This window comes from Centruroides sculpturatus, unplaced genomic scaffold, assembly GCF_000671375.1.
Source record: "Centruroides sculpturatus isolate CEXI.00-Female unplaced genomic scaffold, Cexi_2.0 scaffold1148, whole genome shotgun sequence".
In the NCBI taxonomy this organism is placed as follows: Eukaryota; Metazoa; Arthropoda; class Arachnida; order Scorpiones; family Buthidae; genus Centruroides; species Centruroides sculpturatus.
In genome coordinates, this window is record NW_019385490.1 from 171,531 (window position 1) to 224,143 (window position 52,613).

The window sequence follows — 52,613 nt, forward strand, 5'->3', positions numbered from 1 at the left end:
GTGTGTGTGGATTACCTGCCTCTCGTCGCCACCATCCTCGATAGAACTATTCTACGATTTGCGGACTTACGTCGACTCACGAACTATTTTAACGAGCCTGGGATTCGGACTCCAAGATCGTCCTGAAATCACCATCCTGTATAACTAGAGGTATTTATCCTACACGCGATGATGTGTAAGCTCTCTCTCGAATATTCGAACCTCGCGGGTAGGGTCGCGACTATTTTATATTTTGCCGTTACTTTATGAACTATACGGATTGAACCCCGAGAGGAATTTGTATTCCAATTATTAACCATGTGTAAATGTACAGAATAAACGGGTATTTTGTTAACGAACTTGGATTGGTGTGCGTTTCTTCCGACATTTTCCACTCCATACTGAACCCGAAGTCCTCGACAAGATCGCTCGTGATAATTCCCCATCCATCCGCGTATCTATCTGCGATAAATTGATAGATTGGTGTCAGATCCTGACAGGTGAAAGAATTAACGATCCTTTCTCCTAACCCTTTTTCCCATCTTTTAGACAAGCGAGACCGGACCTCAAGGTCTTGAGTCGAGTAAGTGGTAGGAGAGGGACATCCTCGTAAACATCCTACCCCCAATTAGTCTCACATGTTGTTCTTGTTGTTCCTTGAGGTAGGTTTGTCAGATAGTCCGTGGTTCTTGTTGTTCTTTGAGGTAGGTCGCCCTTGGGGAGACACCACCGTGAGGATTGTCTCCTTTTTAAGGACGCGGTGTACCCGAATCTAAACTCGCACAGAGGTTGCCCTTAAGGTGAAAGGTTACGACCCTCGCTTTGCCCGTTCATCGGATAGTCCGTTGTTCAGTGAGTAAGTCGTCGCACACACACCAAAATCACGGGGGGGGAGAAAGTTCGTCTCCTCAACTGATGTGGAGGTAGCGGGATGTTTCGCTGTTACCGGGAGCTAGAATCCCTAGTCCTTTTCAGTAAATCTCTAGGCTGATTTGTCCTCGGGGACCGTCATTGGTCTTCTTCACAGTGTCTCAATCTCCCAACCTCCCCGTGTCCTTGGGACTTCGGGCTTTTATAATCTTTTTCTCCCCAACGTCCAGAGATTTTGGTTGGTCCGAATGTGGGTTTCCTGTGATTCTATTGGTCCCTGATCTGTTGCCAGGGACGCGATTCGGGCCGAGGGGTCGCTGAAATGACCCCGTCCGGGTCGTTTCCCTCCGGAGTCGGGTCAAGCCCTTTCCCGGATGACGGTCCTGTAAATTGTCACCTAATGTATATTTTTCTGTCCCGGAGAGGAGGAAGCTGTCTCAGCCGCCGCCCCTCCACAGGAGTGTCAGCAGGACCTGCTTTGAACTCTCTGTAAGGTGACCGTCCAAAGTTTCCCTGACGGTTGATCCCTCAATTGTTCTCACGATTGACGATTGTGAATCTGTCAATTAGGCCTGGAACGCGACAATTAAATCGTCTCGCACCCCGTTCCTTGGTCACACCGGTCCTATTTACGTAATAAGTCACCGATATATTGACTTTAGCTCGACAGCCAGTTTCCGTCCCTAGGGAGGGTGTGGTCCTGTCCTCACAGGGCTCCCCCCTTTTGTAAAAATGACACTTAATTTCAGAGTGTCATTTTACTTGGCGGCTGTAACATCGCCAGTCTGTCCGTTAAACGATTGGGGTTCAAGCGCTAATTCCCGGGGCTCGACCCCACTTAATAGTTAACACGTTAATTTGTGGTTTTTGTATTACCACTCGGACCAACCAAGAATATTTAAGGAGGTCATTATGATAATAAACCGAACACGTTGACAAATTGAAATCACATTAAACAACATACATAGTAGGTCCCGTACATATTCATAACTTGATGGTTACATAAACAACATTAAAAAAAGGAATATCTTATATAAAAGGAATAACACGATTAGTAAACTAACATCAAATATTATAAGCAATTTCGTTGCCGCATACACAATGACACTGACAACTTGTGAAAAGCGTGACGCACATATATACATGTAGAACACTGATACATCGAACACGAACAAATAATGGTTACATGAATAACACCGATAATGGGTGCAAAATAATCAACACGTATACAACATGACATCGACCAATTATATGAAATGAATTGTTCACACATAGACACTACCGACAGACAATTTGAATAAAATGACTAGCGTATACTCGATAACACCTACAATTTGTACTTTTCAGGTAGCTACAAACCATGCATTGGGTCCTGAACCTCAATGCACTTTTACCTGAGACAATATTTACCCGTATGGTCGATCATTGGATTGAGTTTCGCCTTGATTGTTATGTAGAATTTTCCCTCTTTTTCACTGATATCTGCAAAATAGAAATTTATGGTCGTTTTGTTCGCGTTTTTCTCTTTTTGTCCGAAAAAGATCGTCACTTCCGTTTGACTCGCTGACAGCCACGAAGTAGGTCTACCGATTCATTTATTCTGTGGACCATTTTGCACTGAAATCACTCCTGCTGCGACGGTCGGGAGGAGTGTCTCCCACCGAAGAGTGGGGGAAGCAGTTGCTGACCTTTTCTCGGGAGGTCGAACGCCTCTCCCCTCAGTCTGTGGTTCTCCGTGTTACGCGAAATATATTTAGGGCCGATCTCCTCTTTGTATATCCCGAAAGGAAATAGGCCGGAGCTAAATATTATGAAAACAACACCCATTGGTTGTACCAATCTCTTAAATCTTTCCCTTTATTAAACAAACAAAACAACAAAAAAAAAAGGAGGGATGGCACCAACACATAGCGTGAAATACTTATTGCAGCATATGATACGGTAGAAAATATCGCGGAATATTGATTACTGTGTTTAAAAAGATACAAAGAAAAAGTATAAAATAGGAGTACTACATAAAAATAGATTCTTCCTTTCTTTCAGAGCGACAGGCCATTTCCGGCAGCCGCCGTCGCCGTCTTCCCTCCCTGACCCGGGGGGGATTTGGGTTAGGTCGGCTGCGAACTCCCCCTGAGGTCTGACCGACTTGGTCCTCCTGGCACCTAGCCCCGGTAGGGCGCAGCCAAATTCGACCTCTACCGATTCCCAGAGGAGGGGTCCCACCTTGCCCAGCGGCCACTGGGCGGCGATTCTCGACACCATGACGAGACCGTAACCAGTCCCGTATTTCCACGGGGACCGGCTTACCCACTGGCAGAATCACGTCCGCCGGAACCCCCATTGTTCAACTAATTTCTGCCCTTTCAATAACGGCGGAGAGGTCCACCCCCGCCAGAGCCCCCTCTCCTTCCACAAATTCGTCCGGGGGTGTTCTCCAGGCACCCCGTCCCATGCCCACAGGTCCCTCTCAGCTGGGTCAGCTCAGGCGGTCTCCTCCGTTGTCTCTCCAGAAAGGCGGGCTCCCCCCGTTTCTTGGAGCCTCTGGCTCTGCAATTTGCCCTGCCTCCATTGAGGGATCAAACTCGGGTGTGTTACGTCCTCCAACCGGTCGCACCGACATAGTAACCGTGAGTGCATTGTTTTTTAACAACCCTCTCACTGCCCCATAGGGTGACGCCATACACTCGAAATACCTCAACATGGCGGCCAACTTGAACCCTACCCATCGGGGTATGTCATGAAATAACGGCCGGCGGATTTCTTCCCCCAATGAAATCTGTACCAACGGGTGTCTTCTCGCGAGCCCAGGTGACGGAGAAGGAGGTAGACCATGACATGGCCTTGCCCTTCCCTCTTGCCCTCCTTTATCACCTGGGCCAAGAATTGGCTCTGCCCCCACGCCATCCTAGCGACCCAGATACACTTCCTGGTCCGGTGCCACCCGACCAGATACATCCCGAGGGTGGGATAGCACCCTCCTCCGAGGCTGAGATTGACCCCCTGCCAGGTCCGCGAGATCTCGCTGGGTACCCTCCCAACAGCACCCCAGGTCTAACACTGGGCTGGGGTGTGCCTTATAGGGACAAAGTTTTTTGTGTTCCTCTCTCTCTTGCTACGACAAATACCTAGGGCACCTGTAACTCCTGTACTTACAATGGAAAAGAAGGCTCTCTGCGATCCACTCTAGGGGTAGGCACCGACCCGGACTTATCGCGTCCCGACATGTGGGGCACAGCTGTACCCGGTCCCGGCACCGCGGGCAGATAATGTGCCCATTGTAGCATAATGATATCGGAGGTGTTGCCCTCTCAGTGCATACTGGGCATTCTAAATGCCCAGCCATGGCGGCCAACTTTTCTCTCCAATCCACACCAGTTGTCACTCCTCCGGGGTCAATGCTGCCATCTGCTCCCTGGGCCATGATTTTCCTTCGCTATAAAAAGAAATGAAGAAAATTTGCAGTCAATTTATTTTTCCTACGCGATTTCCGCACTCACGCTGTCCTTTGACCTCGAGTTTCCATTGAAGGCAACCCGCCCGATTCGCGAGCACCTAAGTTTATCTTGGCATGCTTACGACCATGTTTTCCCTTGTTCCAAGAATGTTCATGTGACTCTCAATTATTACATCCTTTGATCGATAAACAAAGGCTCACCCCTACATGTGTCCCTTTTAGTTCAGATCACATAATGATTATATTTGGGAGAGTAAAACGCGACAATTTCTTCTGTTGTTTACACGCGAAAGGAAAAGTTATTTACAAAAATGTTACGGTCTCTTTGATGACGACCTCTTCTCGAGGGAAGAGACCATCATTCACATCGAGTGAATAGACCAAGAGGAACTGGTGGTAATTGATTATTTATCTGGCTCCGTTCAGCCACCTCCGACGTGTTGACCACCCCTTCCGCAATCAAATTTATTCCCGTATCGGTTACCGCCTCTACAACCCTTGCGGCGCCCCCCCCGTCTAGTGCGACTAGTTGTCGGCTACACCCAGAGCTGCTCTGGCACCGGGCCGTGACTTCTCAATGCGTACCCGTGCGATGCTCGAGCAACACTCGCCTGAGGGTCGGACTCTTCGGGAATCATTTCCCCCACCTGATCTTGGGTAATCGAGGTGACAATTACCTCGTCCCATGGATCCACTGGCTCCGCTGATTGCGGTCGACTACCTGTTGGCGACTCATCTTGATCATCGGCACCGCTTCCGAGGTTTCCAAACGTACCACTGCCAATTTTAACCGATTCGCATGCACGTGCAACTTCTTTCCAGTGTGTACGTACTGTACCTCAAAATTGACCGAACCTGTTGCTGCAATGATTCTAAAGGGGCCGGACCAACACGGTGCTAGTTTGCGCTTCAATCCGGGGACAATTACTGCCTCTTTCACAAATACTCCCCCTCGATGTGGGTTCCTGTCCGTGGTGAGGGGACCTCCCAGAGATGGTTTAGTAATGCCTCTTTACCATCTCTGGGATCTGAACGCCCACCCACGTGTTTGCCGTGCGTGGTGTCCCGTATGCAGATATCTGTCAAGGTCAGTGAAAGTTTTACTTTTGCAACAGGAAATGTGAGCTGCCACCCACTCCCACCGCTAACGACAACAACGTGCTAAGTATCTTATTACTATGTAAACAAAAGCTACGCTTTAGGTAGGGCGTGGCGAACAAGAATGTCCAATTAAGTAAATAAAACACAGTGCAGCTAACATCTTCTAACAAATTACTTGCATCCTTTATTTCTAGAGAATTTACAATAAAAGAGAGAAAATTAAAATAAATGTTAAATTTTAGAGGACCATCTATCGACATAAATCGAATTTAAGCCTCCCGCCATCATCTGATTGGTTAAAAAAATTAATATTCCTAATTGGTCCACGTCAGAAANCCCACTCCCACCGCTAATAACAACAACGTGCTAAGTATCTTATTACTATGTAAACAAAAGCTACGCTTTATGTAGGGCGTGGCCAACAAGAATGTCCAATTAAGTAGAACACAGTGCGGCTAACATCTTCTAACAAATTACTTGCATCCTTTATTTCTAGAGAATTTACAATAAAAGAGAGAAAATTAAAATAAATATTAAATTTTAGAGGACCATCTATCGACATAAATCGAATTTAAGCCTCCCGCCATCATCTGATTGGTTAAAAAAATTAATATTCCTAATTGGTCCACGTCAGAAAAAAGTAGGCGTGACTTCACGCTATCGCGAGCGAGCTCTCCGATGCAATCCGGAAAAGTCTACCTATATTCACATCCATTTAGTTTCATCTAAATACACTTAAAATGTAAAAATCTACAAACAAATTAATTTGCTGATAAAGGGACTACTTGCTAATTGAACTTTTATTCTTCTTTCACTTTGTTTTACGTAAAATAGCACTAAATCGGTAGACATGTCTAACACGCTTATAAAGAATAAAAAACATAAATGTTTCGAAATTATGACTAGATAATTATATGCACAAATAAATTAGTAAGCCTATAATACATACTTCATTTATATCCAAGGATTATATCCAAAAATAATTTTTTTTCAACTTTTCTTCCTATAGAGTAGCAAATTCTAAATTCACAGTAAACTTTCCACCTTTTATCCATTAAAAACAATGCAAAATATATCGATCACGTAACAAAAATCCGAAAGAAAACGAGAACATACACACAACAAACCTCACTGTACCAAATCTGCCACGAAATGACGTCTCTGGGATAAGTCGAGATGATTGTAATGTCACGTGCATTGAAACTTTCCTGCTAAACACTAAAAATGTTATATAATTTTTTAATTAATCCAGTCAAATTTAAATAATATAAAATGCCTACATCAGTTTAATAAAGATTAGTATAATATAATATTTCAAATATGCAAATTAGACATGAAAACGGCACTGCGCCGTTTTCATGCCTAATTTTCATGACTGCCGACGAGAACGGTTGGTTAACCGATGTGACGGTTAATCGGGGTCGGATAATCGATGCTCTACTGTACAGTATAACTATGTCATCCACATATCGTTTATAGAACGTTATGCTTGTAATATTTTTTAATTGTTTGATCTATTGTGTATCTACCATAAGAAGATCTGCTAGCTTTAAACCTATGACCGATCCTAGGTTTATGCCTGTTTGTTGTGTGTAGAACCTATTGTTGACTTCGAAATAATTACTCCTGTTTACGAATTCTATTAAATCATTTTCTTCTTCATTTGTTTTAATTTTTTTTACTGTGCTTTCTATTTAATTTCAGGTTATCGAAGGGTACGTGTTTACTATATCTAGGTTTGCAAATCTGTAAGCTTTGCACATTTTTATATTTTCCATATCATGTATAAGTTGTCTGCGTGATTGATGGACTATTATGAATATATTCATTTTTGTAATTTTCGTTTTAAGTATTTTTTTAAATTATATAGGACTAAATTTTTGAAGTCGACGATGAGTCTTGTTTGTTCGCTTGGTGATATTAATAATATTTTAGTGAGAATAAATAAATAAAAATAATTATATAAAAACAAATAATACATAGAATTACAGAAACGGATTAATTGGAGAAATAGTTCAACAAATAACAATTTATTACTTGTTAAAGTGTCTGAGATTTTCGAATTCGATAATAATTTACGTAATTTACCAAACTACAGTGCCGATTTAATACATTTCCGGTTTGAACAGGTTCGTTTTGGACGGGTTTTATTGTTTCAACCGCGACTATCCAAATAGTTTATGACTAAATTTCTTTACGTTGCTATTAGCTGAAAGCATTCCGATCGTGGCTTTTGCATTTTACCCTCGTATACAGCCGAAACTGTTCGAGAGCGGCAAAATTTATGTCAAAGTTATCATCTATTTATGTATTTTTTAAATTAAAGACGTGGACGAAAATTATAAGGGAGATACACAAAGAAAAAAACGTTATTTTCCGTGCAATGTTAAACTTTTACGTTTTTAATTAGCGTTGAGCACGCACCGGTGTGACGCAGCGCGTTTCTAAATCCGTAAATGAAGGACATCGAGTGTTGGTAATAAAGGTCCTTCAGTTTTCAGAAAAAAGGTATTATAACGTGAAATTTAAAACAAAAATATTTCTGAATTAAGTTAGTTTTATCGAAACGCTCACAAGAATTAATTAAAGTAAATTAAAAATAATTTTTATTTAAAACGTATAAAAATAAATTAACTGTGAGTAGAATTTAACTCTCGCTGTTATATTTATTTTCTTCTAACGAAAGATAAAATTCGATAAAAAAAAGTGGATTTATGTCTTTTGTAAACATTTAGTAGTCATGGAAATTCAGTTGTTCAATTTTCAATTACTATTTTAGTTTACGGCTGCTTCTTTTACTTTAAACGAAGGTTGACATGATGTATGATAGAAACAATAAAAATATTAAAATCAATTAAACGTTATACTCATGTTCATCGATATTTTGTGTCAAAGCAGGTATTAATACAATAAGACACTCTACATCTTTTTCCAGATATTTCTTGCCATTTCGTTGGTTTCTTCGCCATCCCCTCAACCTTTAGGTCATCGACTCGAGCGACTTTTTCAACAAAAACGTAGAATTTGTGTGTGGCGCCGTCTATTATGCTATTTTAATAACGTTTTTTTTATCTCTAATTATTACAAAATGGCAAATCTTAGTTTCTAGAGTAGAGACGAGTTTTATAAAAAATTGCAAGATCTAAGAACGTGTAAATATCTTCGAGACGTAATAACTGGCTATATATGTTTCTTTATCTCTTCTTCCTTTAACTACTAAAATTTAATTAAATCAATTTGCCTAATACACAAATCTCCCTATCAAATTTCAGCAGTTATTGGTAAAAAAAAACAGGAGCTGTTATGCTTTAAAAAGCGTAAAGAAAATCGTCCCTCTCATATTCATGTAGATTGAAAACAGCAATTTAATTTATTGTTTCTTCACTTCTCAACATGTGCTAGGCCCAAAAGTCAATTAATCTTGGGGATCATTTTATTACGATCATCGATTTTATTATCATCGATTTATGTATTTTTTAAATTAAAGCCGAGGACCAAGATTATAAGGAAGATATACAAAAAACGTGATTGTCCTTGCAATATTCAACCTTTAGGTTTTTAATTATCCTTGAAGACGTACCGGTGTGACGCAGCGTGTTTCTAAATCTGTAAATGGAGGAAGTCGAGTGTTGGTAATAAAGGTTCTTCAGTTCTCAGACAAAATATATTACTCAGGCAATTTCTAACTTCAAATAGCGCAATAAAAAGTAAAAATTTCACATGAATTATTGCATTATCATCTGAAAGTTACGTGTATAAAGTAATAAATGATTGAACGAGGAAAAGTTCCTAACGCTAGCTAAAACGTAATAAATTATATTCTACTTGTGTTACGTATTTCTGAAATGAAAGTTGTATTGTGTTCTAAACACAAAAGTTGTTCGGTCGTTACGACCTAACGTCGAACTTCCTAACGACAAGACAATTGTCAGCTATTTTTCTCGAAGCTAAAACTACAATTTACTTAAACTCGTTACCATAACTTGAATTTTATTGGCAACACAAGGAAATAACAACATTAATCACGATATTAATTGTNTCGAAATGATTTTGGCTGTCGTGAGTAACTTTTGATTAATTTTTTTTATTTTTAGGTTTTGGTGCTAGAAAACTAAAACACTGTTATTTTTTTAACTTCGAATGTAATGAAGTACATAAAATGTAGAACTTTAGGACTTTTTTACGGAATAACGTCAAAATAACATGCGTAAAAAGCAACTTAATTTAAAGGCAACTTGACAAATGAACGCTCTGCAGAAAAGGAAATGCCTGCCAGAGGGTCTTTATGGAAAACTGGCTCCAATTTAGCTGTTACTAATGTGAGGAAAATATGTAAAACTCTACGCTGGCAGCCGTTGGTAAGGCGCGAACCCAAAACTGCTTGTGTATATTCTGTACACAAACACTCGCTGCATAAATGTTAAATGTAAAAAACACGACTTTTCACCCGCTCAACAGGATGGCCACGATTTTTTTCAGATTTTCTTGGCCAAAGTTAAACCTAAATGGAAACAAGATTCCTATAAAAAATTTCGGGAGTTTTTCCCTTGTCACAGAGTTGGCGAATACAGATAGACCGAAATAGAAACACAAACCAAATGACGAAATTTATTAAGCTATATTTCTATACTTTTTTTAACTTTTAATTTTAATGTACTTAAATTAATGTACTCGTTTAGATTGCGTATTAATTTTTAATAAAAACTGATATATGATTCAAAAATAAAATTGACGTTCGGTACTCGAATGATGTCATTACTAAGTGCGATTTATAAAATTAATAGAAGTATAAATTACAAACTGAAATTATAAAAAATGTTGTTATCTTTTTATATATCTAAAGTTGTATCTCGGCATTCCATCACCACGGAAGCAGGACCCAGACATCTACACACTCAATTCTACTTGGAGTGTGAAAACGAATAGAATGGCTTTAATATACATACAGACAAGTCTACGTCTAACGATGGAATTGAATGTTTTTTCGTGGTAGCGGATAAGAAAAGAATATATATAATAAAAGCATTTATAAGCTTTACAGCCATTGCACTATCAATTAGACCGAATCGCACGATATATTTGAAGACCTTTGAATTTGTCCACTCTCATCGTCAACCCTAATAAGCAGAATCATAAAAATAATTTCGGACAGTTAGGTCGCACTCCATCGATTGAGAAAATAATGGGGAAAATCTAAAACCCCCTGTTATCAATGAGTCTGTTCAAATATCAGTAAAGAATCAAGTATTTAATTTTATTGGGTAAGAGGATATTCCAACAATATCTGGGATAACAGAGCTGATTTCTATGCAAAGAGAGCGCCCAGTAAAACCGTAAATTATGCTTACACTGCAATACCACCGTTTTGAATCGAAAACTGGCTGAAAATAGATTCAATCAAAATATGGCAGGCAGAGTGGGATTCCAGCAACACCGAAAGGCTGACACGTATGTTTCTTCCGAACGTTCTCGTCAGCAAGAACATAAAGCATTGTACTGGCAACTTCCACCTATCTCAGATGATTACGAGAAATCCATGCTTAAACTCATACCTCAAAAGGTTCCTTTACATCAGCGATAGTAAGTGCTCCTATCAAAATCAGGAGGCCGCGACGTCGTTGCATATCATATTTCATCGCACAAAATTCGAAGATTTATAGATGTAACTAATTACTACAATTATAAAAGAAAGACATCATGGCCATGTCATCCAGACTATCTACTAATAAATCACATCTACAAGGTTACGATAAACTTTGTTAAAACCCCAAAGAATTCCCACATCCGGACTTCTTGAAACTACCACTAACATCGAGGAAACCTTCGTTCCCACATAAACTGCAATAATAAAGTAATCAATGTTAGTTAAGCATACACTGAGGTATTTGTTGTTTCTCTTTCTGAGTATACAAGCATTATTTGTCTAATAGTAGTTCTTAGTGTACACCCTCTGATAATATTTACCCCTGTGCGGAACTTAACTTTCTTTCAAGATATTCATTCCGATGATAGTGTGTTTTTTGTTAGCGTCTACGCAATTATTGGCGATGTCTAAATTTGTTCTCTGGGAAAACGGATTTGCTATTAATTGTTGTTTGACTTGCTTTAAAAAGGGGTCTTTTAGTTGTTGTTCTTTTATTTCGGCTTTTTAAGCAACACTTGCATAGATTTAACCTTGAGGACAAACCACGATGCGATTGTGGTATTCAGGAGGATCAAACACCACTTCACCTAGTTTTTCTATACAATAGTTACAGTCACATTAGGGATAATTTAATGAGAGCTGCAATTCTTGAAGGGTACAACTGGCCTCGCAACCCGCGCCATCTTATTCAAACGCGTGCAATGTTCCATCATCTACTCGCATTCATATCCCTTAGTGTGGTTCTTGGAGCACTCTATCTGAAAGCACAGATGGCAATTAGCTTTCCCTTGCTTTGTTTCAACTGTCAGTATATAGTTGCTTTCAACTTTGTATTTTAATTCTTATTTTCCGTCCTCTTTTCGTTTTAAATTTGGTTGGTTTAAGTTAACCCTACTTATAGGTTAGCGTAACTAAATATATGACTGAATAAATGTAACGAGAAGCTCGACATTCTTCCCCTTTTTCCCTTTAACCTTTTCTCTCTCCTCCTCCGTCTATTTTCTGCTGCTTTTTCCTTCCCTCCCCATCGGCTGTATACCACTGAGTGCAGCCAATGTATGTTACCCTAGCTACAGATATGTAGTACATAACAAGAAAAAGTATTTGGAATTCTGTGTCACTGTGGGCGTGAGTTAAAGTCTACTTCGTCTACTATTATCTCAGCATGAGGTTATTGTTTTTTAATTTGGGACGGTTGCTTGTGTGTAAAACGCATAGATACTATTACATTTTAGTAGTTAAAAGCGAAGGGATGAAGAGGTAGTAATCACGTGTCTTATCAGCATATTGTTCAAACTTGATGAAGATTTTATTCGTCATTAACATTTATAATTTTTATACAACTCATCAATATCGTTGACATTAATCATTTTGGCATTTTATAATAATCAATAATGTAAAAATTTTCTATAACAAATACGCCTACAAGATAAAGCAAAGTAAACGAAACCATAAAAAATTTAAGTGAATGCCTACAGCTACAACCCCTTCCACCACGAAACAGAATTTTAACCAACTACTTCCTAGAATATACTATATACCACCGACATTAGATGGTGCCACCATTTAATGGCGGTGGTATCAATGGTGCTGCCAAAGCTGTCAAAGAGAATTTGCGTAAAGGAATTGTTAAAAATTGACGAATAACAACAATTTGTCGTGAATTTCCATCAATTCTTAGTGTATCACAGACGGTTGATTGGCACAAGCCCCGTGAACANTGTTTTTTAATTTGGGACGGTTGCTTGTGTGTAAAACGCATAGATACTATTACATTTTAGTAGTTAAAAGCGAAGGGATGAAGAGGTAGTAATCACGTGTCTTATCAGCATATTGTTCAAACTTGATGAAGATTTTATTCGTCATTAACATTTATAATTTTTATACAACTCATCAATATCGTTGACATTAATCATTTTGGCATTTTATAATAATCAATAATGTAAAAATTTTCTATAACAAAAACGCCTACAAGATAAAGCAAAGTAAACGAAACCATAAAAAATTTAAGTGAATGCCTACAGCTACAACCCCTTCCACCACGAAACAGAATTTTAACCAACTACTTCCTAGAATATACTATATACCACCGACATTAGATGGTGCCACCATTTAATGGCGGTGGTATCAATGGTGCTGCCAAAGCTGTCAAAGAGAATTTGCGTAAAGGAATTGTTAAAAATTGACGAATAACAACAATTTGTCGTGAATTTCCATCAATTCTTAGTGTATCACAGACGGTTGATTGGCACAAGCCCAGTGAACAAGCATTTCGAAAGCTAGCAGCTAGTAAAGGAAACGTAAAGAAACTAAAGGATTTGATGGGAAAAATCATAGATATATTCGATCTACAAGCTTAGTGGACGCGCTAAACCGGGTCCCCTCTTCTTAGGGAAAAGAACCCCGCTGACCGTCTTTTACGTTTGTTGAGTAAAGTGAGCTATTAGTTTTGTGGATTAAGTTCAGAACAGGCTGCACAATATAAAAGTTATACCAAGTTAGAGGGCTGGACCGGAGTACAGATGGGAGCCCGTAAGATGTGTCATATGGTCAAGCTATGTCCTCTCTGTCTACCTTGTCAGGTATCCGACCTGCTTATGTTTAAAGCATAGTCTCTATAACCCTGTAGTGCCATTAGGCGGGGCAGGGAAAGATTTGCTTTAAGAAACTGTATCACATACGCGCATTGTTAAAACACTTCAAAGGATTAAAATAATCGTAAAACATACTGATGATTCTAAATCAGTTACAGTTAGCGACTAAGGAGAGTTGGGTAGGAGTAACGTAAGTAACCTACATGACTTATCTCTATTGCATATTGGAGGTGTATATGAATACGAATGAATCGTACAAGAAAACAAAAAAAAAGTAGGTAAACAGGTTGCGCACGTTATCCCCCGCTTAAAATTAATAGTTTGTCCGGACGGTGTTTATTTCAATCGGTCCGAATCGTAGGTGCGCCGAAAATATGAAATCAAATGGTTCAAATTTTTACAAGATATTGTTATTTATTGTGAAATTTTGCCGCCTCTTAAAAGTGCCGCCCGGGGCGGGCCGCCACAGCTTTAATTAATTACAGTTGTCACGCAATTAGAAACATTACATTTGCCAAGCAAACACTTTGTCCTTGAATAGTGAAATAAAAAGTTATATTTTAGAAATTATAAAAACGATGTCTATAATTTTTCTTTTAATATATAAACGAAAATCGAGTCACTTTAACACCGGGAATAATTAGAACACCTAAAAATTATTTGGTATTCGTATTATAAACAATAAATAATTTTTGAATAAGTTTCAGGAAAGTAGTTATTATTGATGAGTCAGTTTTTGTAACAAGGAAAATATATTTTTGTGACGTGAGTAAATGCAAAGAGACTTACAAGTTGTTCATCGACACAGAGAAAGCTCCGAAAATGCAGTACGAAAGGTTTCTTAATTTCATCTTACTCTTGACGATATTGTTGTGTTACGCGAAATGCAACCATACAAATCTCGAGGACAGCGATGATGATTTCCGACAAACGTCGATGATGTTAGAAAATGCGGAGATGAAAATCAAAACCGCTTTGAAGTCTGTCTTAAAGCCGAGTCTTCCTTATCTGATGAGAATTTTCGAAGAAGTGAACGTATCTTCACCTTGCACGAAGTCTTCCGTTATCTTCCTGAAAGACTTGATGAAACTAAAAGAGTGGCCTCTTCGAAGTAAGTAATCTTTACTGTATGAAATAATTAGAACTTAAGCTAGGATTTCTATACACATGTATTCCTCGTATAACGCGGAGGAATGTTCCTTAAAAATCGGCTTCGAGAGTTTGAGATCGTGGAGATTTACAAAAGTCACGGAGAAATTTCTCACGATATAATTACTTTATTTTATTATGACAGACAAAAATGCAGTCATGAAATTCTACCTTTTTTGTGATGACACTGGTGAAGGGAAAGTTGAAAAGTGGCAGCGTTAATTACGTTATATCCTGGCTGTTTTAACATAATGCATAACTGTATCATGTTATAACCAAGGATAGATTTTAAAAGATCAAAGAATGGTGCAAAGAAGTAATATTAAGAATATATCTTGAGTAAAATTGTATATTTAATTGAACTAAAAATGTATTAATTTTTGTTTTAAAATTAAAATATGTAAGCTAAATGCAATATGTTAAAATATACGTAATTCATTAAGAGTTATTATTATTACCTAATCATTTACTTTAATATTTACCAGGTTAAAAGTAGTTCATTTAATTAAATTAAACAAACCGAATTTATTTTTTATAATATATTACTGTATTTAATAAATTGAATATGTGAAATATTCATTAACATCATTTTTTTAAATTGTGACCGAAGGTCGGCACCCGTTTGCATATTTACATTTAGATATAGATATACATAGGATAACGCATAGCATTTCCATTATAGCTTGTATATAGCGTATTGAGTTGATAGGGCTTTACATACCGTAAGATATTTAATGCATTTTCTATACGGCGGAATAAGTAAAATCGAAATCGGACCTGAATCGTGAGAAAGAGTTTACATTTCTTTATACGACGATAAATCCCTTGACAAACTTGATTAATAAGTCGAAATTGAGGACGGACTATCGTGGATCACTCGATAAACGGGTCAAGAGATTCGAGTTTGTCGGGTCGGGCCAAGTAGTGTTCTTATCTGGTATAGTTCGAACGTTTGGTACAAAACAGCTAAGCTCCTGCGAACGGCGGCGGAGGAAAGGATCGGCGTTGGGTAAGCAAACTCGAATATTTTTTTAAAGGAAGTGGATCGGCGAAATCTCATTGTCGTCCTCGATGCTATTCTTTTATTTCGAGGGTCGTTACCCTTGAATTTGATGCCTTATTTAGGCAATTAATTAACTTTTTCGACCACTAGATGAATTTTGGTCGAAAGTTCATAGTGACACACAATAATTAAATGTCTCACACAGTAATTAAATGTACCTCAATAATACAAATGATGTTAAAACGTCCTAATGAATCACATAAAAACTCACCTGAATTCTTACTTCTGAATGTTGCAGTAAAATCCGTGTATACCGAAATCTCACGGTTCGAATATATTTTTTTTTTTTTTATTTGGCAGGTTTACTGTTTAAACGGGTTCATTTTAAAATAGAAAGTCTCGAAGAATTTTTTTAAGCAGGTTCAGTTTTGGTCAGGCATATTTTTTTATCGCGAGATTTTGCTCCAACTGATGCTAGTTTCGAGAGTGACAAAGCGCCAAGTACCAGCAAAAATATATTCGAAATTATTGTGTCACATTATATCAGTTTGTCTCTTAATCGCTCGTTTGGTTTTTAAAAAAATTATTATTTTTCAAGTGGACTATGACAATATTGTATGATTTAAATGCTTCTTTATGTTATGAAAAATGATAGGAGTGCAATTTAGTTTTTTACTTTCTGGCTGTTATAAATAAAGAGGATAAGTACTGCGATTTGTCACAAAATGTCCCTGAATTAATTTTTGGACACAAAGAACCATGAAACGTTGAAAGATGGACAAAGAAAACACAGAGGATGTTCATATACAGGAATTCCTCGTTAATTCGAAGTCGCGATTATTTCGTCTTTTAGATTTCAATATGCCTCCTACACTTTTAATGTCTGGCAGGTGAAGTTACCAACTCATATTTTTAAACCAATTTATAAGAAAATATCCAATTTATGGAATAATTATTTTTGGAAGTTTAACTGAAATTTTTCTTTATTATTATACAAATTATTAAATAACATCTGATCGTAAAATAATAATATAACGTGCAGAAAAAAATACGGGTTTAAAGAAAAAAAGCATTTTACATAAGCATCAACAGTGAGTCACTCTCTACAACACACCTAGTCTATCCCTAAAGCGTGCATTCCATTTTTTCGTTGTATAGAAATTAATTACTTTAATACATAATGGGCCTCATTTATATAGCTTTAAAATGAGATGATTAAGCCTAATTTCTTATTAACTCTTAATGTGAGTTCGCTGAGTTGACGGAGATTGGAAACTTAACATCCCACTTCTCTCACCAGTGTAAGTTTTCCGACTCTTCGGGGATCGTTAATCCCGCATCGGGATGATCTAGGGTGGTTCGCGTGTGGGTGTGGAGGAGGAGACAGAGATGACAAGTATCTTACAAAAATCCGTTTATTTTAGCATAAAATTAGATTTATAGTAGGAAAGATTCGTTCCCAGTGTGTTGACACAGCCTTCCGATTTTCACTCCTTTGTGTTGACTCGCAGAATTCGTCTTGCCGAGTGCCTCGTGTCTTTGAAGATCGGGGATTACATCGATCTCCGTTCTCCGCTTTTTGTCTATCTTCATTAGCTCCACGTTTGTCCCTAAGCGAAATACGAGACCTGTTCGGGTCCGGAGAAGATTCGCATGGGAGAATTTACCCGACACTATCCATTAACTTTGGATGGAAGGGGTAGATGGGACTTTGAACTTGAGCTCATTTTACTCTATTGTTATCTAGCCTATTACGTTTCGAAATTCTAACGATTTGAACTGATGTTTAATCTTTTTATTAACCTTCTTCCTTGTCTAAAACTTTCTATGTTCTAATTGTTTGTATACGAGCGCCTTGTTAAAGGTCTCTTTCTACTGGAGGACACTCGTTTACATTTATTTCGTCACGTCTTACATTAATAGTATTTTCATCTCGTCTCGGTATCATGTGACAACTGAATTGTATCTTTGATCGGTTTTTATCAATAAAGGTTCTTTTACTTCTATGGTTTTGTTTAATAAATTTCTAATATAAATGTTTAATTAAACCTTGTTTTTTGGGACCTCACATTAATAATTTATGCGCTGTATACATTCTGAACAAATCCACATTATTTAGGTATTCCATACACTTACTACACTAATTTTATCGACTCGTTTGATTTACAATAACCTTGACCCTCGATATATGCGGTTTCGATCAATGCCGATTCGGTTAATGCGCATCGTTTGCAGGTAGGTTGAACGTTATCCCTTTGACACGGGGTTACGAGTGAATATGAAACTTAGAGTTTTCGCGCAGTAACCTTATTTAGTATGTTTATATTCATATTAAGTGTAGTTTCTGTTTTAATTCTTTAACTTTTACTGAAAACTGTAGAGGCAGCGACAATGAGGGTCACGCTGAATAAATATTTTACGACGTTTATAAAATTTTTTTTCTGTTGTTGTACTATACCAGGGGTCGGCAACCTTTTGAGTCGGAACAGCCAAAATTACAATTTACAAAATTTCAAAGTTTTTAAAGAGCCACAAAATTTTTTCTTGCATAAATAGTACTCGCATAAATAAAGTTTTTTGATTAAAAAAAACTAATCTGTTTATTCATATATAAATAGTGTTTTTCACAACAAATTTTTTATAAAATAAATATTTGCGTATGGAACTAAAGAGCCGCAGCTTCACATCCAAAGAGCCGAATGTGGCTCGCGAGCCGCAGGTTGCCGACCCCTGTACTATACCGGTCGTATGTGTACAAAATAAGGAAAAGTTTTGGAATCCTGTCAAATTTCATCTTTCGTGTTGTTTTTCAAATCTTCACGTCTTGAGACCCGCCGAACCCAAAAATATGTATGAATGAGTGCGTTTGTTGACGTGTACAGGCCGTAAAAAATTTATAAACTCAAATCAATTTTTTCTCTGTTTTAATATCTTTTCATCCACAGTCAATTGTTGTTATATTAGATAATTTTAATTAGTGAAGAATGTATAATGAAATCAACAATTGTATCTTGTTAATAAACAATAAAAAATTTGAACTGTTACAGTTTTTTGTTGTAAACAATTTATAAACTCAGGGATGATTTAGTAGGTTTTTAATTCTTTGTGGACCCTCCCTTGTTATCAATTACTTTCACAACTTGTTTAGGCATTAAATCAAGCAGGTTTTGAATGTCACTTAGTTTAATTTTGTCTTACGCATTACACAATGCAACTTTAAGCTCATCGGATGTTCTGTATTGTTTTCCACGGCAATAAACTAATGCCACAAGTTGACTCCAATGGTTTTCAATGGGATTAAGGTCTGGACAATGTGCAGGTCAAACCATCGCTTCAATTTTTTCACGTGAAAACCACTTTGTAGTACTGGTTGACTTGTGAACAGATGCATTGTCATGTTGATAGATTTAGTCTTGACTACTAATGAAAGGACCAAATGGGATTAGATGTTCATATAACATAGCTTGTTACATCTCAGAATTCATTCACCCATTAATAAATGCCAAATCTGTTTCCCTTTATATCCGATTGCTGCCCAGATCATTACTGAACCTCCACCTTGTTGTCTACTGAATTTTACCCTGGGATTCTTTCTTGTATCTTGCCAATAATATGCTTGCCCATCCGGGCCATCCAAGTTAAACTTTTTCTTATCTGAGAGAACTATGTGTGTGTGTGTGAATTACCTGCCTCTCGTCGCCACCGTCTTCGAAAAACTTTACAATTCTGATTTTGATTACGACTTCGGACTGAATTACGAACCCGGGAAAAACGAGTATTTGGATCAACTAGACATCAACGTCTATAACTAGAAGTATTTATTCGACTCGCGTTGATATGTATAAGCTCTCTCTCGAATATTTCCAACTCGCGATTAGGGTCGCGACTAACATATATTTTGTCCGCTATTCAAGACCGTAATCTATGAATTATATAGATGGAAAGTCCCTAGAGAGATCTGTACCGTCGATTCCTTAATTAATTATCTATGTAAAATTTTTCAACAATAAACGGGTATAGTGTTAATGAACTTGGATTGGTGTGCGTTTCTTCAGGCATTATCACATCCATACTGAATCTGATGTCCTCGACGAAATCTCTCGTGATAATTTGTCCTCAATTAAACGCGTATCTATCCGCTAAGAAATTGATAAATTGGTGTCAGATCCTGACGGAGGATAGGATGTAACTATCCTATCCCCTAACCCCTTAATACCATTCTTTAGACAAGCGGGACCGGACCTCAAGGTCTCGAGTCAATTAAGTGGTAGTTGAATCAATAACTTTAAACATCCTACCCCGATTAGTCTCACATAGCAACAATTGACTGCAGAATCCGCAGTCAATTCTTTTCTCTTTTTCCCGGTCAAATTTTCGTTCTTTCCAGTCGAATTTAAATGTACAAACATTTATTTCTGGTTGGTTTTTAGCACCGCATTTGGAATTTCGCGTATGCGCTATTTTTCGGGCAGAGATTAACCGCATGTATCGAAGGTTTTCTGTACTGCGAGTCTCCACGAAAAAATGTAATTGTTTTCTGTTTCGATTTGTTTTTTTGAAAACATGATACACATAAAGATAACTTTAATTAATTAATTGTATGCATTTACTATTTCCAGTGATTGATTCTTTTGGAAAATTACCGGCAGGAATGTTCGGAGTAACACTATGGATGTCGGGAGATTATGACCAGTGTTTGGACATTAAAATTCCACAAAATGAAAAAGTGATCACCGATAAAGGAAAGGAACAGGTTCGAGGCAAATACTGTGCCCTGACAATTGGAATGCAAGAATTAGAGAAACGTGTTGCAAAGTCGATTCATAAGTTGGAAAATAATTCATTGATTAAACTTATAAAAGAGATTATTGTAAGTATTAAAGTTTAAAAAAAAATTTGCGATGGATTAATACACTTTAGTGTAATTTGTCAGTTAAATTTATTTAGACAACGAATTAATGAATTTTTTAGAAACCAATGAAGTTTGAAGACTTATTGAAAACAGAGTTAGCCGATACAAAAATGAAAATACGTTTGGATGCGTGCATTCCGAGTACATGTAGTAACAAAGACTTACAACACATTGGAAATTGGAGTAAGTCGTTTTATATTTTGTAATTATATGAAATTCTTTTGTAAATCCGAATACGTTTTAATCAACTGTACGTAGGAACTTAATTCATTCTATTATACAGAGCCGAAACAACACATAATTACTCTAATAAAGCATAATATCTTTGTAAAATTAATACAGTACTTATATATAGTATGTATTTTAACGTCGATTTAGATATGTAATTCAGCATAAACAATTTTTTAAATTACTACTCAGTAATTTGTAAACACTTTACCATAAATAGTTCGGATAAGCAAGAGTCGATTGTTTAATATATTGATAAAAAAAGGAGACTATTTTTATGCTATGTTTTATGAGAAAATAGTAACCGTAATGCGTGAAGTGCCCATCAATAACAGATTCTGTTAATAATTTGTAAAAAATGTTTCAGATGTGTTTAAAGAAAAAAGTTTTGATTAAAATTCCTCCCATTGTAGGAAGAAACCATATTGGTAGATCGACTTTTCTTACTAAAAATACTTTTTTTTTTAGTTAAATTTAATTTTAAAAGAAATGCATTTGAACATCATTTTTTCTGATAAATTAAAAACAAAATAAGCGATAAATTAAACAGTTACTTTGGAAAATTAATTTATGTAATTGTTTAAATGTTTAATTACGTTTTTTATTTTATTTTTCAGTATTCGGGACAGCGGTAGACTTTAATGTCGAATATTGCAAAATCAAAGATGAACGCATTGAATACACTAACGGACAACTGATATCGTTGTAAGTATATTTTCATTGAAGTAATAAAACATCCTTACTACACCCGATACGTTTAAAGCTTTACACCAACCAAAGCCGATTTATCGGGCTAGAAACGGCTATAATACTAATAATTTAATAAAAATTATGGATTATGAAAATGATAATTACGGATTATGAAAATGACTTAAAATCACTTAAGGCAAATTAACGATGCAATAGAAAATTTAAATAGATAATAAACTTTTTGTGAAAAACGCGATAATAAATTGATTAAAGACCATTTTAATGAATAATTTACGACAAAAATAAATTCAACAAGGAAAATAGCAAATCGAATCTATTTTGTTCTGAAGCACATTACATGATATTGAAAAGAAATTTATTTTCTATTTGAATGCGCATCGTTTATCTCGATTTCTGTGCTTTAACTACTTTAGTTTAAATTATCAACCGTTTTTGTTCTGCTTTATGTGTTCTGCTTTTTACTGTAATCGAATATTCCATTATCGGTCGACCTGTAAACCCTATCTTTTTTTTAATCATTCACTCAATCGCTGAATAAAATAAGCGATAATTTATTGTCTGTTCTTTCAATTGAATCTTTTTTTACTTGACTCGGAACTGTCTGGTATGACACCGCAAAATATACGTAGAAACAGTCACGAAACAACTGCCACATTAGACTTTACACATAACAAAATTGAAAAAATTAGAGTAATTTTTGCCAGAGCAACATATTAATATGTTCGTATTTTGGAGAAATTCTTTCGTAAAATTATTGGATTTTTCTTGTTTATTCTGCATATGATATTTTATTTCTTGCTAAGCCATAGATTGAAGGTAAAAGTCTCTTAGACGGTATTTGCGATAAATGTTCCCGTTGCTGCAATTAGTCCATTGATTTTTCGACTAGAACACTCGTGTAAAATTAATCCTCAAATAGTTGCAAATTGTTTATGAAATAGAGATTCGAATATGTTCGTTTGTGAAATCTCTCGAATAAATTATGCCAAAAAGCGAGGAAATGGAAAATCTCACACCTCTTACCAATTTGTTATCGACACGGGTTCAACACAGATTATCGTTGAAGATAAAACAAAATTATAAAAGAAGTGTTACAATACAGTTTTGATCGCATTACAACTGTCCTAATATTGCTGTAATCGATTTCCTAGGATTATTTACTCTTACTACATATTTGGCTGTCGTTGAATCTTTGAAATCATCAATCTTACTGTCAAATTCGGCGCAACACCTGATCTCCGATTTGATTATAAATGTTTACAAAATTTTTAGATATACACAACATATTTAAAACAAATAGTAAATAAATATTATTAAAATATCCAACTTTATTGAAATATATAATTTAAATATTAATTTTAAATCGCTATACAAATTTATGAAATTACAAAAATAGATTTAAATTAATTAAAACTATTGCAGAATATATTTAGTAATAAAAACGAATAATAGAAAGTTTTCCTCCGGTCTTCGATGTACAGCAGTGATTGCGTGTTATACTTTACAGAAAAGTGAACACATATATAAAATTTGAATTAATTAATTAACTTTTAAAATAAGAATTAAAGTGATTAACGTTAATGAGCTATAGAATATATCAAATTAAAAGAAATATTTTATAATTTATTTAATAAACAAAGAATCTCTTGTTTGGTTGAATAGTCGTAAATACATTAAAAGGTGTCAATTGCGGGAATAAAGTAAAATAAAAACGTTTCAAAACAGATAAATTATTCGATACTTTTTTTGCGACTTACTCGAGTTTCATTCTAGGTTTTCATATTACTGAAAGACAAAGAATTGTATAAGACTGTATAAAAATAAAACATAGAAATAAAAGTTGTATTGATATATACGACAATTTCGAACAGTTTTAAATCTTAGTTGTATGTCTTTGAAGCGGAATTTTTCGTTATACCTTTTCGATAATGTTAATGCGACAGGCAGGTAAACTTCCTCTCAACTGACAACAGAATATTGCTTGAAAATTGCACAGAAAACATATTTAAAAATAAACATTTAGCAAAACATTAATTGTGTGAGTACTATGATCTGGAAATAGCAATCTGGTATCAACGTTCTTTATTATTGACTAACAAAAATTTCTAAAGACAGACAATAGTTAGTATGTGCGTGTGTTCATTGACACCGAAACTGTTAGAGTTAGAATGCGATGATAATCCGTTAATTAGACATAGAGAGAGAATGAAGTCTCTCAAGTTTTTTCGATAGGTCTTCCAGGTTTACAGTTAATATAGAAAAGTACAGTCCTTTTTAATCTTAATTGTCTCACTTTTGATGTTCATTGCGGGCCACATCTAGAGGTCAACGAGTAATTTCATTACGACAGGAGAGTTGTATCCTTGCTTGTCCAATGTCATGGTCAACATCGAACATCTGCGAGTTTTCTTCCGCTCTTCGATCTATAGCGGATAATGTCGTTTTGTATCCTAAGATTCAGTATTTTCTAGAATATAAATTTATCGGGAAAACCTGAGTAGTACGTTTCTCGACACGACGGATCGATTGGAATGTTCAAAGAGAGAGACGGCGGCACACGTACGGAATAATCTGTTGAATGAGTTACGAAAGATACATTTTTTTAAGGCCTTTTCCCGCTCTGAGAGCACCAAGAGGCCAAGAACTATCAATGAGAAATGTAAAATGTAATTTAATGTTTAATGTGAAGAAGGAGTGAAACGTATACATACTATTTAAGGGAGTGTTGCCTGCAGAGCAAGGGTGCTGTAAAGGTGTTAAGAGAAACCTGCCAACATTGTTGGGGGATGATTGGGATGGAACAGAAACAGTTCAATGAGAATAGCAGAGAAATAATATACTCCTGCAGAACAATTTACTAGTCTTATGATAATGTATTTAGGATAAAAGAACAAAGACCAGAAGAAAGCACAAATACATTTTTTTGCTCTAAATAGAAGGTTCTTTAAAGCGAATTCGAAGAGAATTAATGCCTTAAACAGCAAAAGAAATAAATATATGCGTCTGCTACTAAATTGGGCTATTGGACTACGGAATTGGCTACGGAATTGGGCTATAAACCAGACACAACCAATCACCAGAGAGGCGTGTACAGTGTTTGTTGATACACATGTGAGTGCAAGTAAGCAGGAAAACTTTGGTTATTGAATGCAAAAATGTTTTTAAGAACTGGTGCCTGGATGAAAATCAACCAATGTGACCTATCTATAAATATTTAATAATTAATGCCTACCTTGGGAACCTCTAGGTTAGTTTTTTTTAATAAATGGATTGCACTACAATCACGCTGGACACACATAAATAGAACTTAAAGTCCCAGAATCCTGGTTATTTCTATCAGGTTGCTGGAGGGAGTCAATGTGGTGATTTTGCTGCTGGATGACTTGATTAAAATTTTTCTTGAGCTCCTGGATCAGAAAGCTTACTCCAGCCAGGCTTTCAATGGCTTTGTCTTTAAGTTCTGTCCGCATGTTGCGGGCGGCCTCTATACACTCTTTGACAGTGAATAGTTTGTCTTTTATTCCTTCTTCTAGCTCCATGATGATGTCTTGAGACTTATCCATTCTAACTCTTTAGGTATTAATTTATTGAATTGACTTTAATTTTATTTATATACTATTCCTATTATACTATTCCTACTGTATTATTTTAAAACTTTACTTAACCCAGGCACCAGAATGAATAAAAACAGTTCCTCACAGAAACAGCTACACGTCTTAACAGAACACGCTTTTCACGAAAGAAACATAATGAATCGATGAGACCTCCGAGAACACTTACGTACAAGAAACAAGATATTTTGATAACAGTTCAATAGATATCTGCTAAAGAAGGAATTGGGATATCAAAATACAATTTGTCCTATTGTCACGTGTTTTTCTTGTTAGTCATCTCAACTCGTCGATGTTTTAAGGAAAATTCAGTATTAGTTCATAACTTCGGAAAGATAGTAAGAACGTTCGATTCGACACCAAATTCCGATATTGATAGGACTTAAATATTTGTCTGTCCCCATCATTGTGTATCTTTAAATAGGAATTGTTTAATGATTTTTAGTGATTTAGATCTAGAACTTCTGTGAGATGAATTTTGATAGCGATTCGGACCCAGTCCGGAACTTAAAACTACTCTTCACATTTTCCGAGAAGTGTGGCCTACTCACCTCAAGCAACAACCCTCCAACGACGAACTACCAGGTCAACAACGTCGTCACAAGCCACCAAGCCGCAATGCTTCCTGCTATTAAATTTTACTGTGATATATTGTTCTATATGGATCAACAATGCGATTTCTGTATATATAACTGTCAATCAGCCAAAATGGCACTTTGTACTGTATATTTGTCTCAGAGTTATTTTAATCATTGCGATGTGAGTCAATTATCTTACCTGTTTTCATTTTTCAAAGCTTTCAATTTTCATACTTTACGTAATACCTTCCTCGCTTTCTTTCCTTATTTTCCTACATGGGCTACGTCTCACAACAGCGCTCTTCCTATAAACTAAGCTCAACTAAAGTCCGAAGCTTCACAAGTGAAAAGTCTTTATTAAGCAAGTATTTAACACATTTTTTAAATAATGCAATTTTAACATAGCTCTTAAGTGATTATGAACACAGAAATGTTATTTATATTCTTACATTCAAGCAGATATAAATACAATAATAATTACTTAATTGATTGTTAATTAAATGAAACGAATTATATTTAAGTAAATTGATGTGAAAATATTAATTGCCTTAATTTAGAATTGTTCTCGGCATATTTATTGCATGGGTAGGATTGGCAACGTTAACAGAAATATTAATGAGACTTCATATTATTCCTTTGAAGGCGAGTAAAGGTAAGTCTTTAAGATCATCAAAACATTCTTTTAACATAATTAAGAATGAGAATTTATCTATTATTATTGTAAAGTTAAGGAAAATAATCTTGAATGCTCTTATTTTCGATTCATTCGAGTTCATTATAGTAATTTTAAAATAAATATACTTTTTTTCAGTTAACTGCACGAAAATAATAATTTATTAATGTTTATTATATTTAGGTAAACTTTTCGAGTATATTCTCGGAGCATCACCTTACAAATCTCTACATCAATTATATTCGACAAATCTTGACGAAAGTACAAAATCGATCTGCGGTGTAAAATTTCTTTTAATAAATATTGTGGTGTTGGGACATGTATGTTTTGCAGGAGTATTTTACCCCACAACAGCAGGTATTGTTTTTTTTTAATATAAAATATAATATTTAATATTTATAAATATTTATGCCACAATGTATGCGAAAGGCTTGCTATCGTAACACAATTTTAATTGTTCTATTGTTCAATTAGTTCACTGTCACAATTAATATGGAAAATGTAATTATATATGTAACACTGTAATTATAATTATATATCACTTTTAATTAATGTTTAAAAATGTAGACTATCGTCTTATGAAACAAGAAATTTCTACGTTAATCTTTTTTTATTTTGTTACGAACATACGATGCTCGATTTGAAAATAGGTTTTTATATTTATATAACTTGTAAATCCTTCTCTCACACCTTATTAATTTATTGACAATTTGCTGCGCATCATAAATTATAATACGAAACAAACACTGAAGAGTTACTTTATCAAGTTTCCCTCATTTTACAGTTACTTTTTACACAGAGTGATTGAATATTAACCTTAAAAAGTGTTAAACGGAAGACCGTGTTATTAATCAATCACGTGGTTTCTTTTTTATCTTTATTTAATTGATACGTTATTGATCGACTTATATAGATAATACGCGGCAATGTTTCACAATTTCTGTAAAAACCAGAATTGCTACGAGACTTACATTCCTCCGAGTATTCGATAGACAGGCAAATGAATACAGGAGAAATAGAAAGTATTCGATATAAGGTACAAATGCGATGGTCCTAATAACTATGACGTCGGTGGGTGTGCACATTTATTCCTGCGTAATCTAATGTGTACAGTAATGTACAGAAATGCTGAATTTACAAAATGGACTATTGCCCTATCGTAACGTACACTCTCTTATATATTATTCTTGGATGAACTTTTCCAGGCTTTTCTTGGTGTCGTTTGCAATCTTCATGCATGTGAGATTCAAACTTTTATGTTTTGTATATCATATGCTTCTAGTTTAGACTTTACCAATTGTCGGAAATATTTATAAAAAACACTTTTACTTATCTCTAACAGATGCTGATAAATATAATTAGGTCTTTATTTTTATTCACTAATTAAAACAGAATTTTAATGTTATTAAAACGTCTTGTATAATTACTATACTTTGATCCGAATCTTGAGATCATAAAGGCATAAAGCGCTATATTATAGTCCTACGGTATTCATTGCTCTTCTTTCGGGTTGTATCTCCTCCTCTTATTTGACTTGTCAACTACGATACGATACAAAGAAAAATATTTACAAAACATCCCGATTTTCTGTCACACGAAACTTTACACATTTCGCAATAAAAAATAGAATAATTGTTCGCTGGAGCGACATACTAATTTTTCCGTAATTAGCGAAATCATTGTACGAAATTGTGGAAATCGTTTTCTGTAATACTGCACAATGGGTTGTGTTTTATGCCGTTCCGTTCGTTGACGGTTAAATGCTTCTTATCGATAATACGTGCAATCTATTCGATGATTTTTGTCGCGATTGTTTTTCATTAGTTCAAATTGTCAGTGTCTATTTTCTACCTTCAAATCTTTTGTTAAGTTAATCTGCAAATACTTGCAAAGTGTTTGCAAAGGTCATACGCATATGTTCACTTGTTAAACACCTTTGCTAAACTCAGTGATAGATGTAAAAACATAAATGAAAAACTTTGTTCAAGCAAAAGGAATTGGAAACTACATGTTTTAATTTGAATGAAACTAAAATACGGACTAAAATTTAATAGTGAAAAAAGGACGTGTGTGTTCAGCTGAAGAACATGAAAAACTACAGAACCGAATAGTGGTCACGGCGTGTACCGAAAAAGGTACAATTTTTTACATAAATTTAATAACGAATTACGTTAGAAATTTAAATTAATTGTTTGAAAATAGACAATCTAAGTTATTTTTGCAAGTGTTCGCTACTTTTTTTAAAACACTTTTTCTATTTGAACACAAGGACAAAATTTTCTTACCGAGAAAGTTCTCCACTTAATTTATGATAATTGAAAATAAAACTTTACGCTGCTTATTTCTGGCAGAAAATCAATCGTATCCTTGATGCAAAAAATTAATAATTTGCTTGGCCAAAGTTACGATAAATGTAAAAGCAACTGATAAAATTTGGAAAAATAAGAGCAATAAATTATCTATTTTTTATAAAAATAANTTGTGTTCCAGCCTGCATTGCCCTATGGATCAGTAAAATTACTGGGCTCTCCCATCATGACCAGGTGGTAACCATGGGAGAGTTATTATTATTATTTTACTCACATTGACTTTGCTTCTATACAAATAATGCAGTTCAAATATGGTACTACCAACAAATAATACCATATTTGAATTATGATACCTGAATCTGTAGATAGTATAATGAATATTTATGTATTTGTGTATACACAACCACAACACACTTGTTTGCTTTTATAATCTGTATTAAACTTTTATCAGGATTCAGTAAGGTACTGTAATTACAGTTTTGTATTTAACACACAGTATATATAAAATAAATTCACATAATAATGTACATCATTTGCAATATACAGTAATTCAAACATATGTTTAGTACCCATAGATGGAATCAATATGTTTATAAAAGGGTAGTAAAGATTATTTTTAAACACCATATTTTAATAAGAATACTCAGAAAAAATTATTCAACAGAAGTCACTAGACATAAAAAAGTGTCCAAGTGTCAGAAAAAAAGTGTTATTAATTAAATTAACATAATTTTTTTTTACAAGNGATAAAATTTGGAAAAATAAGAGCAATGAATTATCTATTTATCTATTATTTATAAAAATAAAAATACTTATATTTTACAGTTAAATATACCAACAACTATAAGCATGTGGATCTTTTTTTATTCGAAATTATTCTCCAAAGCTTCAATGTAAAAGCAACGGATAAAATTTGGAAAAATAAGAGCAATAAATTATCTATTTTTTATAAAAATAAAAGTACTTATATTTTACAGTTAAATATACCAACTTATTCAAGAAGGTGGAACTTTTTTTATTCGAAATTATTCTCCAAAGCATCACTATGATAGAATCATTTTTCTTCTACAGGTAAAATCATTAGAATTTAAATGTTACATATAAATACAATTTTCAAAGAATATTTACATTCGCTATCATATTAATAATAGTAACATTTATAGATTTCTGGCAAAAATACTTTTGCGTTTAAAATTAATAATGAATAATATTTTTACTAGCGGGTTTATGGTAATGTATCTGAAACAAAAAAGTGGACGAAACTCTGCGAAATACTATGTCATGCGTGTAGTCAAGCGAGTTATCAGGTATAACATTTAACTCTTACTGTCACTGCTTCGTGTATTATATTTTGTTCGTATTGCAGATATACACTTCCGATATTCTTCGTTTTGGGCTTCGTAATTCTTCTGCCTCTTCTTGGAAAAGGTCCTCATTGGGATTATATTATTAGACAGGGAAAACACATGGAAAACGAATGGTGGAAATATATCAGCCATATTCATATTTACTCGCTCGTTGGATCGATGGTAAATGTATATAAGTTAAAGTTCAGTTTTTGGTTTAAGTTTTAGACATTATGAATGATTACGTAATAATTTTCATTCACTCAAGCTGTTTTGAACAAACCAGTGTGTTAGGTATATGCTATTTATCGTTAAACTACAAATGTTTTTAATGTGTAACATCTAAGGAAATCTGAAGGGTTTGTGAACTTTACTTTAAACTGTTGTATAACTGTGTACTGTTTAGGATGTTTTCCATTTAACTGTTTCATTTAATTTTTAAAAGTTTCTTTATAAATAAATACAACTTTTTACTGTTTAGGATGTTTTCCATTTAACTGTTTCATTTTATTTTTAAAAGTTTCTTTATAAATAAATACGTCCTTTACGAAATCATTTTAACAAATTAATTTTTCGNACTGTTTCATTTAATTTTTAAAAGTTTCTTTATAAATAAATACAACTTTTACGAAATAATTTTAATAAATTAAATATTATTAGAATTTTTCCATAATGAATTATAATGCAGATCAACACCAGCGTATTTCTAGTGAAAATTGCTGTTGCTTCTGCAATTCCTATGTCTTTGTTGCACGTTAATGAAATAAGCACTGTTTACACGGCCCATAAAACAGATCGAATAGTGATATTATGTAAAAAAAGAGCAGTATTATTGAACCACCAAAATCGTCGGTTAATTTAATGGTTATTAACGGTTCGTTTAGAAAAATTCTATCGTAATTGGTTCAAAAAGTGCTGCAGAATAATTAGAAGAAATTGCTTTTATAAATGAGGTTTATAGTTATAAGGATACGCCAATGTAAAGTTTAGTTATTTCTGCAAGTTTATGAATGCATTTACGGTTATTACTTGTATTTGTGTGTATGACACATTCGTAAGTAAATCGAATAGAATATTAGTACTTTAATAATTTTTAATTCGTCTACTTTATAAAAAAATTTTAGGTGTTTATCGACGTAATATGGTTCATCAGTGCGTTGCTGCAACTTTCCATCTTAATGTCACTGTTATTATATATTGTTGACAGGTAAGAATTCTACAATTTATTTTTTATAAATAGATAAAAATGTATCTTTATTTTTGTAATATGATTCCGTGATATAATGCTAAATCGATCAGATAAACATTACAAAAGTGTTTCAACTATTTTGGGCGTGTTTAATCTATATGGGGTGATTTTAAATGGCACGTAACGTGATACTACAGGTCGCTCCTAGGTTCGTAAAATGCATCTGTACAGACTTACAAAATGCATTTGTTTACTATTTACAAACACGACAAACCCAAAATTACTCAAGTGAAAAAAAAATGTAAAAACAGCCTCAGAAATGTGATGCGATGTCTACGAACAATTATTTTAATCCTGACTATACTACAGCGATTATACTCGTATTTTAACGCACAGTACTTTCAATTGCTTAAAATTAATAATTTATTATAACCGCATTATATATTTTATTAAAAATTTATAAACGAAAAACAATAAGATTGCTATTGTATATTCGAGTATAAATTCGTGTATGCGAATTCACAATGAAACGCCGTATTGTCGAATACGAAACAGCTTCCACGGCAAAAATATTTGAATGGTGTAAAGCAGACAGATTGTAGGCATTGTCCCAATCCTACAATCTTTCTGCTTTACACCATCCATTGAATAAATGGATTGTTTTAAGATTTATAAAGTAAACAATATTCAATATTGTATGTACTTTTTTAGATGCGAACAAAAATGTACGATTTAATAGAAAATATGCGGCAGACGTTTTCAACGCGAAAACGTGTACGTTGGATACTTAGCGCCGTTTACCTGTAAGCCTAGAAGTTTGACAATGGTGTTTGAAACATCAGTGTAATCATGCTCGACGTTCCGAAAACAGCAAGAGCAGCAATAAATAATCACTGCTACAGCAGCTATAAATTTTAAAAGCACCACCATTGGCTACTATTGTTTGTTCTATTGCCGTTTCGCCATCTACCCTATGTAGCCGACAAGCCTGCACGAAGTCAAATTTGAATAACTTGCAGCCTCGCAGATAAAGTTTAAACTGACTCTAATGCTCCTTAATGAATAAGAAACTGATTTCACCTCTTTATTCGAAATATTTTTGTAATCGCCAGAGATCCTAACTGTTTCTTTTATGTTTAAAATTGGCACTACAAGAATATCCCACTCCGGATCAGCTGTATGGACCAGGAAAATTTTTGAGCGGTTCATCTCTGTAACTCATCACGAAGGTTCTTGCGAATACCCAAAGAAACGTGCTGGTGAATAATTACAAGAATATCGGACGTATGGAATTATTTCATAAAAATCTGAAATGGATTCTCTTTGAAGTGGTAGATTTTAAAGAGTGTAATCTCAAAGTCGCGTACATTTTTGGGTTTTCGATTCTTAATTCGTGTAATTTTAGGTTTTGGTAATACTCGAAAAGTGAAATTTATCGAATTCCAGTTGTAAATTTGGCAGCTTACAAACACTACTAAACTGTCGGTCAAAAATCGTAGATACATTAGGCTCGGCCATTAAACACGTCATTCATTTTCTTTAAGTTTTACGTCTTCAGAATGGAGACATATTGAGCAGTATCTTTTGCAGCGTTATCGCCTCTGTATTTTCATGAATGTCGGGCTCAAATAGAATGTTTGTTGCTTTCAGCGCCAAGAGCTCAATAGTGGTAAGATTTGATACTAATTTTTAAAGAATTGTTTTTAGCTCGTTACTAAATCTCACACTAAAGTAAACATGGTTGCATTTAAAACCTTAAAGATTTGTCAAGATGGCGTTGGATAATAATACTTTATTCCTTCAGTATTAATAAAAATTTAAGATATTATTATTTAACAGATACTCGATATTTCGCATTTCTTTACAATAGATTGAATATCGTTTTGACCTAACTGATTCCCAAAACTGAAATATTAAAAATTTCATAACAAAATTTTTCATGTGGTAATAGCACACAAATTAACAAATAGACAGTATTTATAAAATTTTACTTACATTCAAAAACAACATTTAAAGAAAATTTGCCAATCATTGTAATGCTTTATTGGGGTCATATCATCACAGACTGCTTTATTGGGATGAATTAACTTAATATAACAATATTTCAGCAAGTTTTTAACTTTACTATTAATTGATTTTTAGCTTTAACAAATTAATATAAACTCATAGATAAGAACATTCATACAAGACTCCAAATACGAACATTAAAAATTATTAAACTAAATATAAAAACACCTCACTAGTGGGATATTTAAGTTTTCCTTACAAACATTTTTCGGCTCTATTTATGAGCTCGCGTCAGGTAAATCGTGTTCAAATTCAGAACAACATCGAACATTTCTTTTCTAATTTAAAATGGAATTAACAAGAATATAGTTAACAAAATTTTTTTAACTTTATTATTATTATTATAATCATCATAATATTCATTTTTACATTAATTTTAATTTTCACAAAAGGACGCAAAAACTTTGACAGATCGACTACTAGTGCACGTGTAAATAGAAACGTAATACAAAATATAACAACAGAGAATAAAAACCACATTCCATTACTATATTAATTAATTACATCTTGTATAAGGTCAATAAAATAAAGTAAAATGTGCTAGGAGCACATGGGACTAAATCGTAAAGCTTGTAAAACTCTTTATAATAGGACAATACAACCGATGTTACTTTACGCAGCTTCTAGCTGGGGTCATTAAACTAGTAAAAATTTAGTAGTAAGTAAATTACTCTATTCAAAGACAGTTTGCCATCAGAATTTCATTCGCTGCATAACTGTTTTTACTAATGCCTCTGATACTAGCTGAGCTCCTTTCTTCCCCAGTATGTATTGTAGAAAAGATTCTAAACTACTACATCACAACTACAAACATTAAAGATCAACAACAGTATCTACTCCTATATACAGCCGTTCATATGCTACCACATTGTAATTACCCTACTATCTGTGATCACCACCCTGTAAACAAGGTTATTGCTATGGTACATTTAGTGTCATCTGCTTTCTCCATGGATAACCATGCAGACATTAATATCTACACAAATGGCTCTAAAAGCTCCCTTTGTCTCGGCTGAAGTAACTGTATCTTTCTCCTAACTGACATATTTTGCCAAAAATATGTTAGAAGGTACAAGTACTTCCCACATACCCCCATCTATCAAGATGAAGATGCCGACTACCAAGCTGTTCAGTGGGCCACTTTACTACCAAAGAAAACTCTGTCCATCAACATTTACAGCGATTCTCAGTCTGTCCTAAAAGCTCTATTAAATCCTTATTGCAATAGCAATAGAATCGCACATATCCAGCATCGTATTAAAAATCTTGTAAATAAGATAACTTTTATATATTTTCCTGGCAATTCTGGCATACTTAGAAATGAAAAAGTCGACTTTGCGGCTTAGTCAGCTGCAAAGGACATTGACTTGGACTACACTCGCTTCCCTCTCTCAGGTAGCAGCCTTAAAAATTATATTCGCGACAACGCTACGAAAAAATGGAGTCAACAATGGTTGAGCAGTTTTACTGGTGAACCATTAACTAGACTATTCTTTTAGTGTTGAATGCAGGTTCTCATCACCACTTAGAGATTTAACATTTGCTACTGCTCAACTACTTACTGAGCATGGTAATTTTAGAAGCTACCTGGCGATGTATAACCGGGCAGAAACTGTCTCGCTTTTCCTCTACAGAAAACCCAGACACCGTCGACCATACGATCTATCATTGTCCAATTTACGATCAACATACACTTATTCTGAAATTAGAAATCTTTACCCTTGATAATAACGAGTAAAATGTTCAATAAGTTGACTTCATTCTATCTTCTCATTCTATCGATTTTTTAACCATTAGAATTTAAAAACATCATCTGCTTTATATACAAGTTACTGTGGCAAATTTCGTTTCTTAATATTTACCCTATCCTGAGATATTAAAGGAAATTTCGCCAATACACCCGAATACTCTCACACAAATATCAACAGAACATTATCCCAATTATTTTGTTTATTTGTTGGGTTCTGAGTCTGAAAACGTGGAGTTTTGCAAACATTCCCATATACTCAAATTCGGCACCATTCCAATACAGATTTTACTCCCACAACACAGGTTTTTTTCAATTGATTCGCTCTTACACGGTTTGAGAATTTGGCGAACTTTGACAATTTTAACTGCAAACTTCGTTAATCGATATATATTTATTAAAATGAGTATGTATATTGAATAAAATTTGCCCACGAATTTCAGAATATCGACATTTTGAATTTATTATGTGCTTTTAATAAAAAATTAATAATACGATTTTTTTAATTCTTTGCTTTCCTATAACCGGGGTCGTTGTCATTGCTTTCAGATTTTAGCCTCTAAGTCTGTCACTGTGTTTTGATTTTATGGATTATTCTTTGTATTCATTTAAAGAATTTTAAGAAAGTGTTATTAAAGTCTTTTTTAGCCGTAGGTAAAAAATCTTTCGTAAAAATAACTACCGAATTACAGCGATGTTGCGGTACTCTAACTGTTTCCAATTCGAACAATTCGGCATTGCTACACAAATTCTGAAAAAAAATTGCTGGTTTACGTAAATTAATATTAATGCGTACCTTTTATTTTTACTGTTAGTTAAATATTGATTGAAAATACATTATTCATTTCTCTAATTTAATAAACAGTAATTAAAAAAATGGTATAGTTTTTTTAAATTTTGGAGGATAACCCTATATTTTGCACCTGTCCTTAGTTTCGTATATGACGGATTCGTCTATATGACGTCTTTTCCACGTAATCAATTGCTACACTTACACATTTCCCGTAACGTATAGTAAAATCTTACGAATAGAATTAATCGTTGTATAACAATTCGTGGCATAGAAGAAAACAGATAGATTTACATTCATTTAATATTTAATACAGTCGACCCCTCTATAAGATCATAGATACGTTCCATTCTTTAGGAATCCGATTTCTTACGAGTCCTTCCAATCACAGCCCGACACGTGTCAAGTTTACGGACTATGGCTGTTTGAAAAGTTTTCTTCCATAAAATTAATCGATTCTAGACTAATCCGACTCAACATTTCCAAAATACGTATATTTTTGGAGGGAATAATCCGTATAAATTACGCTATAAACAAAAAATTGTACGATTACTTACCGAGTGTCACCATTCGACATCGCCATTGCTAAACATTGTTTTCGTCGCAAAACAGCTCAGCAAACCGCGGTTGATTTCTAATAACTTATTTTTTTGCGAAAATTTCCTTGAACTTTGGAAACATCATTAATATAAATAATTTTAATTGCCGTTGAATAAGAAATGTTTCTTTCACAAGAAATGTATAAAGTTACAGTACTGTATTAAATTTACGGTACCTATTTACATACTGTACAGACGATAGTTAGCATAAAATCTCCGTAGCGTAGCGCCAGGCGGCGGAAAATATATATATAATTATAATAAAGTTACAATAAATTAAGTTAATATACAATTATATATACTTAATATATAATTATATATACAGTAACTAATTTATATATAATTAATATATAATTATATGTACAGTACCTAACTTGTATATAATTTATATATAATACTGTACAGATGATAGTAATCTCTCCGTAGCGTGGCGCTACGGACGGGAAAGTAGTTCGGCTGCCAGATGACGTTTTACGTAATTATAGGAGTTTTTTACCAGTTTTTACGGATACCCTCGCAATTTTTTCGCAGTTTTATAGGAATCGTAATTATAGGGACTGTAATTATAGGGGGGTCTACTGTATTTAATAAACTGCAGGCTGCTAACGAGATACTTGCTGTTCACAAGAATGTTACCCGTGATGTTAGTAAATATTAAAATTTTCATTTCAGACTTCTTTTTAATTTTTATAGTAATATTACCAAAACTAAAATGAAACTTTTTACGTAGTTCGTTTATTAAGAATTTTCCGTTTAAATTCTTAGATTACCATTTTACTTTGTTGGACCGGATGCACTGTCTTAATGACATTATCAATTTTTGGAGTGCATAATTACAAGAAAAATTTTTTGGACAACGAAAATATAATCATCGCCTTTCAGTGCATTGCTCCATTTGCTTGGACCGTGGGATTTGCTTGGTTGACAGTGGCTTGTGTCACAGGTCACGGAGGTAAGGAAGTTCTCATTATCTNTCATCGCCTTTCAGTGCATTGCTCCATTTGCTTGGACCGTGGGATTTGCTTGGTTGACAGTGGCTTGTGTCACAGGTCACGGAGGTAAGGAAGTTCTCATTATCTAGTGTGAGTTAGCCAGGGACAGATCCGTAGAATTTGTACCACTTAATCGGCACAGATTAAGTGATATCTGTTCTCGGGAATTCACGGATCGGTAGATCCGGTTTCCAATCGAAAAATGGCCTTAAGGACGTTTAAAAGAGATGCAAATTTCAAAATTCAGATTCACGTCAGAATGATGACACCAGTTAATCAGTTTTATTACACGCGGACTAACCCGCGTTTGCGAATAGTTATGGAGATAGTGTAATATTTTGATTCAGACATTTTAGACCTTACTTTAAAATAAAAACGAATATTTAATAACAAAAGAGAAATTATACAAAATGGACCTTCAAATATATCTATTTATGGCAGAGGGAGAGATTACAATTTCAGCTAAAATCATACTAACTCAAAGTATATTCTTTCATTTTTTTATTTCTGATTAATACGAAAGTTCTTATCTTTAGTCTACTCTTTGGCGGTACTTCAATCGACCTTTTCTATAACTTAGAAGGAAGTTTTTAACAAACTTCGTATGAACTATGGGAGTCGAATATGGGGGTTGGCCTTAGGGAGCTTATATGGAATACGTCTTTCTCCTATAAAATCTTGTGGCGTACTACCCGAATGATACTAAAGAATCTTTTTTTTTGATGATTTCCTCCAATGAGAAAATTGTATTATTCCCACGTGTTTAGTATGAGAGGGGGTTTACAGAGGGTTAACTGGACTGTATGTGACTCAAAATTTGTAAAGGTAAGGGAAACCAGAAAGGATGTACAAATATTACTTCTAAAAATTTATGTATTTGACATCGATTTTCAATTAATTTCGGGGGGTCTCTAGAATCTCACACTAGTGTTTACGGTCGATTTTTTTATCTAAATATAGATATGAATAAATACAGATACGGTACTTTTTCTATTTTCTGTTTAATCTACTGTAAATTATAATATTAACAATTTATATTAACATATATATTTTGAATTGCGCTTGTGAATTTAGTTTAACGCTTTAGCTGATGTAAAATACAATTTCCTAAATGATACATAGCCTATATACTATATTTAAGTAAATAAATACGGTAAGTGAATTAATTAGAGTTATTTAGATAATTATTACTTTTATATTGAAAACTATATTTATATTATAGGCAATCTATATTATATTACCTGAACAAGTTCACTTACTTTACCGATACAGTTTTAACGGATATTAGTAGTTAATTAAATTAATAGCCTGGAAGTTGTACTTAGTTCAGTTTAATTTTCGAAATAGTTGAAACTGTTTTAACCAAAATAATCTGACTATTTATTTACAACTTTTTATTTACTTGTCACTGGAATAATATTAAATAATTACTTTACCGTTGTTTATTTATTTTCAGGAACCCTCAATCGTTTGTTATCTCTTCGTATTTTTGTGGTGTTAAACAGTCTGTACGTTTGGATATATCTGCTTCACTTTTCAATCATCTTTTACGTTGGTGGCACTATGAGAAAGGCTGCAGTTGTTTTTCAGTTTAATATGGTAAAGTTGGAAATCATTATGTTACGGAATAGAATTAGTAATCTGATTTTTAATAATTCGCAAATTTACCTATGCACTTTCATTTTCGTCGTAATTTTACTCATTCTTAAGGCTAGGACATATAGGCATAAAAATTTGCATAAGGGTAAAGAATATGTACAGTACATAAAAGTTAAAAATTGACAAATCAATACACGCTAATACTGAAAGCAGCAATTATTCGTTTTATCCATATTTATTCATAGAATTTTCGTCATATTGCATAATTATTAAAATAACTAAGGAAAAAAACAGATAAAAGAATCTTCTTATATTTTATTACAAAACTTTTGAAATTATTTTTGCGACAGACTACAGGTAATTTCTCCAAATTAGTGTGACGCTGTTCGCCAACAAAAACTTCAGCATTCGCAATCCTTGCGGCCACCCTTACGAGAAATCACAAACGATGGAAAATCTGCTGCGCACGTGTTTGAAAGGGCTTTTAATATCTTTTTACGAGTCTTTCGGTGGTGATGAGAAGTTCACTTTCGGCTGCAACATTAGTTTGTAGAAATGGTCATTTTTCTTTTCATTGCTGTTTAAATTAAAAAAAATTACTATAAACACTGCACGATGTGCTTAATTGCACCGATTCCATTTGGAGCTGAACTACAGCTCCAAGTGAATAGTCAGCTGTAGTTGTCACCGGTGGTCTCACTACCAAACGTTGCAGTGGTGCGCCAACATTGAAAGCGATGGAAGCCTCACTTCCCTTGTATCTTCTAAAAAATAAATACATATTTTGCGATTATTTTCATATTTTANAATTTTCTCGCAGTAGTGCAAAAGTTCTACTCACTTCGCTTGAAAGTGTCATATTTCTTCCCCACTTACAAACAAACCCGATGGCAATCGGTGAAACAGGAGATAAATTACAGCGAGTTGAAATTTGATATGTTTATTTTTTTGCGTTTTTCGTATCGAATTACATAAAAATAAATATTAATAAATTCATTTTGTCAATACGCAAGTAATTTATATTACTAGATAGAAAACAAAGCGCAGAATCCAACTAAGAAACTGTACTTTCTTTACGCAAAAGATAAAATTGAATTATTTCATATTAAAAACACTGGGTCTGTGAGACCCATGCGACTCAAGTAAGGGCCCCATTCCTAGCGACTTACGGAGGGTTAAAATTAATATTTTATTATAACCGCATTATATATCTTATCACAAATTTTTATACTGTATGTGAGAAAAATAATAAGATTGCTATTGCATATTCGAATACAACTTCGTATATGCATATTCTCAACGGAAGCTCTGTATTGCAGAATATGAAACAGCTTCCAGCGCGAAAATATTTGAAAGGTGTAAATCAGCTAGATTAAAGGTATTTGCGCGTGCGCTTTACGGAGCACCAACCTCGGACGGTTTAGCTAGTGGAAGCCACACACCATAACGCTTTCAATGATTCTATTCAGGACCGGTTCCGGGCTGTTAGCCGCTTGCCTGCTAGATATTTGGCCGTCCTCGCGCCATTATATTAATCGCGAGTAGATTTATAACTTATCCCAACCGATAGGAGTTTACTGGTATGTTTTTATGCCAATTGTGTATAGTTGACAAGAGTCTTTAAAAACTCCATTAAAATATTTGTTATATATTAGAAATCCTATAACACGGTAGATACGATCCGTATTATATGAATTCTGTGTTTTACGAGTCACTTAAATACATGAGCCAATCACAGCCCGGCAAGTGTGCAGTTTAGTGACTACGGCTGTTTGAAAGGTTTTCTTCCATAAAATTAATCGATTCTAGAATAATTTGACTCAACATTTCCAAAACACAAATAATGTTTTGAGAATAATCCGTATAAACTATGCTATAAACAAAAAATTGCAGGATTACTTACGGAGTGTGCACCGTTTGACGACGCCATTGCTTAAGATTGTTTTCTTCGCGTAGCTGCGTATCGAACGCCGGGCGCGTGTTTCCAGATAAGTTATTTTTCTGCGAAAAATTCGCTGAAGTTTGGAGACATTATTAATATATATATAATTTTTATGGCCTTTAAATTATAAATGGTTTTTAATAAGTAAAACCCTGCTGAAAGAGCAGGAATTTTTACTTCAAAGCTTAACTGAACCAATACCTAGCTGAGTACAGTGGGAACTGATTCCTTTGTAATATTAGATGTAATAGACAGAAATTTTTCCAGTTCGATGAGACTGATCGAAAAGTTGTAAATTTTGGAAATTTCCGTGGTCACCACCTGGTGGTAAAACGAATTAGTTAAAAAAACAAATTACGGACAATCTATTAACATTAGTAAATAATATAAAATAAATATTGAAAGTGATAACAAGATAGTACGGCTAATCGGCTTCTTACAGAAACACAGCTTTTCTAACATCAAATGTCACGGCACACCACTGAACCGTTGCTGTACCTGCAGGAGCGTACAAACAAGTCCCACGGATAAAGGTCAACCTATAGATTAGTGCTTTTCACATAGCAGATGTATTATACATTACTCCAGATACTGAGCATGGTGTGCTTTATATAATAACTTAATATTACAGCATGACGTTTATGGACGCCACTGCTGTTCTTAGTGTGCCTTTCCTGAGCAAGAGAAAAAATCATAAAACTTCATAAAACTTATCTTAATAACTATGTACAGTTAAACTATATATGAAACCTATATAATATAAAACCCTTATAATTATATCAATTAAGATCTTATCAACGTCACATTTAGAAGCTAGGGTCACAATAATCCCTGATTTCTTCATCTTATATATGCTACCTATTCTTACTTTAATTTTTCTAGGATCTATATTTTTGTTTTAAGAGATTCTTTTTAAAATGGCTGCCCATGTCAGTCTTTCCTTTGACCAACAGAACAGCCTAGTTTTTCTTACCCATATTCATATTACACTTATTACATATTGTACTTCATCGCCTGTGGGAAGATTGACTGTAGCCACTTCAGATAAGATAGTACTTTTTTTACTCACTCTCCAGCTATTATCTAATGTTACCCACACATTTAACCTGTGCAACGCAAAGATTTTTAATCTAACAAAAAATGGGGTCTCATTAAACTTTGATAAGCTCTAATGTTTTTCTGCTAATTTGTTCACAGCAAAATTTACTTATATATAGCATCATTTGATGCATCTTGTCTACCTTATTTAACACTACCGGATATAACACCCTGAATATTAAATAGTAACATATCCTCTTCCAGAAGTCGATTCCAAAGAAGGTCATCCAACATTACCTTTTCACCTCCTCCATCTCTCACCTTACTTTTAGATTTAGAGAAGGTTAAGTTGGAATCCATACTCGAGGATGTACTGGAAGGAGATAAACGATTGACTCTGAGACCTCCTGTGCTGGAGCGAGGCTAATAACGAACTTTTTGCCAGGTCACACTTGAGATCGTTCATAACACTAAACTTTATAAGTCGTTTAGGTGCCATTTAAATCTTAACTCAATACCTCCCATCATAACTTACGCGAATGCCGCACATCCTTACCTTCCCAAATTCACTTCCCAAAGATATGGCTTCGAGGTATGACCAGGGTAATAAGCACACTGCTACAACCAGGCAGATGAGCCAGATGCTTATGTTGGGTGACTCTAATTTAGCAATAAAATTTACAATATCGCCAATATTTTTTAGAATTGATGCCAAGTCTTTTTTAATTAAGCAACAAATCAAACATTTTTGTTGCTCAATTAAAATGCTATTTTTTTATGGTCTTGTGATATCACTTTTGAAAAGTTATTCATAATTGATTACATTTATTTTTTTACAGTGGATGCTATATTCCTTTGTTATGTTTTTGTCACTGATTGCTGCTCTGTTCTTCTTTGTATTCTTCGAATCCCCATTGAGCAGCCTTCTGTCTAACGTGCTAAGAAATAGAACATCGCAAGAAACAGTAATTCTCAATCAAAACATTACAGAAATGAAGAGAGACAAGAATTCAAAAATTTTTGTTGTGTGATAAACTTTGCAAATTATATTAATATTATATATGTTGATAATATAAGACTCTGTTAATTAAATAACTTTAAATATATTTAGTATATGATTTATTATGATAATATCACTTGTCTTGCTAGCGGCGTGAAGATCTGATTGCTGATTGATATTTATTGCTGCTTTCGTATACTTATATGATTTTCTTACGTATTTTAATCGTAATAATGCATAATTGAAAAAGGTGGATGGAAAGCGTGGTTGGGGAAAGCCGAGAAAGACTTGGTTTGAACAAATAGTTAAGTATCTGAAAGAACGGAATATGTTGAGTCAAAAAAGAATGTGAAGAAGTGTGAATGAAAAGGCACCAGTGTGTCCGAAAGAAAACTGTGCCTGCACAGGAAGGTGTGGACAAAGCTGATGAATGAGTTCTTCATAGGACTGTAGTCTACTTTTTCCTGTTGATCATTCTTTTTGGATTATAAACGTGAAAATATATATGTATGTACTGTACGATAAAGTATGTAATTCTCCATCGAAGCTAAGTATCACTCATCCTATCCGTAGACCTTTGTATAGCAGGAGTGGGCAAGCAAGAAGTCAGTGGAATCTGTAATGTTGGTTTTGCAAAATGCATGGGAGCTGCAGTTCTGTACTTTTTAATTTTGTACTGCAATTCTGTACCGCGATTTTATTATATAATATAAATATTATATAAAACAAATATTGGATTTCTTAAGAAACATATTTTTGCAAAATTGTGGAAATAAAATTGTAAAAAATAATAATAAAAAGCAGAAATCAACACTTTAAGCAAGAGCCGCATGTAACTCAAAAACAGTTGCATGCTGCTCTCGGAGCCGCATTTGCCCATGGTGGTTTTATAGTATAAGATATAAAATATTAACAAATGTAATCCGTATACATGTAAATTTCCAAATGAAATGTCAATGTAAATTGTTTACATCTGTAGATATTTTAAAATACAATTATGTTGTGAGAATAGTATCAAGACCATTTCGAGATTGAAAAGTAACAATGGAAGCATAATTCACAAATTAGAACTACAAGTCATGACAGATTTTATTGCATGAGGAATGTAAAATATTTTTTTTATCGTATTGAAGGGGCAATTTTGTTACCATTACTGGTACATAAAGGTACTTGAAATTAATATAAAAAAGCTGAGACGAAATTTCAATTGTAATGGCGATTCTATCGTAAGAATAAAAACAAAAGGTTGGCTTCTTTGAAAAAGTTTTTCAGTGTATTTGTTCTTAATTATTTTAAAAGGACAAATAAAATAATGACGATAATTGAATTAATTTTTCGTTCTGTCAGTACGAAGAATCATTAAATAAAAGTCTTTCGTAGAAAAACAGTTATCATTGTTTTCTGTATGAAAATAATTTAAATTTTATATACAATGTGGCTATTTAAAAACATACAGTAAATTCGTTTAACATATTCTTTTCAGTTTGATGTATTAATTTTTTTCCAAGGTTTTTTTATTTTATCTCTCATATTGTTAAGAGTTTACAAATATCTAGAAGGAAGTGAAGTAGTAAATTCAGCGAATTTTCAATAATATATTTTCGGTTTAATTTTTGATATTTTAAAACATGACACCAAGAAAAATTATTTATAAATTTTACATTTAGTATTTGGTAACAGAGAACTAAGTTCTTTGTGGAAGTAAAAGGACATAGTGTATGTTTTCTGTGCAATCGCATCGTAACTACTAAAAAAACAATACTGAAAGATATTTTAAATTAAAACACGAGAACTTCGATAAAAAATGTATGCCTCATAGTGCTATTCGAACTGAAAAAATAAATAGTTTAGAGAAGAGATTGTTGAACCAACAATTATTGTTCAAAAAGGTAACAGATAAATCAAAAAATATAACTATGGCATTGTTTAAAATAGCACATTTTTTTGCAAAGAACAAGAGATTATATTCAAATGGGAAATTATTTAAACAAGCTTTACTTATTGGTGCCGATTCTCTCTTTGATACTTTTTCTAATAAGCCAGAAACAATTAGGGCAATAAACGATTTATAGTTGTCACTCAATACAATAAAAAAGAAGGACTGCGGCAATATCTACCTATATTAAAGATCGACACGAAGCTGATACGAATAGGTGTTCTTAATATTTACTTCAAATGGGCGAATCTTTGGATCTAACGGGGACATCTCATTGAATAGTAATAACAAGAATGGTTTTCGATGACTACTCTGTGAAGGAAGAAATACTGTGCCTTTTGCCAATGAAGGAAAGAACGAGAGGTGAAGATATTTATCAAGTTTTTAAAATATTATGTTTTACATTAACAACTTCCTTTATATAAATTATCTTCAATTATAACTGACGGAGGTCCAGCGATGATCGGCAAAAATAGAGGATTTATAACTTTATGTAGAAAAGATGAATAACTTCTGAATTCGTTTGCTAACCATTGCATAATACATCTGCAAGTTCTGCGTACTAAAGTTTTTTTCATTTAGTTACGTTTCGGGCCTCATTACAAAAATAACTTGCAGAAAAGTGAGATGGCTTAGAAAAGGCAAAGTATTAGACGGGTTTTTTAATTTAATTACTGAAATAAAAGAATTTCTTGAGCAAAAAGGGGAAATTTATAACGAACTCGAATATCCTAATTGGCTAGGTGACTTGGAATTTAAAGCTGATATTTGTCAGAAATTAAATCAGGTAAATATTGGACTACAAGGTAAATATAAAAATTTAGTAGATATGGTAAGTTCTATAAAATCACTTTTTAGATCGACTTACTTAAGTGAAGCCACACTTTCTTCAATGCAATTTATCAAAAATAAGTTTAGATCACGTCTTACGAATGACAATTCGAATGACAGTTTTAGAGTCGCGGTATCAAATTACTCTCCTGATTTTGAAAAATTACGTCAATAAATACAGTCTCAACTTTCTCATTAACGAATAATAATTTTTCATGTAATAAATGCCGTTCAGTAAAATTGTTATTACAAATTTTTATTATTATTTTAACCTATAAAATAAAATTTAAAAGAATCAAAATTAAAAATGACAAAAATTAAATTAAAAATAATCTTAAAAAGGTATAATTAAGAATTAGAAATAACTTTAACACTAAACGTATACGATGTCATTACATATTGTTGCGCCCGCAACGTTCGTGAAAATTTTTAATTGCGCCCTTGCTTCCAAAAAGGTTGATCACCGCTGCAGTATATTATAACGAACACGGTAACGAAAACCATATAAAGAGTTTGGTTATTTCGGCCATCCAAGTATTGCCGTTTATGGAAATACTCGGATGGTAGGAAATGGAAAAAATTTAAAGATCAAGTAGACAAAAACTGAAAATATATCTTAAATTTTTCAGATGTCATATTTTCTAATGTTAACTATAAGAAATAGTACCATTCACAGCCGAATATAAAATGGTGATCTGTCAACGAATTAAATTTCGGAAAAAACATATTAAATATTTAAACTCGACATTCTCGAAAACAACTTAAATCATATTTAGTGCTCACTCGTAACCTCAAATTATGTAATTTTCCTATTCGATTGTCACTGTACCGCTGGTCCGATATAAAAAACGGACTTTTGCGGTCCCTTCCGCAACATTTCCTTCTTTCTATCGGACCGAAAGTAGTAACATATAATAATAACCTAAATTACAAGGTGTCTTGTTTCATCTTCGCTCTCCTTCAAGTTTATTGTCGTAAACTTGAGCAAATGTATGTTATTACTTCTACTGGAATTTAAGCTTTTATTTCAACACCGATTCCTTTGGTTACGCAAGATGGAGAGACGGGCGTTACGCGATCTCATACCTCACTTTTTACGTAGAAATTTTATTATTTTTCAAAGTTTTATTTTTAATATATTTAACGCGCCACCCAAAATATGGCTGCTGGACTCGATTTAATTAATAGAGGTTGAGGCGCACGTATTCAGCCCAAAACGTGTACGGCGGACGAAGCAGCGCCGCCATCTGACAATTCTAGGCGGTCGATAATGGCGTTCGCTTGGTTTGGAATGGCGACTATACGATCGGCTTAAACTTATTTCTTTTTCTGTTTTGGATTAAATTTATGACCTATTTTATGAAAATAACGATTATTTAAGCATTTACGAATAACATTGTAAAGAAACGGACGATTTTAATCCAAAAATTATTTAATTATTTAATATTTTTAATGTAATGCGAAGTGACCACGGAAACTCAAAGACTGTGTTCACTTTTTTTTTATTTTGCACATTAATAACGATTATTTAAGCATTTACGAATAACATTGTAAAGAAACNTTTAATTTACATCTTAAAATTAGAATGTTAAGGTGCTATGTGATGTCAGTTTTGTTTTATGGAGTAGAAACGTGGACCTTAGATAAAAATACGTTAAACAAACTTGAAGCATTCGAAATGTGGTTATATAGAAGAATTTTAAAAATATCTTGGATAGATAGAATAACAAATGAGAAGTTTTGGAAAGAATGGGGAAAGAAAAAGAAGTTCTAAATACAGTTAAAAGAAGAAAGACGGGGTATTTTGGCCACATCATCCGAGGAAGTAAATATGAAATTTTGAGAAATATTTTAGAAGGAAAAATCTATGGAAAGAAAAGCCCAGGAAGGAGAAGGAAAAGTTGGTTAGGTAATATATGTGAATGGAATAATAAGAAAGCAGAAGAACTAACACGTGAAGCACAATTGAGATTGTTATAATACTAGTCCTACATTCAGAAATGAATATGGAACCAGAAGAAAAATGGAAAAGAATGAACATGGATGAGAAAATGACCTCGTCAAGGTTTTTATATTTACGAACAGTCTTTAACGCATCGAGAAATGAAAAAAGAAAGTTCGGTGTTATTTTATATAAATTATTATGTGTTGGACACGAGTTGTTATTGTTCATCTAATTTGAATTTTATAACTTTTGTGTTTTGGTCAGTCAAATTCAAAAACGATACGAGACGTTGGTGAATTTCCACAAAAACGTTTATATTACGAGTAAAACGTATGTACAGTTACAAAAGTTCACAAACAACAATTACAATACTTCAGGTGTAACAAAGTTCGAATACTTTTAATCCACGACAACAGGTCCGTCTGAAAGGACACCTTGCGACGAACTCCTTCAAACGTTGGTTATTGCACAGCGAGACAAACAATTTTCTAGGCAAGCTTAGGCGAAGCTAGACGAACGTGAGTTCCCTTGATGTGTCTTAGGCAAACTAAACTTCCAGCCTAAACTCAATCCTTTTACACGGATTGACGCAAATGGAATTCCACCAATCAGCGCTTAGTAGCGCTATCGGACGTCCGCTAGTCGTACGATGTCTTCCAGCCAATCCGCAGTCGAGTTTCCAAAGTCGCCTGATCGGCGTTCCCACGGTGACAATCGCCGTTCGTTTGAAAATCCGGAAAAGCACGGGAAATCGTATGTCGGACGATTTTATCCCGNAAGAATAAATTTAAATAAAATGACTGATTCTGATTGCTTGTTTTCTTTTCGGCAAGTGATATATTTATAAATTAAAGTAAATATTTAAAAAGAGGAATAATGCTTATAAAATTTCTAATATTAACAGATTTTTAAGAGACGATTTGTTTCATTGGCATTCTGCTTTACACCATCATTTGTGAAAATGGATCACGTTCACTTTGAACTGATGCATTATGTATTTTATTACGGTATTTTATTTTAATAGACTGGATGATATTTCTGTTTTGTTGGGAGCTCAAAAAATAAACTTTCACGATTTGTGCATGAAACAGTAAATATCATATACAATAGCCATTCCAAATTGTTATCGAATATCGACGAGATAAAACTAACGAGAGAAAAATTAAATTTATTTAGCCAAGTAATAACAGCAAAANACTCAATCCTTTTACACGGATTGACGCAAATGGAATTCCACCAATCAGCGCTTAGTAGCGCTATCGGACGTCCGCTAGTCGTACGATGTCTTCCAGCCAATCCGCAGTCGAGTTTCCAAAGTCGCCTGATCGGCGTTCCCACGGTGACAATCGCCGTTCGTTTGAAAATCCGGAAAAGCACGGGAAATCGTATGTCGGACGATTTTATCCCGACACCTCCACGGCCGAGGATCAAACTGCGCGTACTTAAGCCTGTTTAATTCCCTTCACAACACCAGACAATCTTACAAAAATCGTTCGATATTGGACTGACCCATTTGGACCTCTCTAAATGGGGGTCCATTGCTTGTGCCCAAACCAGGCAATGGCCCCAACTCGTATGTACCAGCCTTGTCGTGGCAGAGGGGCTCAGTACCCAGGGGGCATGCTGTAATGGTATGNAACTTTCACGATTTGTGCATGAAACAGTAAATATCATATACAATAGCCATTCCAAATTGTTATCGAATATCGACGAGATAAAACTAACGAGAGAAAAATTAAATTTATTTAGCCAAGTAATAACAGCAAAAGGTGCTCCTTTGACAAATTGTTGGAAGTTCGTAGATGGAAAGGCACGTCCTATTTGTCGACCAAAAACGCATCAAAGGGGGGTATTCGGTGGTCATAAACGTAAAAATTGTTTGAAATTTCAATCTGTGGTTACACCCGATGGTATGATTGCTAATTTATTTGGACCAATAGAAGGAAGACGTCACTATAGTGGAATGTTAAGAGAATCTAATTTGTTAGAGCATTTGGCTGCGATTCCTTGTTCCGAGAATCTCTACATAAAACAAATTGGGTTTCCCAATTTGTTTTATGTGGAGGTTCTGGTTATTCTTTGCGTCGACACCTCATTACACCATTCCGAGGTGTTAGCTTAACACCCGAGCAACAAGTATTTAATTCCGGGATAAGTTCAGTAAGAGAGTGTGTGGAATGGGTATTTGAGAAAATAATTCGAATATTTGCTTATCTGGATTTTAAAAAAATCGAAATTGTTTCTTCAGCCTGTCGGTAAACTGTATATTGTTAATGCACTACTTACAAACTGTCACGCTTACTTATACGGTAGTGCAACATCGGATTATTTTAATTGTTTGCCCTCCAATCTGGGCGAATACTTAGAATGTAATCAATAAATATAGAATTTTTTCAATTTTATAAAATTTTTTCTTTAATTTTTATTTAAAGTTTTCAAAAGTATTTCTAATATCGCTTCTTTTTCTTTTCTCTCTAAATCAAATTTTTCGAAAAACACACTTCTTTCCTCTCTATCTTGGTTCAGTCTTGCTTCTCTCTCTCTTTTCTCTAAATCACGGGTTCCCAACCTATGGGTTGCGACCCAGAAGGGGGTCGCGACGAGCTTTCTGTGGGGTCGCCAACTTATACAGTAAACTAAAAAAAATATTCACTATAATGCAATTTTTATTTTTAATAGTGTCTTGAAGTTTTGATTTTAATTTAAAAAAATATATTTCATATAATTTTTTAAAATTAAAATAAGTGTAATCTACCTACGCTATTCTGGCACAGTTGGTTGAAACGTGTTGAAAGTTTGAGAGGAATAAATTAAATGTTGAGAATGACATGAGGTTGGCGTTAACAAAAACTCGCCCGAGAATTTTGAGGCTGGTTAATAACATGCAATTTCAACCATCGCCTTAAATTATTAAACATTATTTAAAATAAAATTATACTAAAAAACTAATTTCGTTGTTTTTTAATTACCTTATTAAAAATGCCTTTTTCAATTGTATCGGGGTAGCGGGACACTTGGCTTTTATAAAAAGAGGTCGCCACCCAAAAAAGGTTGGAAAACGTTGCTCTAAATCAAAGTTTGCTTTTTCAAACTTTAATTTTTCTTGTTCCAGTTTCGGTCTTTCTTTATTTAAATTTAATTCTTCTTGTTTCAACTAATTCTCTTGGTCTTGCTTGCTTTGTAAGTATGAAACAAAAACGTTTTTTTCTTTTTTTGTGACATTGATCTTCATCTAAAAATAATTAGAAATGTATAACTATTATACAATTGTCGTTATAATTATAATATAAATAATTTTTCAGTTTTTATATTTACCAGATGGAAACTCGGAAGATGATACTCTTAAAAATGTCATCGCTGCATCCCCGACTCGCTGTCCAGCAATGGCTTGTGGGTGTGATTTCTCAGATGTTATCTGAGCCTCATATTTTAACTCTTTTACTTCTTGTAGAAGTTGATTACGTTCTGTAAATTCCTCTTCTGTTCCGGATCTTCGCAAACTGGCTCGATCATTCTGAAAAGAAAACTATGATAGGCTATTTTATGAGCATGGCTATAGAAATGTTATCGACACTTTACTTCACTCGCTAAAAAATTGAATAATTAAAAATTTTATAAACTAAAATCGTCTGTTTCTTCACATTACTATTCGTAAATGCCTTAATAATCGTTAACTTAATAAAATAGGTCATAATTTTAACTCCAAAGAGAAAAAAAATGAAGAAGTTTAATCGATCTTCTACTCGCCATTTTACACGAAGCGAATGCCGTTATCGACTGTGTAGAATTGCCAGATGGCGGCGCATGGACCGTCAGCCGTACACGTTTTGCGCTGATACGTGTATCTCAATCTCTCTATTTTATGTCTAAAAATAGGGTTGGTTCTGCAGTCTGTTACCGAAGTATAAGAACACCATAAATTTTGTTTTTTAAAAATTTAATTTAAAACTATTACTGGAAATATTACTTATTTTTTATTATTATTTTAATTGTTTTATCAGGTTTTTTTTTACATTTCATAAAGCAGCATAAATATTTTTCACAAATATCCATTTTTTATATATTCAACATATATCGTGTTTAATATCTAGGAATGAAAGAAAAGTTTTAAAGCTTATAAATAAAAAAGATGTTAAGAAGGCAAACTGCTGCTGAAATACCAGTAGATGTATCTCATGCAACTCTTTGGAGAACTTTAAAAAACTATGACAATGTAAAATATTTAAAAATGAAGTTGAAACTACCTTTAACTGCTAAACACATATTAATGAATTTAAATTGGGCTAAAGACAAGATGGGATGGACTGAAGAATGGCAAGAAATAATGTTTAGTTATGAGAATTTTAATTTATATGGCTCTGATGGGTTTTCATATTATTGGCACCATTTAATAAGAGAAAGCAGATTTAAAATAAGCCCTGGGTCTATATGATTTGGGATAGTTTTGGAGGTAAATAGGATGGATTGTAAGGTAAAACTAATTTAGTATTTGTTGACAAAAATATGATTACATTTGGTGGTTTAATTAGAGGTCATAAATGGTAGTTTCAACAAGATAATGCTCCCATTCATGTCCTAATGTCAACAAAAAATTGATTTAAAAAAGAAAATATTGATGTAATATTAACTGGCCTTCATGTTGTCCAGATTTAGATCCCATTGAAAATTTATGGGGGATTTTAGCAGCCATTGTTTATCAAAATGGGAAACAATATGAATCTGTAAATCAATTGAAAATTGCAATAATGGATACATGGGATGAAATTAAGAATAAAA

The 52,613-nt window shown here is 34.0% G+C and overlaps 1 protein-coding gene across 1 annotated transcript; it reads left to right on the plus strand.

Moving 5' to 3' along the window:
- The first annotated feature begins 14,515 nt into the window (after nt 1-14,515).
- On the plus strand, nt 14,516-43,121 carry LOC111639477. The gene is made up of 5 exons (XM_023385368.1): nt 14,516-14,753; nt 20,414-20,664; nt 20,766-20,889; nt 21,552-21,639; nt 42,965-43,121. The coding sequence occupies exons 1-5, from the start codon at nt 14,579-14,581 to the stop codon at nt 42,999-43,001; spliced, it is 675 nt and encodes a 224-aa protein (XP_023241136.1). The 5' UTR covers nt 14,516-14,578; the 3' UTR covers nt 43,002-43,121.
- Nucleotides 43,122-52,613: the final 9,492 nt, after the last annotated feature.

Excerpts from the sequence above, each read along its gene's own strand:
- LOC111639477 (XM_023385368.1), top strand. The coding sequence starts at position 14,579 with ATGATGTTAGAAAATGCGGAGATGAAAATCAAAACCGCTTTGAAGTCT. Across the intron at positions 14,754-20,413 it reads AAAAGAGTGGCCTCTTCGAA|TGATTGATTCTTTTGGAAAA; the intron begins GTAAGTAATCTT and ends TACTATTTCCAG. Across the intron at positions 21,640-42,964 it reads AACGGACAACTGATATCGTT|TGGATGCTATATTCCTTTGT; the intron begins GTAAGTATATTT and ends ATTTTTTTACAG.